This window comes from Bidens hawaiensis, unplaced genomic scaffold (assembly GCF_021521415.1).
Source record: "Bidens hawaiensis isolate Kalapana, Puna unplaced genomic scaffold, B.hawaiensis_p1.1 tig00004525_1, whole genome shotgun sequence".
NCBI lineage: Eukaryota > Viridiplantae > Streptophyta > Magnoliopsida > Asterales > Asteraceae > Bidens > Bidens hawaiensis.
In genome coordinates this window covers 676,638-748,726 of record NW_027491273.1, presented here as the reverse complement: position 1 = coordinate 748,726, position 72,089 = coordinate 676,638, and the positions used below count along the sequence as shown (strand labels likewise).

Sequence of the window (72,089 nt, the reverse complement as noted above, 5' to 3'; positions counted from 1 at the left end):
GTTTATTAAGGAAATGAATGTGTTCACAAACGGTTCACGAACACAAATAAAATCGATGAGCCTAGATATTGAGACCGATGCATTCATCAATGTGAATAATGAAAGACTGTAAACGAATCGAACGAACATAAACAAAGGCATGTTCGTGTTCGTTCATTTAACTTTTAAGCGAACACGAACACTTAATCGAATAAATGTTTATGTTCATGTTCATTTATTTAAAAAATGAACATTCTGTTCGTTTATGTTCGTTTGTTTAAATTCTAAACGAACATAACTGAACAAAGATAACGTACATAAATGAACACAAATTAACAAAAATAAAAACTTTAGATAGATGACTCATCCAGATAATATATAATTATACATGAACGAACATAAATATACATACATAAACGAACATAAATAAACGAACGTCCGTGATGATAAATGAACGAACGAAACATGTGTTCATGTTCGTTCGTTTAGTTAAACGAACTTCCCGCCTACTGCCGCCAGTATTCAAGTAGTTTTTAGTTATCTGCCTTCGATAAGCATTCTTATCGTATCTTTGCATCATTTTCCCTGCACAAAACTTGTTGGAAATTCCTGTATTAAACCTGTAACAATAAACTAGAAATAATAAACGTGAACGATGAACCAGGCTTGTGTTTAACACAATTCCCTTAAACATATTCGCGGTCTGTTCCCAGGGTACACCAGTTCGAAACAGCCGTAGCATGCTGCCAGACTTGACGACTTGCCTGAAACGAAATCAAGTATAATGCTGCAGAGAGAAGAGAGAGTTGTGTGTTTTTCGGTGTGTTTAAAACTACCGCATATGCCCTGGTTTTATAGTGATAAAACCAATAACTGTATTCAACTCTCAATAATGACCATTAAAGTGCAATAATGGTCATTAGTGTGCAGAAAATGTAACTGAAAATCATAATAATAATAATCAGTTACAGAATAACTATTAATGACACCATTAACAATTAGTTATGACCACTGACCAGCAGTTAAGATTTCAATATCTCAAAAACAAATGCAAAAAATCGCCTCACGCGGGCTCGGGTTTTCGGAGCTGCATTCGTGTCCGCGGGACGTGCGGGCACGCACGAGTTCGATAGATTTTTAATCTGGAAACCCAAATTTGCACCCCCCCCCTACGCGCGGGTAGGAGTTGTAGTAAAACACATCACAAATTTTCAAATGTGTAGTGAGAATGGCACCTTATAAACCATTCTCAATTTTGTTCCCCAACCAATGTGGGACAAAGTTTCACCACTTCAAGTTTTTTGAGACATTCATTCACAAACACTTTGCTTAATCTTCCAACAATCCCCCACATGAATGGAGGTCGAAAAAAACATTATTTCGATTAAATTTCAGCAGTTGAATCTTTCATACAATTGGTAGATGTTACTCTTTGAACCTTTGCTTATGAAGCGCACTTAGCCCACTGACTCTGAGTAGACAGCGATGTCTTTGAACTCATCTGTCGTTTGTGTAGACGACAATACACTTCACACAAGACTCTCCCTGACAAAGTCAAGTCCTCATAGTTATGTTCGTTATGGTCATGAGCATGAGCCTGGTTCTGCGAGAGTCATTAAGTATTGTGCCCCAACAATACCCTTCGAAGCGACCCCACTTCTCTCTCACATAGGTGATTCACCATATATGGTTACCTTAGTCGAATCATTAAAAGCCATAGGCTTAGCCTCACACTTGTCACTTTTAGGAATGGACTAGGAAGTTCACCAACCACGTAGTAAACTACCTTTTAAATACGTAGGGTTATCCCCCCACAGTGACCTCATTAATTCATACAATTAGGTTTTCCTATTGAACTCAATTCTTGGGATCTCCAATCTGTTGAGTTAGGTTTCCTTCGTATGAACCTTTAATTTTTCAAGGGCTTTAGTCCCATTCCCATGGACGACTTCTGAACTAACTCTCTACTTAGGCCTTTTGTTAACGGATCCGCAATATTATCCTTTGACTTCACGTAGTCAACAGTGATAATTCCTGTAGAGATTAGTTGTCGTACCGTATTATGTCTACGTCTAATATGTCTATTCTTACCATTATACATTGTGCTATGAGCTCTGCCAATTGCCGATTGGCTATCACAATGTATACAGATGGCTGATGCCGGCTTAGGCCATCTTGGTATATCCTCAACAAATTGACGTAACCATTCTGCCACTTCGCCCGCTTTATCTAGGGCGATGAATTCTGATTCCATCGTGGATCTAGCTATAACCGTTTGCTTAGACGATTTCCACGATATAGCAGCACTTCCAAGTGTGAATACATACCCACTTGTTGCTCTGGAATCATTCATGTCAGATATCCAATTTGCATCAGAATGTCTTTCGATAACTGCCGGATATCTGTTATAATGCAACCCGTATTCCCGAGTGTATCTTAGGTACCGAAGCAACCGAACCATACAGTTCCAATGAATTGAACTTGGTATGCTCATGTATCTACTTAGCTTGCTCACAGCATATGCTAAGTCTGGTCTAGTACAACTCATAAGGTACATTAAGCTACCGATAATTCTTGAGTATTCCAACTGGTTAACGGGTTCACCTCTATTCTTAGCTAGATGTTGACTCGTGTCAACAGGAGTTCTAGCTACATTAGAGTCATTAGCATTAAACTTATCAAAAATTTTGTTCATGTAATGGGCTTGACTTAAAACAAGTCCATTTTGGGTTCGTGTGATTTTAACACCCAAAATCACATCCGCAAAACCCATGTCTTTCATCTCAAATCTTGCCTTTAACATGTTCTTTGTGGACGTTATGATTTTGTCATCACTTCCAGCAATGATCATATCGTCTACGTATAGACACAGAATGACATATCCATTTGATGTGTCCTTCACATATACACATTTGTCACATTCATTGATTTTGAACCCGGCATCATGCATGACATGATCAAACTTTTGATGCCATTGTTTTAGAGCTTGTTTCAATCCATATAAGGATTTTACAAGTTTGCAAACTTTCTTTTCTTGCCCAATGGCTATGAAACCTTCAGGTTGTTTCATGTAAATCTCTTCCTCCAGATTTCCATTCAAGAAAGCTGTTTTCACATCCATTTGGTGAACTTCCAGATTTCTAATGGCGGCAATGGCAAGGACTAACCTAATGGAGGTTATTTGCGTAACTGACGAATATTTATCAAAGTAATCTAAACCTTCTCGTTGTTTATATCCTTTGATCACCAACCTTGCCTTGTACTTATCGATGGTGCCATCTGGTTTCATCTTCTTCTTGAAGATCCATCAATATCCTAGTGGTTTACATCCTTGAGGAAGATACACTAGTTCCCAAGTATGATTTTGTAAGATAGAATCTATCTCACCTTTGATGGCCCTCCCTCCACTGAGATCCTTTTGAGGAACTCACCGCTTGTTGGTACGTTTGGGGTTCCTCTTCTACCATGTAGGTAAGGAAGTCAGAGCCGAAGGATTTTTCAGTCCTTTCCCGTTTACTCTTTCTAATTTTGACTTCCTCTATCTCATATTGTTCTCGAGGTTCATCTCTTGCACCCTCGTTTTCTAGAACAATTTCCTCAACCTATCTAGAAGAGCTCGGTTTTCCTTTATCCAAGCATGGGAACATATGTTCAAACCATGATGCATCCTTGGATTCTAGTATGGTGCCTTTGTTTATTCCAGGGTTCTTGGAATCATGCACAAGAAAACGAACAAGTATATCCTATACATATACAATCCACTGTTTTGGGTCCTATTAGTAGCTGTTTCGGTGGAGTTACTACTACCTTGGCTAGGCACCCCCATACTCGCAAGTATTTATGTGATGGTTTATTTCCTGTCCATAATTTGTATGGAGTTACATATTTATTCTTATTGGGTATCATGTTTAAGACATAATTCACCGATAAGATTGCTTCCCCACACATGTCTTGGCTTACACCAGAACTTATCATCATGGCATTCATCATTTCTTTCAAAGTGCGGTTTTTCCGTTCCGCTATGCCATTTGTTTTAGAGGAGTAAGGAGGCGTGAGTTCATGTATGATTCCATCTCTTTCACACAAATCAACGAAAGGTGAAACATATTCACCTCCTCGGTCACTCCTTACTCTTTTGATTTTCCGATTTAGTTGATTCTCAACTTCAGCTTTGAACAAGATAAACTTATCAATAGCCTCATCCTTACTCTTAAGTAAGTACACATAGCAATACCTTGTACTATCATCAATAAACGTGATGAAGTACTAACTCCCACCATGAGTAGGAATTGCTTTTAGATCACACAAATCGGTGTGGATCATCTCGAGGGGTTCGGTGAATTGTTCAATCTTTTTAAATGATGGTCTTGTATGTTTTGCTTCGACACAAGTTTCACATTTATTATTTGAGTCAATGTCGAATGTTGGTATACAATTAAGTTTAATCATATGACGAATGGAATTAAAGTTAACATGACCTAGTCTACCATGCCAAACATTAGAAGACTCAAGCAAGTAAGCAGAACTAGTAGTGTTCTCATTCATTCCATTAAACACGGTTACATTTAGTTTAAACATACCATTGAGGGCATAGCCCTTACCAACATACATACCATTTTTGGTCAACACGACCCTATCCGACTCAATAACCATTTTGAACCCAAACTTGTTCAACTGCCACCCCGACACAAGGTTCTTATGAATTTCAGGAACATACAACACATTGGACAAAGTAAGTTCCTTTCCCGAAGTCATCTTCAAGATCACATTCCCCTCGCCTTTGACTTCGGCCGTGGCGGAGTTTCCCATAAAAACCTTCTCTCCATTTGTCACCTCTTTGAAAGCGCTAAAGAGGCTTTTGTCAAAGCACACATGACGGGTAGCCCCCGTATCAACCCACCAATCCTTGTTATTTTTGCCAAACCAAGTTAACTTCGATGACCATAATCAAGAGGTCCGTAACCATAGCAACAAGGTTTTCAACCTCATATACCATATTCACTTGTCGAGCATTTTCATTCTTTGTAAGCTTGCACTCATTGGCCCTATGGCCTTGCTTTCCACAATTATAACAAATTCCTTGGAAATTTTTCTTCTTCCCAATTCTCCCCTTAGGACCAAGGTTGGACCCTTTCCCATGAATTTTCTTTCCACCTTTTTTATTACCCTTTGAATATTGACCATGTTCAACAACATTGGCCTTTGCCATTCCAGGACCATCAATCCTTTTTAGAGCCATTTTGTTATCTTCTTCAATACGAAGATGAACGACAAGATCTTCAAGGGTTATCTCCTTTCGCTTATGCTTGAGATAGTTCTTGAAATTAACCAACTTGGTGGTAGCTTTTCAATCATAGCCACAACTTGGAATGTCTCGCTAAGCGACATTCCTTCCGCATGAACATCATGAAGAATAACTTGCAACTCTTGGACTTGGCTCATGACAGTTTTTGAGTCTATCATTTTAAAGTCCAAAAACTTAGCCACCACGAATTTCTTAGCACTGGCATCTTCGGTTTTGTATTTGCGGTCCAAAGACTCCCATAATTCTTTGGCAATCTTGGCCTTGCAATACACATTGTACAGCACATCCACCATACCATTCAAAATATAATTCCGGCACAAGAAATCCGAATGATTCCAAGCCTGAACCGCGCTCACCGAATGAGCATCCATTTCCCCTTCATCGGTTTCAGTCAAGAACCTCGCAAGGCTCAACTTGGTCAGATAAAAGAACATCCTTTGCTGCCACTGTTTGAAATTCACACCGGTGAATTTCTCCAGTTTCTCAGCAAGAGAAGCGACTGCGTTAGGCAGTGGCGGAACCAAATTTGTTGTGACAGCAACAGCGAAAGTGACGATGGCGGAAACGGCAGTGTTCATGGACTGGGACATTCTGGAACGAAATATACAGGAATAATTAGTAATTTGTTTAAGTCTGTTGGAAATTCCTGTATTAAACCTGTAACAATAAACCGGAAATAATAAACGTGAACGATGAACCAGGCTTGTGTTTAACACAATTCCCTTAAACAAATTCGTGGTCTGTTCCCAGGGTATACCGGTTCGAAACAGCCGTAGCGTGCTGCCGAACTTGACGACTTGCCTGAAACGAAATCAAGAATAATGCTGCAGAGAGAAGAGAGCGGTGTGTTTTTCGGTGTGTTTAAAACTACTGCATATGGCCTGGTTTTATAGTGACAAAACCAAGAACTGTATTCGACTCTCAATAATGACCATTAAAGTGCAATAATGGTCATTAGTGTGCAGAATATGTAATTGAAAATATCTCAAAAACAAATGCAAAAAAATCGCCTCACGCGGGCTCGAGTGTGCGGGCACGCACGAGTTCGATAGATTTTTAGTCCGAAACCCAAATTTGGAACCCCCCCCCCCTTGCGTGCGGGTAGGAGTTGTAGTAAAACACGTCACAAATTTTCAAATGTGTAGTGAGAATGGCACCTTATAAACCATTCTCAATTTTTGTTCCCCAACCGATATGGGACAAAGTTTCACCACTTCAATTTTTTTGAGACATTCATTCACAAACACTTTGCTTAATCTTCCAACAAAACTCAATCTAAAACTAGAACTAAAATTTATTAAACCATATGACTATTCACAACCATATGAACACTTGTAGTGAAACAAATGTAGGAAATTGTGTTTAACATTTAATAATGAATATATCATAATCATAATCACAAAGGCACCTGATTCCAAGAATAAGAGCAGCTTCTTTTCTAGTCATTTGAGTTTTGAAACCCCCGGGATAGCCTTTGCAGGATGCGGATGTTGATGCTGATGTTGATGCTGATGCGGATGAGAATGCAGTTGCAGCCCAGGAGGTTTGGTAACAATTTTGAAGCAAAGTCGAAAAGTGCAAACAGCACCAGCAGCAAATGCAAGGAAAATAGACATAAATGGAGTCTCATGATGATGAATGTAATGTCAAAATCTATATTATAAGCTTATAATTCTGCTAAATGTAGCACTATATAAAGAAGGAAAAAAAAGCATCTGTGCAGAATGATCAACCGCTTTTGTATTCACAACTCATACAATATATTGGGTTTGTATCAAATACAAATTAAATTGACGAGATAACTGTGCGAATCAAGTGATGTAATTATATCTACAATATAGTGTAATTATAGTGTAATGTAATTACACTACGATGTAATTACGTAATTACACTACTTGTATATATAATTATATTACTTGATTCACACAGTTAGCACATTTTTTTGTTTCTACGCTAACTTTCCCCTATATATATATATATATAGAAATACTAGTTTGAGACCCGTGTATTACACAGAGAATTAATAAAAAATACAATATTTAAACGTTAAACAAAATACAATCAATAACACAATTATCATATATTGTTAATACAATTACAACTTTCATTAAAATTACAGGAATTACGAAGCAACATTACGCAAGTAGTCTACAAATAAGAAAAACTTTCCTTATACATTGCATTTGTGGTTGTATTGGTCAGATTACCTTGTTTATCAAGAATCAGAATCTTGAGCCCAAACCTGCTTGTAACTCTTGACAAGGCGACGTATAGCTGTCCATGTGAGAACACGGGTTATTTCAAGTATAAACCAACCCTAAATAATGATTGACCTTAGCTTTTGTTTATGGTTATCGCAAAACATATTGCAAGGGGAAACTGTCGTCTTTGAAATTTATATTCTATTTGTTGTCTGTTGGAGTCAGTGGTGATCTATGGATCAAAACTGTATGTCCAAAGTTAGTTCCAGAAACAATTTTTGCTTTAACTACACGAGTACCCAAAGATATAATTTGTAGTCGAGTATCGTTACATAAGCCTTCTTTCTGGTTAAGATTTCTAAGGAGCATAACAGGAACACCAACTTTTATCACAAGCTTGTGGTTTGGTAGTCCGGATATTCTTAGACCATTAAGCAGTTTAGGCGAGTATAAAGCTGCATCAACCGTGCCATTGATATATTCTGAACTACATACGGTATCTGAACTTAAGTACTCGACTTCATCACCTGGAAAAAACTTGAGCAAACTATCATTAATCTCATCAACAATTTCGTTTGTTGGCGTTATGGCTCTATCCTGAAAGTAATGTTGGTTCTCGTAATTCTATATATATATACACACACACGCACAATGGACAAGAAATATAACCTAGCCTATAATGAATACTACTAGCAACACTTTGACTAGGAAATACCGAATGCATATTCGACACATACAACTAATAACGGTGGGAATTGGGTATGTCTCTAATACTAATAACCTGAATTTGATTCTGATGCATATAATATCTTTAAAACCGAAGTGAAATCCAAACTACATTACGATCATTTAAAGATTTATGTATTCTACATTCGAGGTGCACAAACCGGTTCCAAAGTACAAACTAGTTCGGGTTGAGTACAAACCTGTTCTGTTTGAATCCGATTTCTTAACCAGGCTACAATCAGTTTCTTGACTGGTTTTGATAGTTTTTTGGCATGTATTTGACGTTGGTTTTATCAGTTTCAATGGTTAGAATTATATGTCGTACAATCACAATATCTTTTGTCTTTTGGTAGTTATTATGTTACCCATGATTTGTGTTTATGGTGTTACATTTAAAAAAAAACATTTTAATGTTATTTGTTTTAACGGTTTAAAATAATATCCATCAAGATAGGTTGATTTATACTTAAAAAAATTACATATGAATTCAAGATAGGTTGATTTGCACTTAAAAAAATTATTTATGAATTCTTTTAACTTAATTCAAATTATACAAGTAGTTGATTCCAGTTTCCTTATATATATAATGTAACGATACAGAGAAGATTAACATGAGCCAATTGAACACCTTATGCAAATCCCACATTGGCCGTGGACAGAAGAGATCGTTGGTTCATAAGTAATGGTAATGTTATTTAAATCACCAATGCATTTTGGGCTTAATACTAGGGCTGAGTATGGTTCGGTTCGGTTACTAGGCGAAACCCAAACCGAAACCGAAGTAATCGGTTATTTGAATTTTGATTTTCCGGTTTTCGGTTAATTTCTGTCTCGGTCCGGTTATTTTCGGTTTTTCAATTATTTGTTGACATTGCAAAAAAAAATTTAAAAATAAAATGCTTATTTTTGGCCTGTATAAGAACGTGTTAGAGTATTGCAGTCCACATATATATTGAATTTAAAAAACCAAAAATAGGCGTGTGTTACGCGGAACTATACGAATACAAAGTTGCTAAATATAGTTTAAACATTAAAAAGCATTAAAAGTTTAGTCCCGATCTTCATTCATCATCTTATTTATTTATCTTAAAAGTTTAGTTGATTTCTCATCATCTTGATAATCTTTATCATCATTAATCGGTTCGGTTCGTTTTTTCAGTTTTTTAAAAATGGATAACCTAATCGAAACCGGTTTTTCAAAAAAACAAAAAATTAACCGTCGATTAATGCTTCGGTTCGGTTTTTTCGGTTAATTCGGTTTTCTGCTCACCCTAATACTAGCGGACGAGAGGAGAGCTCCACAGTTATACGTGCTCAGGTGGAAGTAGTACTAGGATGGGTGACCTCCTAGGATGGGCCATCCATCGGGGACAAAGTGGACAATGTTGATTGTACGAGGGGCCAGGATGCTACTGTTAGATTTGGATCAGGGTTTTAGTTACTGTGTGATCAAGAAACGAATGATAATAGTCGAACGTAATCTCTTTATTGAATAATCAAATGATTACAAATGACAGCCAAATGATTACAATAATTATCGACTAATTGGAATTGAAAAGTGATAAAAATAGCATGCATACTGGAATGTTTAAATAGGAAATAAAATAACAAACTTAGCAGATAACTAGATCACAAATAGACACGTTTTTCTCCTGCTTACCTGGTCACCAAACACAACGGTTACTCCCTGAGAATTCAGTCAACATTAAACCAACACTCTCCCCCTTAACGTTGACATCTTCGTGCAAGTCTTACACTCCGATAAGACTCCTCATTTCAGCAAACTTCAAACGGGCCAACGGTTTTGTCAATATATCTGCTTTCTGTAGATTACCACTCACATGTTCCACACATACTTGTTCCCGTTCCACGCATTCCCGAATGAAATGATGCCTTGTCGATGTGTTTGCTCCTCCCGTGGAACACGGGATTTTTCATTAAGGCAATAGCAGATTCGTTATCTACTAGAGTTTCATCACCTGTGCTTTTTCTTCCATTAAGTCACCTATCAAATTCCTTAACCACAAGGCTTGACAGGCTGCTGAAGTTGCTGCCATGAACTCAGCTTCACATGAACTAAGGGCCACCGTCTTCTGTTTTTGTGAAGACCAAGTAATCAAGTTGTTAGAATAATAAAACGCCATACCCGTCGTACCTCATCGATCTTCAATATCAGTACCGTAGCTACTGTCGCTGTACCCGAGTAATTTGCCATCACCACCAGCATTGTACTTCACCCCGTACGCAGTTGTACCTCCAATATACCTTAATATCTGCTTAACTGTTGCATAGTGACTCTGTTTTGGGTTCTGCATATACCTGCTCACAGCCCCAACCGAGTAGCTTAAATCTGGTCGGGTGTGAACCAAATAACAAAGACTTCCAATTAACTTTTGATATATAGTCTGATCAGTTTCTTCCCCATCTTCATCTTTGGTTAGCTGCAACTTTTCCATCATAGGAAACCTTGTGCATTGCAATTCAACATACCTGCCATTTTGAGAATCTTCTTTGCATATGCTTCTTGTCTTATAGTTATTCCAGCATTGGATTGTTCCACCTCCATACCAAGATAGTAGGACAACTTCCCCCATATCACTCATATCAAATACAGACATCATCTTTCTCTTGAAGTCAAAAATTCTTTTCTCACTTGACCCCGTCACAATTAGATCATCAATATAAACACCAATTATAAGAACATAATCAGATCCATGTACCTTATAAACTGCCTGCTCATGGACACACTTGCTGAAACCGAGGTCTTTTAGGACTTCATCAAGTTTTGCATTCCAAGCTCTCGGGGCTTGTTGTAAGCCGTAGAGGGCTTTGTGAAGCCGATACACCATTTCTTCTTTCCCTTTTACTTCAAACCTGGTCGGTTGTGATACATACACCTCTTCCTTGAGATTGCCATTTAAGAAAGCTGACTTTACATCTAGGTGATGCACAAGCCAATTTTCCTTAGCTACAATCGCTAGAAGAAGTCGAATAGTTTCTAACCGAGCCACCGGTGCAAACGCTTCTTCAAAATCAACCCCTTTTCTTTGCACATAACCCTTTGCAACCACACGTACCTTGTATTTTGTCACCTCACCATTTGCATCCCTTTTCACTTTAAAAACCCTCTTCAACCCAATTGCCTTGTGACCACGTGGCAACTGAGTTAGAGTCCAGGTTTTCTTTCGATTAATAGAGTCGAGTTCTGCCTTCATGGCCATTTTCCATTCTTGTTTTGTTGCTGCCTCTTCATAAGATGCTGGTTCTTCATCAATCAGCATAAGCTCTTGGTTTCTTTCATAGAGGTCTTGAACTTGTTCTTCATTTAAGGCTGTGATGTCTTCATACAAACCCTCCATAGACCTGAACCCTCGAAAGGGTGTATGATCGAATGGAGCTGCATGTGAGGAAGATTCTGATCTTTGATTACCTGAACCTGTATTCAAATTATCTGAAATTGAAACATTAGACAAAGGTGAGTAATTAATGGGTGTACTAGGGCTTCCGATTTCAAACTCTTCTTGAACTTGTGATGGACCAGACACATCTAGCCCTTGAACCGGCAACTCAGCCCGCCCAAACATGGGCCTTTCAACATTGGGTTTACCCCAATTCCACTTCTTGTTTTCGATGAACTCAACTGTTCATGCAATAACAACCTTGTTCTTTACTGGATCAAACATTCGATACCCTTTAGTTCCTTCTTCAACACCAAGATGCACCATTGCCTACCCTCTATCATCGAGCTTAGCAAGATAGTTCTTCATCTGCCTCACATACCCGACACAACCAAAAACTTTTAGATGACTGAGATTTGGTTTATGTCCTTTCCATAACTGATACGAGGTGGTTCGTTTTACTGCCTTGGTGGTTATTCTGTTAAGAATATACACGAATGCCTTACCGCTTCACCCCATAATACTTCCAGTACACATATCAATTTTAACAATGAACGAGTCATCTCTATGATCGTTCGATTTCTACGTTCCACTACCCCATTCTGTTCGGGAGTATATGGTGCGGTCATCTGTCTCCTTATTCCTTCATCTTTACAATAACTATTGAATGCTTGTGAGGTGAACTCACCCCCTCGGTCCGTTCGTAACATTTTAACCTTGTACTTGCTTTCTTTTTCAACCTGTGTTCTAAATACTTTGAACATTTAGAAGGCCTGGTCTTTAGTTTCAATCAAATATACCCACATATACCTTGTAAAATCATCAACAATTAAGAGAAAATACCGGTTACCTCCTACCGTTTGTGGAGTTATTGGAACGCAAAGGTCTGCATGAACTAATCCAAGCGGTTCACTCGCCCTCCACTTTGCTTCTTTTGGGACTGATTTTCGAGTCTGCTTCGCCACCAAACACCCTTCACACACTTGTGTTGGGTGTGAAATATGAGGCATTCCGGTTACTAGTTCACTCCGAGCCATCGATTCCAATATAGTAAAATTAGCATGCCCCGTCCTTGCATGCCATAACCATGCCTCATCATGTACATGTGCTGCCAAACAAACTGGTTTCGCAACCTTTAGGGTCTGTTTGGTACGTGGTAATGGAATAGACGAGGGAATGGAATGGATGGAGGAATGGAATGGAATGGACAAAGGAATGGAATGAGCCATTATCATTCCATCATCATGTTTGGTTACCTATTGGAATGAAATAAATAATTACTTAAGTTATGTTTGGTAGGTGGAAAAAAACGAAGTAATGGAATAAACTTCATTTAAATGACATAAATGCCCATGCATAAAAATTAATGTTTACATCAATATCCAATTAAAATTCATAATAAAATTAACTGTAATGAGTTAACCAATAAGCAAAAAACATTTATTAAGGCTTGGCTAAGAGAGAGTGAAAGTGCAATGAATTAACCAATAAGCAACAAATATACTAATTACTTTTAAGATGCTACATATATATACTACTTCAATTATGATCGATGCGAAGCAACTTTCATCTATTCATATCCGGGCTGTAAGTGCAAACAACAGAATATGTGTTCATCGGAAACTAGGATCAAAAGAACAAGATATACTAATATAAATCTCCGAATAGGACTAACAAGAACCCCTTTTTAATGCCTTCAAAACATATGGTTAATCAACACACCACAACTTTGATAATAAAATACCATTAAAAAACGTCAAACAAAATTCAGAAAAAAGAAATAAAAATTGAAGGATAATCAATAACACATCAAAGTCAAGAAGCTAGAAAACATCAAAATGAAGAAATTAAAAAACACATCATACCTTTGCACTGCCTTCGTCACAAACAAATAATAGCAATCAGTGGACGAACTCTCTTGATTAATATAGATGAGGGACTAAGCAAAATAATCGTTTGATTAGGAGGGAAAATTCCCGCTAAAGGATTGAAGAAATCATTGACAGTAATTGATTCCTTATTTAGAGGATACCAGAATCATCTATTGATAAGGAGAAAAAATCACAAGGGGAAAATTATTGGCACAAGGGTAAATTTGTGAAAACACATTTAGACAAGGAACGGAATCAAAAAAAAAACTGGGGGGTAGGGGGGGAATAGATTTAATAGGTTTAGAAGGAATGTGATTCCTTTAAGGAATGGTTGATTGCTTTCCCATGTTTAACCAAACATACCTTTTTTCATTCCCTTGGAATGAATTATTCCATTCCCTCTCTCATTACTTGATACCAAACGTTACATTAGACTAATTTTATATAATCGATTAATTGACCTTTGAATCTTCATTATGAGTCGTTCATGATCATCATACAGCTTCAACGTGGTGCCCCTCATGTGAACATCATAACCCTCTTCGGTTAGTTGACCCAAACTTAGGATATTGCTTGTGAGAGCCGGAATGTAGTATACATCAGGGATGAGTATGTGCTCACCAGTTTTGCTTTCAAACACCAACGGGCCTTTCCCTTCTATCTGAACCGTAGACCCGTCTCCAAACCGAACTTGGCCCGTTATGTTGCAATCTAGTTCAAAAAACGATTCCCTCATACCTGTCATATGATTGCTCGCACCATTATCAACATACCACACATCCTTGCTGTCACCGGCTCTTGGAATGACTCGATCTTCATTCAACAAAACCATAGAGGTCGCGTGTTCACCATGTACAATCAAGTAAAGAGCGGGCTCATCCTCCTTGACTTCGTTTAAATTGGCCTCTTCCCTCTTCTCCTTTGGTTCTTTACACTCAGACGTGTAATGCCCGAGGTCGTGGCAATTGAAACATTCAATGTGCCTTGACCACCTGATTTCAATCAATCAATCAATCATGCCCAGTAAAATCCCACCGACAGCAAAGCTATAAGTAGGGTCTGGGGAGGGTGGGATGTAGGCACACCGTACCTCTATCCAAAGAAATAAAGAGGTTGCTTCCAGAGAGACCCTCGGCTCTAAGTACATGTGTATGAAGCAAAATAAAGGAAATCAAAGTTTAACAGTTATATAAAAACTACTACTAATTATAATAATATTAATAATAAGATCACAGTTTAACAGCTATATAAAAGCTAATAATAATAATAATAATAATAATAATAATAATAATAATAATAATAATAATATATGTAAGGGAAATACCATTATGGTATGTGACCTAAATAAGTTAAGTCTAAGCCCTAAGGTATTCAATTCTCTCTAAAAATCCTTAACTTTAATTCTACTTCTCCACAAATTCCTATCCTCAACCATGTCCTCGGAGAGGTTTAGGTCTATCAAATCATGTCTAATCCTCTCATCCCAAGTCAATTTCGGTCGTCCTCTACCCCTCCTCCCCTCTATAGTAATGTTTTCTACGGATCTAACAGGATTCGTCGTCTGTCTTCTCTTTACATGTCCAAACCATCTCAATCTCCACTCTCTTATCTTGTCTGCTATGTTCGCCACCCCTAATCTTTCGCGAAACACAACGTTTCTTACTCGGTCTAGCCTTGTGTGCCCACACATCCAACGTAGCATTCTCATGATAAGAGAGTGGAGATTCTTGTTTCTGATTAGAGAGTGGAGATTCTCATGATAAGAGAGTGGAGATTCTTGTGTGCCCACACATCCAACGTTTCTTACTCGGTCTAGCCTTGACCACCTGATTTCTGATTACTAAATTGCAGATTCTTGTTTTGTCCCTTTGAGTTCAACTGACCCTCAACCTTTGTGAATAACAGCCCGTTTTCACCATGTTGTTGTGACTGACGAACCTTCACTCTATCTTCGTAAGCCTTTAGGTGTGCTATGGCTTCTTCGAATGTCATAGTTTCGACAACTGAACTCTGCTCGATCGAAGCCACAAGATTTATGAACTACTGAGGGACTGTGTCAAACAACTTTCGTACCAGCTCCTTATCATCTAACACGGTTCCAACACTATTAAACTTTGACACCATAGCTGACAATTTACCAGCATACTCGTCAATAGATTCTCCATCCCTCATGTGCAGCCCTTCAAATTCGCTTTTCAGAATCCGCAACCTTGCTTTCTGAACTCGTTCAGCCCCAACATACCGAGATTTCAAAGAATCCCAAACATCCTTGGCCGTCTTTTTCTTCGCTTCTTGCGACAGAACCTCTTCAGGAATTGACTGGAAGACTAAGGCTCGAGCCTGTTTGCTTTTTCGCTCATCCACAACCACTCCGGCTTGTGGCTCAATGGCATCCCACAACCCGTGGGCATCCATTATGGCCTCCATCTTGATGGCCCAGGTGTTATAATAGGATAGGGAACTGGAATGGGATTGAGGTTTCTTTTGAGGAATTAGGGTTTGTAACAGACATGGTGTTGACTTGGAGGAATTTTGGTGTGAATTAGGATCAGAACTTGGATGCTCTGATACCAAATGTTAGATTTGGATCAGGGTTTTAGTTACTGTGTGATCAAGAAACAAATGATAATAGTCGAACGTAATCTCTTTATTGAATAATCAAATGCTTACAGATAATGACAGCCAAATGATTACAATAATTATCGACTAATTGGAATTGAAAAGTGATAAAAATAACATGCATACTGGAATGTTAAAATTGGAAATAAAATAACAAACTTAGCAAATAACTGCTCCTTTATTTCTGAACCTCTAACGATCACAAATAGACACGTTCTTCTCCTGCTTACCTGGTCACCAAACACAACGGTTACTCCCCGAGAATTCAGTCAACATTAAACCAACAGCTACATACAATATATTAATTTGACCGTTGTGTGTAGCCGCCACCTACTAGTCGTCGCCATCATCGCTGCATACACCACTGTCAGACAATGCCCAAAGCGTTGGTTTCGTGCACTCCACCAGCGTTGTATTCTATCACACTCACCAGACGCCAGAAAAGCAAATAAATGACACTTGAAGGCAAACTTATTCATTTAACACTGCCTATTTAGCTTGAACTTATTTCGGTCATAAGCTTCAACTTTACCATACCCATCCTATTTGATATTTGAATATACTATTGTAATGAATCATCTTAATTCATCAAACCTTTTTATATATTCAGTAACTTATATTGTTTTAACAAAATACTTCAAACCAACAAAAGCCAAAACAACTATGCCCAAAAGAAGTGCAGTATATAAACAATAATTACATAAACCTTTAATACAATAATTTAAAAAATATGATGTTTAACAACACATATATAAAGTAGCTTCACCTCCAAATTGCACCATTAAAGTATCACTTGGATAAATCCTCAAAGAACAAACCACTCAGCACCTGTATGCTCCAATCCATTAAAAACAGTAGTCTCAACCTTCGGTGGCCCCGAATGCCGCCCCGGTTTAGCTTGAAACGAAAGTTGTTTCTTCGCACCACCATTCTCCGCCTTTGCTGACTTGGCAGCCACCGTAGACCCCACACTACGCCTCCTATAACCATTCCTCTCGGATTTAACACTTGTCACACTTTTCGCATCATCATCCGCGTTACCCTCAGGCCCCGAACCAAAAGCCTGTGGGCTCGGACCAGGCTTGGGCTTTGGTTTTCGTGATGCAGCTGGGCTACCACCTCCTTTTGACCGAGGAGTTGTTGGGGCGGAACTAAGTTGGTGGCGCGCATACGATTTAGCAATTTCGCTTTTGGTAATGTTGATACCAATCTTAACCGATGCATGATCGGTTACGGGCTCTTTATTATATCGCTCTGCCCAGCTCCATCCCCATTGAGGATTCGCAGGGTCCATGACAGCATGTTTGTTGTCCCGGCTGCTTTCTTCCAAGGTCGCTGTTACGATATAACATGCGAAAGATATCAAACTAGATGTTTACATATTCAGCTTTAAGTCTGATAATAATAACAACAACAATAATAATAATAATAATAATAATAATAACAACAACAACAACATTGTTGAATATTTGTTTACCTGATGAGAAAAAGAATACGCCATGGCCCGTTCTCTACGCATAGTAGCTTCATGCTTGCTAAGAAGCTTTGCTTCTACCTCTTCTTTAGACTGCACGCTATCGTTCCAATCATCCCCATTCTGTTACAAAATATATATGAGAAAAACGCACGATCAAACAGATTTGGGTTTTTGATACAAGTTGAAACGGGTTGGGTTGATCTGATCAGTGATCACCTTCTGAATATTTTTGGTAGATAATATAAAGTAGCTTGTATGCATTAGTACTAGGGGTGCAAACGAGCCGAGCTACTCAAGATCGGCTCATTAAAAGGCTCAATCAAGCCGAGCTGAATCGAGCCCAAGCCTAAAAGTAAGCTCGTTTAATAAACAAGCCCGAGCTTCACTTATCGAGCTCGTGCCAGCTCGTGAGCCTAAACTAGCCTATCATTTATATAATTTTTTAAAATATATATTTAATAATTATTAATTATAATGTATATAATGCTATGAAAAAATAAATAAAAATAACTAACTAATATATATATTATTTTATACATAAAATTATAATAGAAAAAATATATAAAAATAATTATAATTATATAAAAAATAATTGATAAATAGTAAACGAGCCGAGCTCGATCTTTGTAAATAGAGCTTGAAACGAGCCGAGCTCGAGCTCTGTGTAAGTTAAACGAGCTGAACTCGAGCCTAGTCGAGCTCGGGCTTGGCTCGGTTCGTTTGCACTGTGGACAATTTTCCACCTGTTTGACATGCTTACTTTTAACATTTCAAGCATATAGGTGCACAAAAAATATTTATTAAAGTAACTATTTAGCATTTCACATGTTAAAGACGGAATATAACGAAAAACAACTCATTTATAAGTAAATGGGTCGTAATTGACACCTCTATCTGCATATCCAAAGGTGCACAAAAAAAATCGGTACGGGAACAGGAACCAGTTTGGAACCGACCCGACTCATAGGGTTAAAGTCGGGTTGTAACCCTATACTCTGAAACTGGTTTGGACTCAGCCAAACCCGACCCGATAAATTAAGTCCTGTTTCAAAACGGTCAAACGTAAACTGATTTTGGCTAGAAACCAGTTCCAAGCCAACCCTGTTTTGACTTTTGTTGACCCAGCCCCAGCCCGGTTTCAACCCGAATCGATATGAGCCAAGAACCTTATTTGTGCACCTCCGCGCATGTCTATGGTTATGGCCTGTATGGAACTTTAAGCCCGCTTTTAAGGTGGCTGCACACTCATAGGGAGCCTAAATAATATTAACTCGGGAACGAGTTGTTACAAAAACTAACCTGCAAGTTGGCCATTTCTTTAGTCAGTTGCAGTTGTTTCTGACGAGCTTGATTCTCCTCTAGCATCCGGATCCGTCTAGAGCTTATTTGGTACTGCAAGTGAGATAAAGTTCTTGTATATTTGAGAGTGTTAGCCGTTTGTCGCTTGACACTTGCCCCGTCGATCACAGCTTTCAACCTAACAAGCCTTCGCAAACCCCATAACGCCCTTCGAGCCTATTACCAAAAAAAAAGCCAATCAACCAACCAATATTATGCATTTATTACCATGTAGTTCTTGATTTATTTCAATGTTAATAATAAATACCAAGTAACCACGAAAGACCGTTTGAATCCTAACGGCTGCAACTTCCTCCCTTGATATTCCTGAGTACTGAGCCTCGGTGGTTGCCCCTGCTGCTGCACTGACAGCAGCAGGGGCAGCACCGGCCGCTTGTGGCAACTCAGCCTCCACCACAAGCGGTGTCACCTCTTCTGGTGGAGGAAACGAGTGAGAGCCACCAGAAGCGCCAGCATTTTCTACAACCGATGTACTAGGTACCGAAGGATGTTCCTCTTTCTTCTCTGACTTCTGTCGTTTACATAACAAAATCATCGTTAACTAAATTATTATTATTATTTTATGTAAACTATGCAATCGTAAGTTGTGAAAGAACCTGGCTTTTCTTTTGCTTAGAGCTTGGACTCAATGTCTTCTTAATTGAAGATAACCAATTTCCTTTCTTCACCATTAATTCCACAATTAGCCTGTTTTTTTAAACATGATTTCACCATTTTTTCGGTTTCATAACAGCAAATAAACTTTGACATTCAAGGTCAAACATGTATAACAAAACTGGGACCATTATTCCTAAAATGTAGAATTTGGTCTGCACTTATAAGATCCTAAATAACTCAACTATTTCATATCAATTCCGAGTTATAAGTTAGTCGATTTGTCGGTGCAAAATGTTGAATTACTCTAAAAGCCCGAAATTCATAAGAATACAGAATCTAAAAATAATGTATATAGAGTCTATATACGTTATTGAAACCCCTCGGAAAAAAATTAAAAAAAAACAATAAAAAAATCATAACTCAAAATATAAATAAAAAACAAAAAATCTAAAAAAAACTAAAATGTTTCCGTAGTTATCCTCGTCCAAAAAAAAACCCGAAACCCGTTCCGACCCTAACCTGCTCCTAACCAAACCAAAGCAACCCCTTTTTTTAATTGACCCATTCTGACCCTAACCCGTTTCAACCCATGACTCGTTTCGACCCAACCCAACCCATTTGCCACCTCTAATATAGACCCATTAATCAATAAATAATAGTAGGCCTAGCAATTTTAACCCATCATCCCAAGAATTTGTTGATATGGGTGACCGTTTATCATAAAGCGGGTTAGAGTGGGTTGTAATTACAACCCTTTCCGATGAAACGGGTCAGAACGGGTTGGTGTTAATATTCAAATGGATCATAATGGGTTGATATGCGGCGTGCAACCCGGCGCCAGTTACTCATGTGGAGCTGCTTACCCATTGAGTGTTGAGTTACTGGCGCTGGGTAATTGGCGTCCGGTGCCACGTTGTGTCACGACGATGCTGGTTACGTTCCCCGTTCCGAACTGATCATTTTGGAAGGATTTTCGAAACCCTTAAACGAAGGAATTTTAGTTGAATTATTTGAATTTTCTCCGGTTATGATTTTTTTGCCAATTGTTAAAACCAACCAGTTCTGACCTGAAACCCATTCTACCTGAACCAAAATAATCCTTTTTTGAATCGACCCGTTTTGACCCGTAACCTGAGCCTACCCGACCCGTTTACCAGGCCTAAATAACAGTATGATACCCAAAATTCAAGCAATTCCTAAATACTAGTAAATCAAAAACAAAGATTATTGAAACTCAAATTAATTAATAATTTCATACCCACAAGCTAATCAATAAAAAAACTTCAAGAAATTAAACAGGTAACACTCAAAATTCAGATAAATGTATAATTTTTTTTTTTTTTGGTTAGAAAAAAAAAAGATAACAGGATCCAATAAATTCTTGTTACACACAGATGCCAGTGGATAAGAGCTTGTATAAAGTCTAATAAAATCACTTAAATTGCATAATATAATATAGTTACCAGAGATAATTCAACACATAACATCAAAACTATGCTTTTGAAGTTACAAAAAATAATGAAAAAAAAATTACCTAAGAATTTATTTGATATTGTTGAAATTGGTATGTGTTTTGTTGGGATGAAAACCAGATCTTGTGGAGGAAATGGTGAATGAATTAAGGAGACAAATGTGAGGAGGACCCCACAAGCGAAATCAATCTCTGAATAATATCTTTTTAGCAAAATTAGCATAAATCGCGTGGATTGTATGTCGGTGCCCTTGTTCACACATATGTTTTGTTTAGATCTAATGTTGTTAAAGTAACTATACTTTCAGATCTTAGATGTCAGTATGTCACAGTAAGTGTAACGGACATGGAAATATAACGTTGGTACAACTACTGGTGTTAATGTTAAATGTTAATATTATGCCAAAATTACCAAAACGTCCCTTTTAAATATAGGGATTCTTGTTTTGTTCTATCGGAAATCGAATTTCAGTTTTGTCCTCTCATTACACTGGCGACATGTCGTTTAGTTACGATAAGTTTTTTCGTACAACAAGAAGATGGCACCTGTTATTAAAAACAGGGTGGCTCAACTTAACGGGAAATTTGAAAAATAAATGTATCTTGACAGGAATTTGAAAAATCTATGCGTCTGAAACTTGAAAAATCTGTGTCACTATCACATATGGGAAGACATATATATATATATATATATATATATATATATATATATATATATACGGCCCCGACTAAATTTTTGGTTGGGCCGACTTCTTTGGTGACAAATGTCGTCTTCCAGCTTGAGAAAAAGACTCGTCGTCCGGCGAAAAAACAAAGCGTCGGCAACATGTTTGGATGGGACATTTTTAGGAGTTTTGGAATTTGGGGACATTTAATGGATCTCTTTTTAAATAGACACTTGGGGAATTTTCCCTAATATTATTGCGTAAAGATGGACCGGTTTGAAACTAGCAAATCTATATATGTCTCTGTGTTCCAGGATCGGTTTCTGAATATTGAAAAGTAAAAAAAAAAAACACATCGCAAAGGCATAATTTAGAACTCCTGAAAAGGTCACAATGTATGTTCATGCAAACAAACTTAAACTTTAAAAAATTCAAAAAAAAAAAACTGCGTAAAACCGTCGTCCACCTGGTATTATTATAATTATTAATACTTTTTATAAAACTTTATTGATTTATTTATCTGTTCTTTTATCAAGCACCATTTACTTTGTAAAAAAAAATTCTTATACATAAAAAGCAGCCATTAATAATTAATTGATGTCAGATTATATCTATATAAGACAGAGGGTAATGGGACGATAAGAGCATTCCCAACAGGTCCCCTTAAATTTAATTTTTGTGAGTGAGTTTTGCAAATTATATGATAAGGTTTTTAATTGGTTGTTAGCAGAGACGAGAGCAAGGTTAATGAGTTTTGGTAAATTTGAGGAAACATTGATTGTCTCTATTTTGAGAGAGAAAACTGTACTGATAAAGATATAAAAAATTATTATTTAATTAAACAAGAGCATTAATTTTTAATATATAAAGATATAGACAGGGGCGTGTTGAGAATGCTCTAATGAATCAAATAATTGATAAAAACTAATAGACAGGAAAATGTAATATAATGAGGGTGGGACATAAGACTTGGGTATGTTAAGAGCATTCCCAACTCATTCCCTACCCTATATCCATATATATCATATAACTAGTTTTAGAGCTCGTGTCACTTACGGGATAATTCAAATTATAAAATTATAAGTAAAACAAATAATTACATAACGTATATGAAAAAAAATGTATTACATCTATGCTTGTATCTATACAATGTGTACATAAATTGATTTTATTTATATCACAAAACAATTTTTTTAAATGAACTTAATAAAAAAATGTCCGTGCAAAAACGTACTGGAGAATGCTTTTTTCTATTGAAAAATTCATTCTCGGTGTCATATATGTATAATTGAAAGAATTTTGGTTATGAACTAATTTCGGAAATAAGACTTCTCATACGATAGTCGTTCTAACCATCCAGCCTAAATACAGAAGGAGCGTTACCTTTATTGATATATTTATCAATTTACCACCCATCAAAGGAAAGTAGAACATTAAATTGTAACAATGGATATTCTTCAAGAACTATGTTTTTCTGAGCTACACCATGAAAAATATTTTGATAAGTTTCAGAGGGCTTTCGACTTTGTCATAATGACAACATAAAAAACATGTTAACCCATTCAATTTTGTGATTATTTTGTTTCATTTGAGCATAGTTTAGCATGTCATGATTCTCATACAATGTTCTGATCACCATTGAGAAAAAAATTAATGTTGACATAAATATTTCAAATTTGATAAAAGTTAAGCATTGATAGGCATAGGTGTGGCATGTCGAAAGTGTTCGCAATGTTTTCTTAAATTTTAATAGTTGAGGGGAAAATAGTCAGTTTGGCAAATCCCAAACCTTTTATTATTTCAAAAAATGCCCTTAAAAATAAATTTGAAACCTGAATCATGTTTAAAATTTTAACTTTCATACTTTTGACATTTTAAAGTCAACACTTTGAACCCATAACAAATTTGACGATAAATCTATTTTGTATTCTCAAACTTTTAAAAATACTCAAAATTTTCATTTTTAACCCTAACAAATTTTGACCAAAATGTAGTTAACTTGTACCAAACAATCTATTTACCAACTTTTGACCCATAAAATCAAATTTAAGTTCCACAAAAAAACCTGAAAACAATTTTCATTTGAGAAACATGATTTGTTGTTGATTTTTGGAATTCACCAAGTATTTTGAATATATAGTAAAATAATATGTTAATAATTATACTTATAAAAATATATAGATATGATATAAATATAGTGTAAAAGAAAAGTGAATAATTATTGATTTATTATATATATTAGGGTATATTAGCATTAACCAAAACATAACAAGTGTCTACATTTATTTTACTTTATTAGAATAGGTAGATTACACTAAAAGTCACTGTTTTTTCTCTCTTCTGTTTAATTAAATAATACTTTTTATACCATTATCATTATGTTTTCTCTTTCCTCTACTCACAACCACTTTTAGAAAATATTAAAAAATTATACGGTATGAACAGTGAATCTCCAAATTTAACTTTTCCTATAACATTTTCTCTCTCATCTACTCACAACCACTCATAACCATACCATATAATTTACAAATCTCCCTCACATATTTATAGGGAGCGGGCTGAGAACGCTCTTATGAACCAATTAAAACAAATCCATAAAGAATGGTATAAAAGTGTTAATAGAGTAAATATTGCAAAATAATATAGGGAGAATGAAACATATGATGAATGCTTTGATTTCAAATAACTGAGGTTATACATGATTTGGTATGTAATAAGGTAAAACCATTTGTTTAGTTTTGATTAACTGTCGGTTGTCGATAGAATACAAAAAACAACAAACCATTATTTGATGAAAGACAAGGATGTTATGATGGGCCAATTGATGTGTACTTCTAAACAAATGTAACAAAACTTTTCTATCTATAATACATTATTTTTCAATAATAATAATAATAATTTTAATAATAATACATGGTTAGATTTTGATGAGAATTCAGTTATGTTATTTAAACTAGTAATATAGATGTAGCAATAACATAATTATAAAACTCGGTTATTATCGATTTCTCCTTACAACTTTATATTTCAGTTCTTACCTAATATATCTACTATAGGATTTGAATTCTCAACCTCCAAAATAGAGAGCACCTATTGAACCATATACCATTAAGCAAAATGCTATATGTTTTAGTTAAATCTCGCATTTCTTATAATTTTAACTATTTGCATTTTTATAATTCAAATAATAACGAATTATTAATTCAATTTGATTGTCAGCTTTTGTAAAGATATTTAAGATGTATTAAATACCTACTAATGAATGATTGCATGTGGAATGCCAGGATAAACAACTTTTTGTTCCGATTATAGAATTTAATTTTGTTTCGTATGATATGATTATTTTTTTCCTAAAACAGTATATTTATCAATATGTGAATAATAATTGTGATTATTACAATTGCTTTTAAGACTATTTTTTTTTATTTAAAAAAAAGAGTATGCTTAGCATTTTTTTTTTCGCCTTCTCTAAAATTATTGAATAATTTATTCTTCATTCTGATTATTTTACAACTAACTATTAATATATTATTTCTTTAATTAATTTTGGAAAAATGTGTCTGATGGCCAACCAACAAAACCAAATTCGTTGATTAATATCTTATGATTATTATCATATTTTAATCTTAATATAAATATATGTATCTTTTAATTAAACAACTTAAAACTAACAAAACATAAATTCATTTCCAGAAAATTTTGGTATAAAGTATATGAAAATGTGTAATGCATAACTCATGCTTCAGTGTCATTTGAAATGTGAGCATAATCTTCATCATTCACATATCTTTATTTTTATACATTATTATCACTTTTTATATTGATAATAAACTACTTGCTAAGAGAAAAATTGGTAAAGTTAGCAAACGTGGAAAGTCTCTCAAGAAAAAGCGAGAACCATAAGTCATAACTCATAAGCCAACCAAGTGTTAAGCAATGTTTTTTTTTAACACGTTAATATTACTTAATATCACTGTAAATTGTAACATCATTTGTCATCGACATTTACATTACTTAGTTATGATTTATCTCCTGTTTATGTGTTCAAAGATTGCAATATGTAATAATAAAATATCTCAATTCTCGCCCGATTAAGCTTCATCCCGACTCTCTTAATTACTTGCATTTCTTCCGGTGCTACGAAAACGAAGAACCAAAACTAGCCAAATGTTTAACGTGTTGTTTGTTTTTAAAGACAAAACTGTCTGCAATCTTATTTCATCTATTTCATGTCTACAACTGGTCTGAAGGTTTGCAATCTGAAAATATAACACTATTTGTTTTATAAACTGGATATCCTCTGCATAAGCTGAAAATTAGTTACCTATAAAATGGATATCGTCTGTATAAGCTGAACGGTGGTGGTGGACGGTGGGGTGGTGGTGATGGACGATTGTGGTGGGTGTGGACGGTGGCGGTGGCCGACGGTGGGTGGTGGTGGTGGTGGTGGTAGTGTTGGACATTGGGTGTTGGTAGGATGTTAAGAAGTGTGAAGATGTGTGAAGAAGTTGAACAATAGCTTATTTTTTAAGACCATAAAAGCAGTTCTCAGATCTTTTTTCCTAAAAAAAAACAAACGATCTTCAGAAGCTTATGTCTGAGCGCCTGCAGACGTAAGCCCCTTGCAGACCTTTTAAGCAAAAACAAACAAAACCTAACTATGTTATGTTGTTTCTCATACACATTACGGATTACTAGAAGTTGTAACAAATTTTATTTTTTCTATAAAAATCGGATCTTGTCATATTCATCGTTGGTATTACTTTGACCCATAAGAATAGCCATGGGTATATAGATGAACTTTGCACGGTTTCTCTCACAACATGTCGAGCTTCCACACGTACTTGTGTGAAAGTTGGACATGTTGTAAAGAAGAAACATGCAAACATTCATCTTAATACCGATTGATGTTCTGGTTGACTTGAAACACAAAGACTAGGACCCGTAAATAATGTAATACCGATAGTGACTACGACAAATGTCAACATATATGCAAAGGCCGACTCCGCTTAAACATATAGCGACTATTATGTCCCTATGAGACAATTGCAGCATTTGTTTATATCATTTGATTAGTTTTATAAAGTGCTTCCTTGTTTAGATATTCACACAAATTTCAAATTAAAGGCGGTTTAACCATTTCGGATTAATGATCAAAATAGAACATATATACCAAATGTTGTATTCAACCACCAATGGTTAACCTATGAGTTAGTTAGTACACAAGCAAGCACTCACTCCTGTATTCATTCCTTTTCTACTCACTCGTCGATCCCATACGTTTTTCCAAAATAAGTGTCAACTAACAAACCGGCCATCATTCTAAGTTCGTCATTTTCATGAAACTGAAACCGTTCTAGTGCATCGATTCCACCCGCTTTTTCAACAAGCTTCTGACCCTCACCATTTGGCATCCCTCTTAACACCTACACATTAATAATAATATCATTTGTCAAATTGACCAACTTTGAAAAAGTCAAAAGTCAAACTCTGAAAAAGATCGGTTTTTAGAGACCAAACTTGGGTAAAAAGATCGAAATTTTTAGATAAAAACTTGGTAATTTAATACAAATCAGACCAAATTTCGGTAAAAAGATCGATTTTTTGATGAAAAGTTGGTTACTTTAAATAAAAATCAGACAAAATTTGGATACCCTTTTTGCAAAATCATTCAACTTTTTTAATGTTACGACTTATAACCGTTAACAACTTGTTTTGAACGTTACCAGCTCGATGAAGTGAAGTCCAGTCCGGGCAGCTTCAAGGTCAGCTGGCCTGACGAGATCAATGAAACCACAAAGACACCCGTTTCTAACAAACGAGACCAAATGGTCCAACAATAAGGTGGGCATGCCCAAGCCGTCCGATGGAGCCACACAAAGGTTGCCCAAAACATAAGCCACCTCTTTTTTAATGTCAAATGATGCACCAGCGAGAAGCTGTAATAATAATGAGACTGCTTCACTTTTAAATATCAGTTGCTTGTGTGCAACCGAACCTGCAGCTATGTTTGATAGCACCCAAGCCGCTTCCTACAAAACAAATTTTATTCAACTTGTAAAATGGTAAATGTGGAAAAGTGTACGGATTTTATCTGGTCGGGTCGGGTCGGGCGGTGTTCAGTTTTCACTTTTGGTAACATTATTTTAGTAACATCGACGTGTTCAGTTTTCAAATTTTATGCATTTAAAAAGTACATTATTTTAGTAACATCGACGTGTTCAGTTTTCACTTTTGGTTCTCAGATAACAATAATTGGTATTTTTTAAAACTAAGGGGTATTTTCGTCATTTTACACCACTTAACAGAAACTTTTTTAACTGCTCATTCATGTAATGTTTGTTCATACATAATTTTGAACCAGTGATGTACATTCTCATGCTTAAGGGCAGTGAAATATGAACATACCATAGGGACCAGTCATGTAATTTTGCCTTAACTTTTTTAATAAATTGACTTAGAAGGTTTTATGCCTTTAAAATACACTTTAATCAGTTTTTGACTCGTTTGACGACCCGTACCCTTTTGGTTTTTAGTTAAAATTTTCTACCCATTTGACTCGTTATAGATAAAACATAACTTTGTGCGGGACAAAATAGTCCATACGGGTCAATTATAAATGTTTTTAAGAGGTTTTATGCCTTTAAAACCTAATCTACTTCAAAAAAAATTTATATTTTAATAAAATGATATAGGAAGTTTTGAACCCATAAAAATATAATGTGAGCCATCTTCGACTCATGTGACCCGTTTCGCTTTTTAACTATTTTTTACCCATTCGACCCGTTTGAGATAAAAGTAAAACATAACCAGAATCAACCCCTTCAAAGGTAAAAGGGTCAAAAATTGCCAACTTAAAAGAAAGTATACCTTTTTCAAGAAACGGTGCTCACTCTTTAAACATTTACTCAACGAGCGTATTATACTTTCTACAAATATCACAAAACAAATCAGTGGGGCTCCCTTAAATAATAAATAAGATAAAATTTTGTACACTATACACAAGAAATAATTATAACGAGTAGCATATAGAACTCACCAGTAATTTCATGTTAAGGATCAAGAACAACATTTGTGGTGTAAGCATCACCGGACAATAAATTACCTAAGCTCCTTAGCAGCTGTATATCATAAATCATAAGACATCAAAAGTGGCAGAAAACGTGTCGTTTTTATAACGAGTTATTTTTCATTTATATTACCGGAATTATTGATTGCAAATTATTTGAGGCGGCTAAACGGTCCACAAGAATTTGAACAATATCAGTCTTCATTAGCATACTTGTAGCAGCATCTGAAAGAGCCGATAAATACACAACAACCCACGATACTTCAATTGCTAATTCAATGTCCCTGTTCAATATCATAATTTGTGTTATATTTTAGAAAAATTACAAAAAAAAATGGTAACATATAGGGTTAGGCCTGTAAAAGAACTAAACGAACACCAATGTGGCACGTTGGTGGTCGTTCGTTTAATTTTATCTAAACAAACAAATCGAACATGAACAGTTAGAGAAACAGGTTTTTTTAGTTCATGTTAGTTCCTTAACAAAATATGTGTGTTCATGTTCATTTATGTTCGTTAGTTAACAGTATAAACAAACGGTTCTGAACATAAATGAACATAAACGAACGAATATAACTAAACATAGACAAACGGATATAAACAAACATGACTGAGAAAACACCGATTAAAAGTAAACGTTCTATTGGGCCTAAAAAGGAACAAAACAAGACTAAATTGTAAGGGGTAATATTTTAATTTAATAAAACCAGATTAAATTAATTTAAATGAATGCATAAATGAAAAAACTTAAACAAACGCAAACTAACAAAAGAACGTGAACGAACATAAACGAACGAAAAAATGTGTTCATGTTCGTTTATTAAATTAAAGAGCATAAACAAAAGTCCACGAACGGTTCATTAAACGTTCGGTTCGTTTAAAGGCCTAAATAGGGTTCTGGACTTGGTTGCCTTTAGTACAGTCTAAACCAATACAAATAGGGTTTGTTACATTTTCTATAAAAAAGATAACTTTAGTTTCCAGATATTCCATAAATAAATGTTCTTTTTATATACAACAACTTACGATTTCTTCAAATGTCGAAGAATGGCATCTACCACCCCATCAATCTTTATAAGTTCTGTTGCAGCATCCAGGTCCGGTCCCTGCATCCCCAAACAAAAAAAAAATGTGATTAAAAAAAAAAGATAAATATAATTTCATAAAAACTGTTTCTTTACAGAAAGTTCCCCTTTATTTACAGACATGTGACTGAAAACTGCAAAAGACTAATGTCTGAATCTTTTTTGACCATCAAGAATATTCAGTTATTCAGTATTAACCATTGATCCAGTAACCAGTTGATGTGACCGTGGGCCCCATTTACTCAATGCTATTTTTATCTAAAAACATAAATATAAAAACCTTGATTAAGTTCGATAATGCCCACGCAGCGGTTCTGACAGTTGACCCGTTATCCGGAAGCATCATTTTTGCAAGCGGTTTCAAAGCTCCTTGTGAAATAAGAAGATCTCTTAGTTCATCACTTTCGCCTGCAACGTTTCCTAACGCCCACGCGCATTGTTCGTTAACAGATAAAGAGCTTTTTTCTGAAAGTAAATAAATTAATATAATAATGTTAGTAAAGAGTTACAAGTACATGTGAAAAACATCAGGTGTCGGTAATGATTTAAGCTAAAGTGCATAATATGTCCTACAATAATGTGTCTTTTCCTTTTTAAGGCATCCCACATCAAGTTTTGGTTTTTCTTAGTATGAAAAGATTCTCTCCCCACTTTCTGAAATTAACCCGTGATAATGAGCAAATAAAGATGCTTATCATTATCATGGTCCCGCGTTACTTAAGGAAGCATGCTAGATACACATATCATATCCAAAAGCAAAAAAGGTAAAGCTAGTATTGAAATGTTACAACAATTTTTGATGTTTTTTGATAATTGTGTCATTTACAATGACGGAAAAAGTCAAGTGGAGCGTATGAAATCTATATCAAATGAGACTTTTACTAAAAATACCCCCTCAAAAGTTTTAATGAATAAAATATAAACAAATGAACTTAAAAACGTAAATGAATGAACATAAACGAGCGTAAATGAACGAACATTCACAAACATAAATGAACAAACAAGACATGTGTTCATGTTCGTTCATTTAACTAAATGAAAAAAAAATTGTTCATATTCATTTGTTTATAAAAAACAAATATCCCATCGAACGGCTCACTGAGCGTTCGGTTCATTTACAGGCCTGGTCACTAACCTCCAAGATGAGCAATAAGTAATGGCAATGTTGGTAATAAAGCTTTGGTTTGTTCGGGCTCGCCAGCAGCTATGTTTGTAAGACACCAAGCGGCTTCAAGCACCTGCATTATGAACATAAATTATTAGGCTTTAGCTGACGGGTCCCTTATATAGACTCCGACACATTTTGTAACACGGTAACACCCCAACCTAGAGTTGGCATGTCACTTATACAAAAAAATCAGATCACAAACAGAACTCCATAAAATTATCTTCTGTTGAGTTCATTGAAGGTCACTTATGCATAAATCATATCACAAACATAATTCCATGATATTATTTTGTTACATGTTTCTTGCAAGTAAGCCACTATTTTATATTGTAATTAATGAAATAACACAAGATAAAGATTATAATAACCTGTTCGTCTTCAGAGCCAAGCGAAAGACATTGAGCAAGTGAAGGTATAGCTCCCGCTTTAAGAGCAACTTCAACAAAAGGAAAACCAGACCTAGATAACAACCGTCTTAACTCACGAAGCGCATTCACTTTCTTTTGACCCGCGTCTACCCCCCTAAAGAAAATTAACCATTAATGATCAAAGCAAAGAACTTGAACGCGTATCACACGTTTAAAAATTATGATTACTTGAAAAAAATTGCAAGCTTTAATTCTTCGACAGCTTTAATAGTTTGAGCTTCTATAACCGGTGGCTCTTCATCGATCATCATTTCACTATTAGTTTGTTCATCAAGATTATTAACATTAAACCCCTCTCTACACAACCGTTTGGATCAAAACATCGCTTCCCTTCGTTCCTTCGCCACCGAAACCGCCAGCTGTCGTCTCCTTTGCACAGCAGCATTCCCAACTATAATGTTAAAAATTAATCAAATTAGCATATTATTACCAATCAAATATTTGCTCAATACATCATAAATAGGAATGCAAACGAGCCGAGCCACTTGTGAGCTACTCGAGGTCACATCAACAAAAAGCTCGAAACGAGCCGAGCTTTTTCGAGCGCGAACCGTGCCTGAAATAAAGCTTGTTTAGTTATTGAGCCCAATCTCGAGCCTTGTATGGGAAGCTCGTTGGGCCTTATCAAGCCGTGTGTAATTTTAAGTTTTACCTTTTTTTTAAGATCGAAACAAAAAAAAAAGTATTAATTTCACACTACACAGCTGAACTCGAGCCGAGCTTTGGCTTGTTTAACATACTGCACAAGCCCAAGCCGAGCTTAGGCTCGTTTAACGTTTTCCTCAAAATAGATAAAAACCAATTCAAAATGTATATAAACTAATTAATTAATAAATAATAAACAAGCCAAACCCGAGCTTAAAAAAAAGCACTCACGAGCTGAGCTCAAAATCAGCCGAGCTTAGGCTCGTTTAACGTTTTCCTCAAAATATATAAAAATATTAACAATGTATATGAACTAATTAATTAATAAATAATAAGCAAGCCAAACCCGTGCTTAACAAAACACTCACGAGCTGAGCTCGAAACCAACCGAGCTCTTGTAAGTCAAAACGAGCCGGCTTCGGTTCGGTTTGACTCGTTTGCAGCCACAGAATCACAGTATGACCAGATTCACTAATAAGTCCGTCAGATATTAATTTCCCCCAAATTAAACTTTCAAAAATTCAAATAAAGACAAAAGAAAACCTAAAACTGATTCAAATAAGAAATAAAAATGGAAGTATTAATTAATAATAATAAAAAGAGAAAGCATGCCTGAATGTTTAATGGGGTCTCTGCGATGAGAAGCTGGGGATTCACCGGCCATGGTTCCAACTACACTATTTGAAAATGGGTGGTGATTTAGGCGCGTTAAACCCAACTCTACAGTTGAATGATTAAGGATTGTTATTGTTATTATTATTCATTTTGTGTGCGTGTATACATACATATACATATATGTATATATACCCAGATTTTGTTGTTGTCCAGGATGGAAAAGAAAGAAAGAAAGAAAGAAAGAAAGAGTTTTTGAATTGGGTTCAAGTTTAACCTTATTATTATAACTTATGTTTTTGGTTAGTGGGTTTGATGGATGGTCAAAAATGGCCCTCTTTGAGATGATGATAAATATTAAATAAATATGGCTTTTTTAGACAGAATTACAGAAATTGTTCTTTATCTTTCACCCAAATTTCACGCGTTGTCCCTCGTCTTCAAAATTGATCCTTTTTGTCCTTTACATTTCAAAATCCGACACCCTTTGTCCTTTTCGCCTAACCTGGTTAGATTTTCTTGTTAACTCATTCAGCTGCTACTCACGTGAGGGCAATTAGGTCATTTCAGCTACCCTTCCAATTTCCCCCAGTATATACCCACCCTAACCCCTAAACCGATCATTTACTCACCTTCAACAATCCCTAGGTTCTCTTTGCATTCCAGAAACGTTCTGACCATGGTTCTCTACAATTGTGGGAAAACGGTGATCATCCTCACGTCGTGGACCGACAGGAATCCTGGTCGGCGTTTCTATTCATGTCCTGACCAGGTAATTGACGATAATTAGGGTTTTTTACATTCTTTGTCTAAAATCTTGTTTTTATGTGAAAATCCAGAATTCAAGATGTGGTTTCGTTGGTTGGTACGATCGTAAGTGTCAAAGATGTGCTGACATCATTCCGGGCTTGCTTAGGGTGAAGGACAACCTTGAAGTTGGGAATGAAAGGCTTGTGGGGAAACTGAAAGCAAGTGAATCCGACGCAATGAAGCTTAAGAAGTTGCTGATTGTTAGTTGGATAGGGTTTATTTTGTATCTTCTTTTGGTTCAAGGTGCAGACAAGTAATGTTGTGGGTTTGGCTGTTGATAGTTAGTCTTTTGGATGTGGGGTTGGCTGTTGATAGTTAAGTTGTCTTTTGGATGCTATCGTCTTTTGGGGTTTGTTTAGGTTGGTTTTAGGTGCAAAGTGCATGTCTTTTGTATCTCTTTTGTATGTCCAAGCAACATGATGTACAGTTTGTAGATTAATGAAAGTGCTACAATGCACAAGTTTGTACCACAACCATTTGTCATACTCTGGTGCACAATTGCAATACACAAAGTCAAAATTATTCATGTCAAACTTAATCAAGTCAAACTTATTGAAGTCAAAGTGTTTAACACAACCTCAAACATAACCAAATCAACATAAACCTCATAATTCACATAACATAAGTTGTTCACAATACATAACCATAACCAGTTACCACACCTAATAAAGTCAAGTGCTGCCACAAACTTTAAAATACACAAAATCATTAGAGGGTTCAAAGTACACAACCAAAAGACATTACTAAAGCAAGATAACCAAATGAAGATCTAGTGAAGCAGGATCCCATTAAGCTGCCCTTTTTTCCCTTCTTCTTTAGTGGGCCTGTGCAAGTCCTCACATTATGGCAAGTGCTCCCACACCTGCTACATGCTCCAAAGGTGTTCTTCCTTGTCAATTTGCCAGTTGCTGGTATATCATCATTTTCCACAACTGACCTCTTTCTTGCCTTCTTAGGTCTGCCTGCCATGGTGTGGTGCTTGGGTGCTACAATGGTTGTAGGAGCCTCACATTTTGTCCACAAAGTCATCCCATTTATTGAATTTACTTTAAAGGAGTAAACCAACTTCCACATGTCCATTGCGTGCACCGGGTGAACCAAACTTTCTAATGCCCCCACCCTTCCTCTATTAGTAGCCATAAACCAAAGTGCAGCCACAGCATGTCTGCAGAGCATACCTGTACCAAATACAAGTCTTCATATAAACAAGGCAACTTGCTACAATTAATTCAAACCAAATGTAATCAACATACCTGTAATTTCCCAGCCCTTGCAACTACAAGTCCTCATTGCCAAGTTGGCAACACGTGGATCAATAGGTTTTCCACTCACCTCATATAGATCCCCTCCATTCCACTGCACACTGTAATGATTTGCTTGTTTCTGGATTGCTTCAAACAGTTGTGTGGCCCTAGGTGTAAGCAGGCCTTCACATTTATCAATAATCCCAAGCACAGTCACAATCCTCCTCATTAAATACTCCCTTACATACTCAAGTGCAGATATGATGGGTCTATCCCTGGCTTCCACAATCTTGCCATTGTATACCTCACACATGTTGTTAATCATTACATCAGAAATTGCCAATCCTGTTAAAGGATTACACAAGATAATAAGCAGACAGTCTAGTAAGTATCACAAGCATACAAACTATTGCTAAAGTCTTTAAATACTAACCAGAGTAGTGTGACCTGGACCAGGATTGAGGTGCTATTTTTGACAACCACAAGTGTGCTTCCTTGTTGAACTCCTTTAACTCATTAATTGCAGTAAGAAACTCAGGTTTGGTTGTTGAGGTAGCACATTTGTATAACATGTTTTTGTACAGCACACCTCTATATCCTGCAAGCTTCATATTCTCATGGATGTGCCTAAGACAGTATCTGTGCCCAGCATGAGGAAACAAAGTTTGAATGGCTTGAAGAAGCCCCTGTTCAACATAAACAAAGGTTAACAAATAACAAAATGACAAATAGCAAGTGAACCTTTAATTCCTTACTTTTTGCCTGTCACTCATGAAAGTAAACTTTGAATTGCTTCCTATTTCCAGATCATCTGCCATAAGCTCTAAAAACCAAGTCTATGAGCTAAAACTTTCTGACTCCACAATTGCATAGAAGACAGGGTAGATTCCATTGTTGGTATAAAGACCCACTACAGTAAGCATTTGACCAGCAAAGATGCCTTTCATAAATGCGCCATCTAGACCAATCAAATTCCTGTCTAATGCTTTAAACCCCTGTTTTAAAGCAGCCAAACAAACATATATCCTTTTGAACTATCTGGTTGTAGCTTCATGAGCTGATGGTATTTCAACCTCAATCTTAACAGTGCTACCTGGATTTTTATCAACCAACTCAGCAGCATAATCCCTAAGAAAAGAATACTATTGCTTATAGTCCCCTTCAACTTTTCTCTTTGCTTTCATCTTGGCCCTGTATGCTTTCATCTTATGAACACTAACACTATACTTCCTTCTAAATTGATCTTGAACTGCTTTAACAGGGATGTTAGGGTTTTCTTCAATCTGTTCTAACATCTGTTCAGATAGAAAAGTGGATGTGCAAGCATATATATTCCTTGATTGAATGCATGTGTGGTTGGTATTTAATGTCCTAACAACCCAACTTTGAGAATCTTTTACTTTGGAGAGAAACAAGACCCATGGACATTGATAAGCATGTGAGTTTGTCTTTTTGACCCTACCACCATCATGTAGTTCGGCTCTTGTTCCCACTAGCCCCTTCCCCTTTCTCTTTTTGTTCCCACTAGCCCCTTTACTTTTTCCTTTTTCCTTTTCAGCCCCTTTGCCTTTCTCTTTTTTGTTTTTAGATTTCTATTGGCTAGCAACATGCACCCCACAGTCATCAACCTCAAAGTCTGGCTTAGAACCAGTGCAAACTGCCCTTACTCTTATGTGATCATCTTGTTTAATTTTAATTAACCTTCTGCTTTCAACGGCATGTTGTCTAATCAACTTCTTAGCCTCTTCTTTTCTTCCAAATACCTGGCCAAGATAAAAGTTTGACATGTTTTCATTGGATCTTCTTATACTGTGAAGAATGTTTTTCCTATTGCTGGTCTCATTCTCATCTGATTCTGACCCACTAAGAAACTTGTCATTGTCTATTAAATCCTCACCAAAATCTAGTGGTTCTAAATCATCCCCATCTTCAACATCTGTATCAACATTCAATCTGTAATCACTCATGTCCACTTCAGGGTCTGTCATGTTATTCTCCTCATCCACAGTATACGTATCATCATCATCCTCATTGTCAACCCTATTCTCCTGTATATCCTCTTTCTCATTCCCAAGCCTACTTTGCTCACTAATGTCTACATCCTCTTGATAATTCCCAAACCCACTAGAATGACCAATATCTATATCCTGATGCCTACTTTGCTCACTAATGTCTACATCCTCTTGATTATTCCCAAACCCACTAGAATGACCAATATCTATATCCTCATTGTCAGCCCCACTAGATTGCCCAACATCTTCATTTAACTTTAAAGGCACAATAGCAAATGGTCCAGGTTCATCCATTTTTTCAATAGTGATGGACTTAGACTTAGTTGGTGAGGTAAACAATTTGTTTATGTTTTTAACACCATGAATGGTATAAACATGGATGAGCTTATGCTCTTCCACATGTCTAGCTAACTCCAAACAATCTCTGTCACTACTTAGGTGTTCAAGGACATTGTCTAAGTTCTTTTCAAGATGCAAGAACTGGTAGTACATTGGCATTGTCCCGTTGTAGCCTAACATATCCAACATCATATCAAGCTCATGAATTGAAATCTTGTCTATATCTATCAAGTCCACAAACTTTACCTTACCTCCAACATAGGTACGGTTTGGAGGTGTTGATAACCTACCACCAGTATGCAAGCACAAACTGAAATAACTAGGATATAAGAATGCAAAAAAAAAAAATTTAAGTTAATCAACGGTTAATTGCACCTAGGGTTACAAATTGTTAAGTTAATCAGCGGAAGACGCAACATTACCATGTAGAGCATCGAGGTCATATTCTTCAGTTGTGTCGCGTACGACCCAGCCCGAATCACCCATTGGAGTTTATGATCGGTCTTTTTGTGCCTGAACCCTAACTTATCGAAGAGCGAGGATGAAGAAGATGAATTATTGAACGGTCAGGGGTTAGGGTCGTTTATATATTGGGGGAAATTTGAAGGGTAGCTGAAAAGACCGAAATGCCCTCACGTGAGTAGCAGCTGACATGACTTAACGACATAATCTAACCGGGTTAGGTGAAAAGGACAACGGCTGTCGGATTTTGAAACGTAAAGGACAAAAAGGATCAATTTTGAAGATGAAGGACAACGAGTGAAATTTGGGTGAAAGATAAAGGACAATTTCTGTAATTCTGTCGCTTTTTTATGACCCAATATATATGATGTCATAATTGCTGGGAGAATTATATTACCATTTACCACTTGTGCATAGACTAGTTGGCAAGTGTTAGTGTTCTGGAGGGGTGGGCAGTCATGGATGTGTAAAAGCTAGTTGGGTTGAAACCGGTTCGGTTTAGTTAATGAAAGTTAAAGCATGTTTATGATCGGTTTTGGTTTGGGTTAAAACCGGTTTCTTGACTTGGTTATGATCGGTTTTGGTTCGGGTTCGACAGTTTTTTACCTGGTTTTGACCAGTTTTAGTTCGGTCCCAAACTGGTTTTTTCACATTTCAATCGGTTCTAAACTAGTTTCTACATTTCAAACCGGTTCGGAGCCTGCGGTTTTAATCGGTTCCAAACTGGTTTCTACACAATCGGTTCAGTTTTGGTTTTTTGGTCTCTAGGCCGTCACTCCCTGCCATTTTTTCTGACTTTAATATAAAAAAGTAAAAATCCATTACACTTGATGTGATGTGGCGTCCAAACACGAATTTATCTTATTGGGCGCTAAGCAATCACGATGGTAATGAAACGAGGTGTGGTAATAACCAATTTAGAAGTCCATAAACTCTAAGAACCTCTATTGAGTTCATAGACTTCTAACCGGCAACCTCAAAAGAGTTCATGGACTTCTAATCGACAATTCGAAAACCTCTAAACTCCGAAAACTCAACGGACGAAGTAAATTTAGAAGCCCATAAACTTTGAGGAATTGAATGAGAGACTTATGAGCTAGCATATTTAGCCAAGGGTTCAAATTCCTTTAAATAAAGGAATTTCAAATCCTTCCAAAATATGGAGTAATTCAAGTAAATTTATTGGAATCTTTTCTCAGGATTTTTTTTATGAACGAGGAAAACGAATAAAACATTTTAGTTTTATTTACTTTTTTTGTTTTTGATTTATATTTTGAGTTATGGATTTTTTATTTTGAATATTTTTTGACGGGTTTTTGATTTTATAGACCCCCCCCCCCTCCCCCCAAAAAAAAATCAAAAAAGATAACAAAAAAATCATAACGCAAAATTTAAATAAACAAAAAATCTAGAAAAACTAAAATGTTTCCGTTGTTATCCTTGTAAAAAACGATTCCAATTCAATTGTCAAACGAACGTACCAAGAATGGAATGGGATTTCAATTCATTCCAATTCCAATTCCAATTCCTATTGGAATGTTCAGATTCCAAATCCTATGCAAATTCCAATTACAATTCTATTCAATTATATGAAGCGAGAGCATCCTAAGTACATTTTTTCAGTAGAAAGCTTCAACATTGGCACCTATCTATGATATGTAAGTTTCCACCGCCAAGGTTTCATTTGGAAATTGGTATGTTCTTGGTTAGACTCCATTAATGTGGTTGATTTAAGCAAGTTCTTTTTGTTAAAATATGGTTCTTCACTAAGTTAAACACATAGACATATTTATATATGAGCTATATTATTAATAACTTATGGGCTATTTGGAGATAAGTTGAGAGCTACAGAAAGAGCTAAATGTGTCCAATTTGGAGATAAGTTGAACATAATACTGATTCTTAAAGTACCAAGTGTATGAGTTTGATAAGAAACTTGAAAGAAGGAAACATATTAAACTCACACATGTGTCTTAACGAATAATGGAGTGGATTATAAGTAAGAAGCCAGTATGTTTTAATTATAACCTTATAAATCAAGTTTTGACTCTTCTAACCAATATAGAGTGTTAATACACTTACACCATTAAAAGCCATTAAGCCAACACTCATGAACTAGGTTTGTGGCTTATGAATCATGCTTCCGAGTAGATACGCCCTATGAAGGAATTGAGTTCCAATTCCAATTCTTTGACAACCGAACACACCAAAATGGAATTAAGATCCCAATTCCCACGAAACGAACACGCCATGTCATGATATTTTAATTTTATTTCCTTTGAATTCCCAAGAATTCTGTGAAACGAACTCGCCCTAAGAGTATACAAACGGTTACTTATGAGGATACAAAAATACACGTTCACACAAGATCATTACTGGTCATCCCTGTAAACAAGGATAAAGACACCAGAAGGGATAATCAAGCTTTGAGTCACTATCGCCAGAGCCATGGCACCGGTTGTTTAAACATCAAAAACCACTGTTGGACAACCCCACAACATATCGGTGGTTATTAGGTACTAAATAGCCGAAACAACAAATGAGTTTGTGAGATACTGAGATCTTACCTTTACTGCCACGATTTGTTTGGAAACAAGACATGCAAGGCTTTAACTGTCACAGCCGGCCTTGAGGGTCTGGACGTATGACCGATAGTTAGTACCTATTTTCCGTTATTTTATAGCGGATTAACATTTCATTGTAAAACAATTTAATACGTGATTTGAATATTACTTTATTTTAAAGGGGAGTTAAATACCTTTGATCAATTACAAAATATCATTTAAGTATTTATAATCTTTTCACAGCACATTTAAATGATTTTCAGAGTTCTTAAGTCATTAGTTTCTCTTTATTGTCCAAAGGGTTGTTATCCTTTCGGCATTCTATACGTGTCAACCCCCTATTCTTGATTACTTGAAAAATGCTTTGGAAAATATGTCAACATATGTTGGTGAATAGCGTTAACAGGCTCAAAATAGTGTTATGATTGGCATGAATAAGTAATCAAGCGTCTTATCTTACATCTTATTTTATCTTACAATACTAATAAAAGAAAATATTGAAGCTTAGGTGTCAATCCTACATTTCTCCTAATTTCTAATCTCTCATCTCATTCATTCTAGCTATCCATGGGTTATGGGTCAAAATCATTTTGTCAAGCGGGTTATAACATAGTGTGGACTTTATAACATAGTGTCATTTTCATACCTGAAGTTTAACCAACTACGCAACTTTAGAACATTTTTTAAATTTCTTGCAAATCCGCACCCGACATTTCCAAAACCATACTATTTTAGTAATTTTCGTTAACCCATTTGTTTTTCTTTTAAGTCTACATTAAATTAATTCATAAGTATTTTGAGAATCACTATTGAAATAAAAGACCTTTTTTTATTTTTATCGTTTGATAAATCTCGTGTAATACACGGGTTCAAAAGCTAGTTTGGACATATTTGAGTGATGGTTCACAACACATGGTAGGACCACAACGCCTTAAATGTACGACCAGTTGTATGCTATGAGCAATCCATCACTAGTTTTACGTATGCCTACAACAAAGTTATTTCTAGCATGGTTACAACGTTCCATCTTTGACACGTGTATAGATTGGATCCAACTCTACGTCTACTCATAGTCCGGGTGTTGTCTCATTAAACTATACAGTGATTTAAAGATTATTCAAACCTTTTTGAAATATGAAAGACATTTTTAGACTTTTGAAAGAGAGTAAACGTATTTACCTTTGTAAATGATCTTGAAAATCAGTTCTTTGTCGATGAATATGTTCTTTAGCATTTAGTTAAACCATAGGTTTGTGTTAATTATCTAGATCCTCATAGGATCTAGCTTTAGACCTTTACATTGTCTATTTTTAAAGGTAAAGTCTTGTAAAATGTTGGGTTCATTAACAAGTTCAAAACCTTATAAACGAAAACATATAATTATTCATTTTTGCTTTTTAGACGGGCCGTCACAAGTATCCTTTGTGTTTTAGATGGTTTGTTAAATGTTTTTAGCAAGATGGACTGCTCCTCCCTCAGGCCTTTGTGATTGGCTGCGCTATTCAAGCACTCTTCACTACAAAAGCAAGTCCCTCTCCGGTGCATTGGATGCTTCCCGAAAAATAGCTATTTACTAAAATAAATAAATAAAATAAAATAAAATAAAAGAGTAAATGTATACAGCATTTAAAGAGTGTCCTCCAAAATTCCAACATTGTTGATCAAGTTTGGGTGGCTGGACCACTTTGCAATGAAATACATCTCACCACCCAAAAGGCTGTGTAGATGTTGATGGTTTCAAATGCTGAACCACCGTCACCATCCCTATACATTTAAAAGCCCATTGCCTGAGTCACTCATACTATGGAGATGGAGCTAAAGAATTACTTCACAACTCTCTTCATCATCTTCATTCTCCTCGCCATGCCCGCTCTATCCACAAGTTTTTTCGGTTTCATGAAACTTCACGCATAGACATTTTGCACAATTATAAGTTGTATATGCAGGTATAGGTGGTTTATAGGAGTAAGTTTATTATAAATAAAATAAATTGATCATTTGCATAGTTGTATATGCAGGTATAGGTGGTTTATAGGAGTAAACTAATCTACGTTCAAAAATAAAATAAAATAAAATGATCATTTACATGGGTTCTAAAATGGTAATATATATGATTTTTGATGGTTCAAACCAACTAAATAAATTGGTTTTTGTTTATTTTATTTTTTATTTTTGCAATTTATGGTCTTTATTTAGTTAAAAATATTTGGTTTCTTTTATGTGTAAAAATTTTTCTAATAATTTCTGTCCCGATTTAAAAGAAGTTTCACCACTGATCAGTTATACCGGAAAGCATACTTTGATTTTTTTATGGTTGAATCCAATATGTGTAGGTCGAATGAAACTGAAAACTGCAAAACCGAATACTGAGATTTACGAGATCGATTACAGGGGACCGGAAACTCACTTTTACAGGCCTCCGCCAAACAGATCCACAAGGCCATCATTTGAAAATGCAAGAAAGAAGGTAAGATTCATTAAGCGACATACAATTAGAGTGTATCGTAACGCCTTGTGCATTAATCTAATGGATGGTTATTTGATGATTAGGTAAAGAAGGTTCATGGATGACAAATATCTAACAGTGTACATTAGATTGATTGTGGATCACAAGGTTTACACTTGTTTGGGCCTAAATTGGTTTTGTAATATGCATTCATGAGTAGTGTAGTTATAATATTTGTTTGAAAATATGTTCTGAAATAGTGTGTGGCGATTAATGTTGTTATAATACATATGTTTTGAAAAATAAATTAAACCATCTTTACAACTACATGTCTAGTTCACCATCTATTATATTATTTGTATTATTATTTCTTTTAAGTTTGTTTACTGGTTACATCTCAAAGTTTGTCAGCGACAACATGAAAGCACAACTCAAACCTCAAGTTTATCACCGACAAAATGATTTTTTTTCTCTTATTTTTTTCAATTCGTTTTAATAAATATAATAGAGTAAACTGCGGTTTTCGTCTCTATGGTTTGTCGAAATCTGCGGTTTTAGTCTAATAGTTTCAAATTTGTGATTTTTGTCCCTGTGGTTTCATTTCACTTGCAATTAAACCCGACTCCACTAACCCTGTTAAGTCTTATCATTAAACCCGTCAACGTGCACCTCACGTGAGGGACAGTTTTGTCATTTTTCTCCCCAAATTAATCCCCAGCTTGCGAATTAAGGCTGGGGATTATTTGGGGAGAAAGGGGACAAAACTGCCCATCACGTGAGGTGCACGTTGATGGGTTTTAACGACCAGACTAACGGAGTCAGTGGGGTCGGGTTTAATTGCAAGTGAAGTGAAATCACAGAGATGAAAATCACAACTTTGAAACTATATGACTAAAACCACAGATTTTGACAAACCATAGGGATAAAAACCGTAATTTACTCATTATAATAAAAAGATGCTGTCTCGTTCATATCAGTTATCAAGTCTAAATGTCTAATGGGTTTTACACATATAACACTGAATTTGTATATCCATTGCGTGGTTTAGTGATAAGGTGTTTGTTTCTTTAAAAATAAGGTAATGGATTTAAATCCTTACATGTACAAGATTAAAGAATTTTCGATGAAAAAATTTGTTGTTAAAAAAAAGGACTGAATCTATATGTTAACCAAGGATTTGTGTCATCACCCATTCGTTTTTCTTTGTTTAAGATTTCCAATGTTAAATTAACGATTTGTTTAAATAACCTACAAATTATTGAAATTACAGTTTTTTGAGGTGAAATCATAAAACAATCTAGATGGAAATGTAGATTTTTTTTAACGACCAACAAATATAAAAATGTCTAGGTATTCTGTACGGAGTGATCCATTGGCAAAGGACCACCGTCGGCTGGCCCAGCCCAGTCATACGGAGCCCGTAAGCGCCTCCAAGTTATCTTCAATTCCGGGGAAAACCCACCCATTCGAAGGTCCACTGGTAGTAAAATCCGGACGCCCTCAGGATCGAACCAGAGATCACAAAGATCCCGGTTTTCCTTCATTGTCCTCAAAGTTTGTAAGTGAAAATTGAACTTGGGTGTACTTTGAAAAACTCAAAACATCCTACCACTACACCACGGACAATTAGTAGAAAATTATAAGAGTCTTTCTTTCGTTCTTTCTCTTTTTAATAAAAGCTAATATTAAACTCTAAAATTGTTAAAAAAATAAAACTAACGATCTCCAAGCTATAACTTTTTAATGCTAAAGACTTAGAATATATTATTTTACAAACCTAATGAGTGTTTCAACTCTTTAAAATATAAAAGTTGCTAAAAGGTTCTTTTCTAATCGTCACTTAATATTTAAAGTTCTAAATTGCCTAACAATTATTGCGAAACATGAATAATGTAATTTAATCACAACCAAAGTTTTGTGGCTGTTCCATTTGACTCATTTCCTATATCGGTAGTTTTTTTCCTTTTTATGGTGCTATTGGATGTGTCACACCCTAATTTACAATGAAATATGGCGGGGCGTGACATAATTGTATCATAGCTCAAAAGACACTATTGTATCATAGCTCAAAAGACACTAAAGTAAATACACGTGTCAATATCTAAATTATTCATTTAATATTATTCCAGTACGCAAAAGCACAAACATTGTCTCATAGAAATAAACATAACAATTAAATAAAAAGAAAAAAATAATCTTTAATTCATTATGCATCCTAAGGTCCAACTACTCTTTAATCCCTTGTTTCTTCATCCAATATAGATACATGCGCCATGCGGGAAAATACATAGTTTGTCAACATAAAGTTGAGCAAGTAATCACGGTTTTTGAATACATATAGTATAAAAATTATAATTCCTTGTGATAGTATGTAATACTACAACTAGCATAACAATAATATAAAAGTTGTCTTTTCACGCGAATCCTATGGATAACGAGCTACTCCGACGGCGTATGTTCATACTAATGAGGATGAGATACCAACCACCAAAACATAAAATAAACACGCGGTCACATTTATACGTATAACTAATTGAGCAATATCATAGAACGCAAATAGTGGAATTGTAGTGAAAAATGATTAACGCATAACACCCCCAAAATATAAAACGGTAAAAAGGGGGATGTAAATTACTTACCTTTAGTGAGTGCATTAGTGAGGATGAGATAATGATAAAAGAAAATGAAGATGAACACGTTCAAGCCTTCGAGGTACGTCAACAAAGATGCCATGATTGTTAACGATATTATAATTAATAAATGAGGAAAAGAATTAATAAGACATAACGATTTGATCTTGATGGTGGTTTGCGTTTAACATAAATTTGGAGTCTTGTAGGGTTTAGATTATTTTAGTTGTTAATTACTTATTAACTAATTTTAGCATATTTATTATTATTATTATTATTATTATTATTATTATTATAGCTATTAGTGTTAATATTATTATTTGGTAATTAGTAATAGCGATATATTTTATCCATATTTATATTTTCAAGTAATTGAATTTTATTAATAACCACCCGATATTAAGTATTAATAACATTATATATTAATTTAAAAACAAATATATATATATATATATATATATATATATAAATCATGGGAGCATTTATTCGGACCTTTAAGCTAGATCGGTTTAGTACTATAAATAAATAAATAAGAATAAATATATAAATAAAATAATATTTGTTTTGTAGTATTATAAGTATATATATGTATGTTTATGTGTATATGCGTATACATACTTATGACGCAAAGCCATGGCCAAACTAACCCTTTCGAGGTTCGGTTTCGCTAAAATAATGTTTATTTAAACTCATATATTGATTAAAATGTAAATAAAAGAAGAGAATAAAAAAACGCAAAACCGGGCCTAGAGGGGTTCGAACCCGCGCCTCTAGGCCGGTTCGATGGTTACCCGATATGCACCTGCCATAATGGCAGGTAACTTAGTCAAGTTATCAAATTAGTTAAATATATACACATCTTACATGTTCATATTCAATCTTACAAACCCTAGATTCCAATTTCGCTTTATTGATCGATGTTTGTTAAAATTTGATGTAGGGGTTTTGTTTCTGTATTAAAAACGATTGCAAGCCATATATTAATTACCGTATACTAGTGCGGATTGATGGTTAACGGTCAACAGTAGGTCGCGACTGAGCTTGAGTCCGTTACTGGTAATGACGACTTCGTATACTGTAATTGGGTTAGGGTTTTGATTCGAGAGATTGAGAGGAATGTGTGTGCACGTTTAATTGAATTATCATTGTGTTTATATAGTAGTTTAGAGGTTGGTTAAGCCGCGGTTCGTTTGGGCCGAAATAGCTGTGATTTTTGATTCGTTTTCCAAGTTTAATATGTCGGTATGAAGCGATTTTTGGTAATAAACGATTTGGTGAGATCAATTCTTGATAATACCCTAGAATTAAGGCTCGAGAAAAATTGGGGGGGGGGGGGGTATACGGCTGTCGAGAAGAGAGGGAGAAAAGGAAAGAAATATTTTATTATTATAATTTGAATAACATTTGTAGATTGGCCCTTCATCTTTGTTCAAGGTGCAACAATGGCAAATTGTAAGTTTAAAGGGGGTTTATTGCACAATCTTGATAGTTTAATAAAATATAAAAGGAATAATTAAATAAAAGAAATCTTTTATTAATAATTTTAACCGACTACAAATAGGGTCAGGTACAAAACATGAAACAGAAAACTGAAATGTTACAGATGAGTCGGATGTGAAACATTAAAATCAACATACACGACTGACATCTTGTTTCGAAAAAACTAACTTGAGTAATTAAGGTAGTTCCGAACACAGTTAAAAAAAATAAAAAAATGAATAATAAAGAATCAATAATCGGGATCTCATACCAATTCGAACCCGAGCAAAAACAGGGGTTTTATCTTGTATGTATTATACCATATGGTTTCGACTCTTGGGGCGGCGTGACTGGTATCAAGTTGCATTAGGGGAGAAAGTTTCTCTAAGGACGCGGGGAGGACCTGGGAACCAGGGGTTCTACCCTTTGAGAGAAACTTTATAGGGGTTCCAAACCGGGGTGGGCCATAAGCAAACCTAAAACTATCCAATCATACCGTAGACTATCGTGTAGGCCTGTATGCGAACCGAACGAACACGAACAAGGGCATATTCGTGTTCATTCATTTAATTTTAAACGAACGCGAACACAAACACTTAATTAACTGAACTCATATTTTGTGTTCATGTTCGCTTATTTAAAAAATGAAAATGTTCGTGTTTGTTTATGTTCACGTGTTTAAAATGGAAACCAACATAACTGAAGATGAACAAACATAAATGAAAAAATGTAAATGAACAAAAACAAACATAAATAAACACAAATTAATAAATATAAAAGCATTAATCAGATGACTCATCCAGATAATATTTAAATAATTCTATTAATACGCAAACGAACATAAACGAACTTTCCCCTGAACGATTCATAAATAGTTCACTAAATCTTCAGTTCGTTTACATATATACTCTCATGGTTCTAAAAAATAATAATAAGACCATCCGTAGTCGGACATTTTGGGTCAACGCTTTAGCCAAAAATGCCATGAAAGAACCCCCTCCCCCTTTAAAAAAAAAAAAGCTAGGCTGACTTGAATGTTGAGGCTTTTGTGAAAGAGAGATAAAGAGGAGAGAAAGAGGCGTTGTTTTTTATAAAATGTTAAAAAACTAAATAGGCGTCACGTGACGTAAAATGTCGGGTCTTGTGCAATAAAGCTACGACTCAATCCAAAAACGTAGGAAAAGGTAAAAAAGTAAACAACAAAATCTTGTCACCTGCAGCTTCTTCATCTCATTCCACAAATCCCCAAATCAATCAAATCAAATAATAATAATGGCCAATTCCGAGGAATCAAGCCCTCTGTTATCAAATCAACCCACCACCAATTCACAATCCGTCATCAATGAAAACAACAACAAACCCACCACCAAAACCTCAGATGACACAAAGCAATCTCCACCACCAGTACGGCTGGACTGCTGATGGGTTGCCGGTGATAGGTGAGCCGCTACCCAGGGCTCAATGGGAATCCGGGTTGTTCGCCTGTCTCGGTCACAACGATGAGTTTTGCAGCAGTGATATTGAAGTTTGTGAGTAAATTATTATTATTATTATTATTTGTTTTAAACGAATGGGTTTGCTGTCTAGATCTGGGTTAATTTGATAATTCGGGTTTTTTTATTGGTATATCAAATAATTTTTTGATCTAGAGATCTTGTGTTGATGTAAAGATCTTATCGAGCCCGAGCCTCAAATAAAGCTGGTTTAGTTATCGAGCCTGAGCTCGAGCTTTATCGCGCCTAGCATGTTTGGGATTGAGGCGTTTGGGATTCTTTATTTTATTACAAAGTTGTAACTTATACCTTATCTCACAAAATCTAACTTTTCCAAGCACCATATAACTTATAGCCCATAAGTTATAAGCTATAAGGAGCTAAAATAAGGAATCCCAAACATTCCCAGAGTTTGAAAATTCTTATTGGCTTATTGGTGTTTTAAAAAAGCCAATAAGCTAAAAAGTGTTTGGCAATCACAAAAATTCTTTTTATTTTAGCTTTTTGAAATGGTTAAAAAGCCGTTTTCTAAAAGCCCTAAATCTTGGCTTTTCGAAAAAGCCAATAAGCATTTTTCAAACTCAATTCCAAACATTTAATGTATTTTTAAGTTTTTAGGCTTATGTACTTCTATGCATTAATTTCACATTACACAGCCGAGCTCGAGCTCGAGCTTTGGGTTGTTTAAGGTACTGCACATGAGCTTGAGCCCAGCTTAGGCTTGTTAAGTTCTTTTCTCAAAATATGTAAATATAATTAAAAATGTGTATAGAAATAATTAATGAATAATACACGAGTCAAGCTCGAGATTGTAAAAATGATTCCCGAGCCAAGCTTGAGCTCTGGTAATTGGTAAATCAAAATGATCCGAGCTCAAGCCTGTTCGAGCTTGGATCGGCTCGTTTATGTTGATATATAAACTTAAGTATTATATTATTTGTATAACATAACACTAAGACGTTAGTTGTATTATTTAGGTAATTATCATAGGTATTAACGACTGTTAATTGGTTTATTAACGACATTAGTTGTTGGTAGTTTAAGTTATGTTACCGTTAAACATTTTACATAACTACCGTTGTATGTGTTATTAAACATTTGTTTGTATTCGTATTTATTTACTAAGTTATTCAAAATCTTTGTTAACCATTATATCGCTACTGAATTCATCTTTCCTCTTGATATCCCAACTGTTTACACCCATAGCGCAGTTAGATCGGAGTAGTTTCGAAAGCGTTATATGAATTTAACTCACAAAATTTTAGAGCAATTTCATTGTGTTTTCCTTATCCAGATTAGGGATTTCACATTTAGTAATCATGGTAAACGTTCTTGAATTGATTTGTGTTTCGTTTGATTCAAAACTGCATAACTTTGATTGGTTCTTTGACTGTTTTTGTCAATTGGCATCTACTTAATCGATTTAAGTTGCATTCCCTGCTTGCGGTGCGCGCATATAATGTATATATGTGTGAACCCTCGGGTGGGCAAAAGTAAAATTGCACTAATTTTGACGTTATTTTACTAATCTCGTGAAAATAACGTTAAAAGTGGCGGAAGGTTAATCAGGCATCATGTGGTGGCGTTGATAGCCGAAAGACAAGGGCACATGCACCGATCAGCCGGTGTCCCGATGATTGAGTGCTATGTGCCTTATGTCCAAGGCTTGATGCAAAACTACTATCGAGCGGGGGGTCTCACCGGAAGCAGCCTCTCTATCCCTATGGGATAGAGGTAAGGCTGTCTACATCTTACCCTCCTCAGACCCTACCATAGCATTGCTATTGGTGGGATATACTGAGTACGATGATGATGATGATGATAATAATCATCATCATTAAATCAAGCGAAACACAGATCAATTCTAGAATGTTTACCATGATTACTTAATGTGAAATCCCTAATCTGGATAAGGAAAACACAATTAAATTGCTCTAAAACTTTGTGAGTAAAATTCAAATAATGCTCAAAGCTATTCCGATCTAACCGTGCTATGGGTGTAAACTGTTGGGATATCAAGAGGAAAAACGATTTCGATAGTCTGATATCATGGCTAAGCAAAGATTTCTAATAACATGGTAAATAAAAACGGATACAAACAGATATTTAAATACACATACAAAGGTAATTATGTAACGGTAGCATATCTTAAAACTACCAACAACTGTAACCTAGGTTATAAACCGATTAACAGCCGTTAATACCTATGATGATTACCTAAACAGTACAACTATTGTCTTAATGCTACATAATGTTACATAATACAAATATAATAATCATGAATTAAACAGGTCTTCTTGGAAGTGTGGCTCCTTGTGTGGTGTATGGAAGCAATGTTGAAAGACTTGGATCCGCACCTGGAACCTTTGCAAATCATTGCTTACCTTACACTGGTTTATATCTTATTGGAAACTCCTTGTTTGGATGGAACTGCATGGCCCCTTGGTTTTCATATCCGACCCGCACTGCAATTCGCAAGAAGTTCAACCTTCAGGCATGTTTTTCTTTCATTAATGCAGTAATCGAATATATTATTAACTAGGTTAGAAACCTATGTATTACACGGGTTGGATGTCAATAATGAAGATTTAAGACCAAAGGACTTCTAGTCCAATGGTATCTTGGTGGTGGGATAAGACTTAGTGACCATAAGGTCCTGGGTTCGAATCTCACAAGAGGGGTTTTTCTCAAATATTGAGTTTCCTCCTGAATTGGTGGCTTGGTGGTGGATATGATCGATCGCGTGGTACCACGATGATACTCCAGTGGTCCATGAGTGATCCAAATTAGTCGTTCAAAAATAATAATAATAATAATAATAATAATAAAGATTTAAGAATTATAGATAACAATTAATGAGAATTTATAAACTATATACTTGTTTTTAAGATAAAATGTTAAAATCTTTTTATGATTTAGTAAGTTTTAATAAATCATTAGAATAAATTTTAGATATTTAATTTTTTAAAATCGTTAGTATTTAATAGGAGAGAGAGAGAGATGGGAAACAAAAATATAAAATTCAGCAACCCAAATTACTTATTTATTATAATAAGATTATTCTTTCAAATCATTGTTACATAAATTTGGCAAATGATTGAATTTGACAGGGTAACTGGGAAGGAATGAGCAAATCATGTGGTGGATGTTGTGACATGGAGGAAGAACAGCTGGAACAGGCTGAGTTGGCGTGTGATTTTGCAACTCATGTTTGCTGCCACCCGTGTGCGCTTTGCCAAGAAGGCCGTGAGGTGCGTCGTAGGATTCCTCATCCTGGGTTTGGGGCCCAGGCCGTGGCGGTCATGGTCGCGCCTGGCAGTCAGATCATGGGCCACCATGGAGCTTGAAAGTGTGTTGAAGTTGAGTGTGAAGGAATGTTATAATGTTTTGTGAAACATACTTTATATGCTAATACGTGCGTAAATAAGTATGAACCAGGATGCTGTGACTCTGATTTTTGTTATGTTGTGGAGATGTTTTTTTTTTATGATGAATATGTTCTTTTATCTTTAGCTGATGAATATGCTACATGAGGACTGTGTGTGTGTGTGTGTGTATTCCGGAAAAAAAGTCTGCTAGGGGTGAGCAAATGACTGCAGTAACTGAACTTGACCGAAATAACCAGCTTAACTGAACTGAACAATTAACTGATGGTAATTGATTAACCGAAACTGCAGTTTGGTTTTGGTTTTGATGTGTGCCATGACTGATTTAACTGTATCAAACCAGTTTTACGTATGTTTAATTAAAGTATGTGATGTTCTACATGATGTTTATCTCCAGACATTAGTTCATTGCGATATTGAAGAATTGAAGACCTTCTGGCAGCCATTGAAGTGGATTTCGTGTTAGGGTATATGCACGCGGAAGCAACAACACACAATCAGTGATCAAACAAAAAATAAATTAGCAAATGCCATAACACAAGGATTTTGCACGGTTCAATTCGAACGAGAAACCACGTCCACGGTTGCAACCGTGAACGCCCCCCCCCCCCCCCCCCCTCACTACTTGTGATGATAATTACAAGTACAAAATGCTTATTTATAATTACATATTAAGGTTACAAATTTCGTTCCCAAAGAAAAAAACATAAAGGGACTACAATAAAATTAAAACCGAGTTGTCTACTCCTTTGATATGAAGCCACTGATTTAGTCTGCTAAATAAATAGGGGCCAATACCAATCGTTTACTCGTATTGTATCTATATTTGGTTATTCATTAGATTGCTGACGACATGTAAGAAGTGAATTCATGGCTCTTAATTGGACTCATAACCTAAAGGGACTAAATGTTACGTCCGTGTAAACGAAAGTCGCAATTCGCAAAATCTGGTGCATCCCAATGTTGTAGCCAAGAAGGATCAAAGATCTGTTCTAGAAATGATGCAAATATCATGCCAAATTCTGTAAGACAAGGGACTTCTAGATTTCTATATCAAATATTGTAAAGATGTATCCAAATTGTTAGAAACATTAGGGCAAGTATTAAAAAGGAGGTGGTTGCCTCATATGCATTTCATTCAAGCATTCACACAAGTTCTCACACTTGTACTTGTATCATGCAATTCTCTCTTTGTGGTAATATAAAGCCATTGGTTCATAAAGTTTGCACATTCCGTAAGACTTTTCTTAGAGCGCTTCTAAGACGCCACATGAGAGTCGGAAGTTTAGTTTGTGACAAGTGGTATTAGAGCCAACGATTCATTAGGGGCGTGGATCAAAGAAAACAAAGGTTTTGCGATTGCCAAAGAGAAATGTGGTTAATATGATACTTGAAAAGTTCAAAAAAGGGGTGTCTAAGGATATAAACTTTGGCAAAACAGCTTTATCATCGAGTTGGGAGCCAAGTAGACATTTCCTTTCCATAATTACCAACTATTGGAAACTTATCTTGGAGGCTTCAAAGATACATTTAATGAATGGTGCAATGAGTTATCTTTAAAAAATGGTGTGGGCTAGTTTGCGTGTCTGGAACAACACGTTTTAGAACTACCAACATAAATGGAAACACTTACACATTCAATCAAGGATCGAAATTCCCATACCATCACTATTCTTCGACCAAAAAGAAGAGCTGGCGGTGGATGTTTTGGGTCGAAGATTTATCAACGAAAACTTGATAAATCTCTTGAACCAAGATTGAAATGAAATACAACAAACTAATAGCCAAAGGATTAGGGGTTTTATTCTATTACAAGAACGAAACGAAAGAAACAAGAATTACAGTAAACGATTGAGAGAATTGGGAGAATAAAACTAATCGTTTTGAAACCCAAATCCTTTTGTTATAACAAGCTCTCAAGCTGTAACAAGGTCAACTTCACTTGTAGTTTAAAGTTGTATAAACTTTGATCCAAACTTCAAAATTCGCTCATTGATATGTACACAAAATATGGCCAGTTAAGTTATACACGAAGGGTGTTTGATAAAATGCCAGAGAAAACCGTTATTTTATGGAACGCAATGCTTGTGGGATACGATAAACACGGGATGGGTAGAGAGATGGCTGACCTTTTTGAACTAATGAGAAAAGAAAACCGAGTCAAACCTGATAAAGTAACTTTCTTGGCTATATTATCAGGCTGCAGTCATGGAGAGATGGAGAATTTAGGGAAGTTTTTGATGAGATGGTGAGTGGAAAAGACGACGTGGTACCCGACATTGTACATTATGGATGTGTAGTTGACTTGTTAGGTCGTGTGGGTCAAGCGGAAAAAGCATTGGACTTTATCAAAAAGATGCCTTTTGAGCCAAATGCTGCTATTTAGGGATCTCCTCTATTAGGGGCTTGTTTAGTGAACTCAAATGTTGAAATTGGGGAAATTGCGGGTCATAGGCTTTTACAAATAGAACCAGAATACCCGGGGAATTATGTGATTCTTTCTAATTTGTTTGCTTCTAAAGGAAGATGGGATAATGTTAGAAGCATAAGAAGTTTGATGGAAGAGAAAGCGGTTGCAAAGGATCCAGGAAAAAGTTGGATTTAAATTGATCAAATTCTTCACACTTTTCATGCAGGTGATCGGTTGCATCCAAAAATTAATGAGGTTTATGGTAAAATGAAAGAACTTTTAGTAAACCTTAAGGAATATGGATATTGTCCTAATCTTAGTGGTGTTTTGTATGATATGGATGTGTTAGGTCATAGTGAAAAGTTGGCATTATGTTTTGGGTTAATTTATAGTCGTGAACGAAAGGCTATTAGGATAATGAAAAACCTTCGAGTGTGTGTTGATTGTCATAGTTTTGCTAAGGTTGCGTCTCAAGTATGTGAAAGAGAAGTGTTTATGAGGGATAAAAACCGGTTCCATCATATTGTTAATGTTGGTGTTTGTTCATGTGGAGATGACTAGTCATGCAAATTTAAACGGTGCAGATCAACTTCTCTAAAAATTGATAGATAGAGACTTTGATCACTTGGTCATCGTAACAAATTCTGGTTGTGACCTTCGAGAAACTTTATTTTATCGTCCTTTTGGTGAAACTCAAGTTTATGAAACCTACACATGAACCATGCAATCTCATTCATAAGTGATTTCAATGGATGGTTGGATTTTAAGAGGCAATGGAGTTGTGTCTCTAGGATGCTCGTAAGTGTGACATGGTTTCAAATTCAACACATGAACCTTGCAATCTCATGCATAAGTGATGGTGCTATTTCCGTGGATGGTGGGATTTTAAGAGGCAATGGAGTTGTGTCTCTAGGATGCTTGTAAGTGTGACATGGTTTCAAATTCAACACATGAACCGTGCAATCTCATGCATAAGTGATGGTGCTATTTAAGGGGAGGGTGGGATTTTAAGAGGCAATGGAGTTGTGTATTTAGGATGGTTGTAAGTGTGACATGGTTTCAAATTCATTTTTGTTGTGTTTGATCTAACGCCTAAATTGATGATGGCTTGTTTTATTGGTGTTCAAGGAACCAAATATATTTTCCATGTGGTGCCTGTGAGAAATCATCTTTCTGTCGATGACACACTAGTACTAGTGCAAAAACGTTATAGGAAACTGAAGTTAGAATGGAGTTGTCTTTAGGATGGTTGTTAGAACTGACACGACACGAAACCAAACCCTCATGAATTAGTTACGACTATAGGTAACAATTACCGACATGACACGAAAAAAAAAAGGAAAAAGATTATAGGACCACTAACACGACCGGTTTTATTAAACAAGTCAACCTGAACACAATATATTTAATAAATATGTTAAGCTGAACAAGACCCCACTTAACAAGTGTGTTAACCTATCAATCTGTTTTAATTTTTTTTTTAAAGTTCGTTTTTAAATTTCAAAGATAAAAAAATGTTCATAATTGAAGTTTACTATTTTTATTCTTATATATATAACCCCAAGTTCAAAATTGGGAAAGAGAAATGAACAAACAAAAACAATTAATCAACCAAACTAACAAAATTAAACATCTCACCATTAGATAAACAAAACTAGCATCAGTGCAAACATCTCACAACAAGACAAGTAGGTACTCAAAACACTAACAGAAACTTAACCTCGATCTTTCGGATGATGTTGGTCTATTCTCCGGGTACTGCAACACCTTGCTTCAATTTCTCCCTCTTCAACTTCTTCTTGGAAACCGGCTTCTTTTTTCGCGGTGGCAGGGTCTTCTGGGCATACATGTACAATGCATAGTTGCCAACGAGGAATGTAATCAGCAGCCCGCCGACAACCAGCAACACAATCAATCCCGGGTTCAATCCTGTGGCTTCAACATTCTCGTTCACAAATTGCTGCTGATGTTGCATGAATTAGAGCTCAATTAAAATAATTAGCATAGAAAACAAGATGCAGGTTTTAGATATTTGATCACTGGTTGAAAGACTTTGTTATATTATGCTTCCAATCATATGTTTGAGTAAAAACAAAACGAACCACACGCGTCAATGTACAACAAAATAAGCTTTTTATTCAACCAGAGCTTCCAATTGTAAAACTCGCTAAGCGCTAGTCAAACGGTGGATTACAGACAACCAAATAAGCTTTTATTCAACCAGAGCTTCCAGTTGAAAGACTTTGTTATATTATGCGTCCAATCATACGTTTAAGTATAAACAAAACAAACCACACACGTCAATGTGCAACCAAATAAACTTTCTTTATATTCAACTGAACTTCCGGTTGTAAAACTCGCTAGGCGCTATCGGACGGTGGATTACAGGCAAGCGTTTAATCGCATTATAATTTTATATGTAATTTTTCAAATTTTTATATATACAAAAATTTTCAAATTTTTATATATACAAAAATTTTCAAAATTTTATATATAATTTTTCAAACTTATTAACCAGATTGGATTAATAGGTACAATTTTCAAATACTTCAAAGATTTTGACCAATATTGACTGAAATTTGACCGATTGCATGTTGGGGCAGATTCGTTGAAATCGCACCGGTAGCCCAGCGCCAGTGATTAGCGAGTAATTGGCGATTAATTGCCGCTTGGAACCAATTTTGCACACTGGTCCAAAAGCTGCATATCTCTCATCTATTTTACATATAAACCTAATTATCAAGTAAACGCTACATAATTTCTTCAAACCTTAGGTTGTTTTTACATATAAACCACCTCCTACTGGCCCTAATTGACCAATTTTTACCAAGAACTACATGAGGTGCGCCTTTTTAACCAAATGGGCAGCAAGTAGATACATATAATATAACTTCCAAACCACCAAAATGACTAGTTTTAAGATAAATATTTGTTATTAACAGAAACACATTAAAGTTGAAATAAGACACTATTTACCATAGCAGAGTTTAGAGGATGCAGAAATTACATCAAACAATTTAGGAGTGTGCATGAAACCAAAAAAAACGAACCAACGCTAAAACCGAGGGTTTGTTTTATGTTTTTGAAAAAACCGATCTGACGGTTCAATTTTGGTTTGCATGTAACAAAAACCGAACCAAGTTTATAGATTTTCATTATTTATTTTTTCTTATTTGAAGTAATTTCCAAGAATTTAATAAAAAAATGCAACTCAAATATTTTAGCCCGAATGCATAATGAATTAATGATCAATTAGTTTTAATTAACAAAATGATTTAATCCCAAATTCATTACTTTTGACCAAAAACGAAACAGAACCAAATCCAAACTGAAAACCAAAAAAGTAAAAACCACAACCAAACAGTTTTCAAAACTCAAAAACCAAAGTCTCGGTTTTTGGTTCGCCAAAACCAACACAAACCAAACCATGCACACCCCTATCAAAAATTGTGATTAAAAGTTTATAATTAAATTATTTCATATACATAAACAGGAACATAATCATCAGTTTACACGCACAATGTGGTTCCTCAATCATGTATATTGAAGCTTTACATTTGCTTACACACATATATTACAAAACCTAATTAAACTAATTCAGCTCAATTTCTCAATTGTAAACAATTTTCACAACACGGAAAACATGAACATAATAATCGACTGAAACAGAATCAAATCCAAACTTGAAACAGAATCGAATCCAAAATTTTCAAGCTCAAATGCAAAACCGAAACCTAACCGAATCCAAACTGAAAACCACAAAAACCGAAACCGAACGGTTTTCAAAATTCAAAAGCCAAAATCTCGGTTTTTTGTTCGGTTTTAGCCATAGTTATGCGACCGCTGATGCGCCTAGGCGCTATTTTTAGGCGAGACGCTGATTTTGCGCTTCCAAATAGGAAAGGCGCAATTCTAAGAGCAATTTCCGTTTTTTTTTTATTTTTTTTTTATTTTTTTATGATTTCTTTTGATTTTTCATTAACAAAGTTACCTAAAATAAAGTCAAATGTACTTAATTTAATCCAATCTTCCTATATGATCATCGACCATTCTAGATAATGTCTCTTTTAGTTTAATTTGATTTGCTAAATTCCCATTATATGATTTACACTTTAAAACTAAAATTTAAAGGTGGACTTTTTAATCTTGAATATTATTTTTTGTTCTAGAAATTGCAGAGCATAATTAGTTGGTGACTGCAAATTTTTGTTGGCTGTTGATGCTATTAAACTTTAGCTTTTGGTATCGGATAATTTTAAAGTTTTTGAACTTTTGATATTGGATAACTTTTGGCATTGAAACTATGTGATTTAAGTTTTGGAATACATAAATATATTTTGTATTTATTTTTCATTGTCCGCTTTTTTTGCGCCTTGCGCCTAGGCCCCAGGCAAGGCCTATGCACCTTGAGTGCGCCTGCCGTATTTGAAAACTAGGGGTGCAAACAAGCCGAGCCCGGGCTCGACTAGGCTCGAGCTCGGCTCGTTTCGAGCTCTATTTTCAAAGCTCGAGCTCGGCTCGTTTACTATCTATCAACTATTTTTTTATGTAATTATAATTATTTTTATATATTTTTTTCTATTATAACTTTATGTATAAAACAATATATATTATATAGTTATTTTTATTTATTTTTTCATAACATTATATATATTAATTAATAATTATTAAATATATATTATATTTTAAAAAATATATAAACGACAGGCTCGTTTAGGCTCGCGAGCCGGCTCGAGCTCGATAAGTGAAGTTCGGGCTCAGGCTCGTTTATCAAAACGATCTAATTTTTAGGCTCGGGCTCAATTAAGCTCGGCTCGATCAAGCTTTTTTTAACGAGCCGATCTCGAGTAGCTCGGCTCAGGTGCACCCCTATTGATAACTATGGTTTTAGCCCAAACCGAACCATGCACACCATTAATTCAATACCTATATTGTTTCATATATATAAACATAAAAACAACAATCAATTTCCAGGTACAATGTGGATCATGCATTTGCTTAAACACATATATTACAAAATCAAATTAAACTAATTCAGCTCAATTGTAACCAATTACACAACACAGAAAACATAGCATAATAATCGAGTGAAACAGAATAAGAACCCTAGATTAAATTAAAGCAAGAGAAACCTAACGATCAAACGGAGCATATGCAGATCTAAAGGAATTTGTTATTTGTATGATTATGAGATCTGTAACAAACAAAAACTAACTAACCGAGTTATCGAAGGACGGGTCCATTGCTTTGTGTTTGTGTTTGAATGCGTGTCACGGAGACTTGTAGATGAGTTTGTGGTTAGTTTGATTTATGACCCTTGGAGTTTTATGTGATTATCAATTACATCCAATTCTTTGCTTGTTTTTTTTATAATAATAAATATCTAAAAAGAACTAAGGCAAATTGGAAAGAAATAATCTCGTGATTTGTGTATTGGTTGATAATAATCTCACATTTAAAAACCGTTGTCAATGGTCCAACATTTCGACTATTATTCTCTCAGTGGACCCCCGTTAAAAAGCACTTAATGTCGTTAAGTGTTTTTCCGAATTTCAAACCGATTTTTTAGGGTTTTTGAACGGAAGAATGATATGAGTCGACTGATGTAAAAATTATCTTCAAAAGATGATTTAAATGATTTAATATTTGTTAATTGAAAAATGGAAATTCAAACAATTGCATTGAAATACTGTTTCGTCGTTTGAATCACAGTTTCGAGATAAGTTTTATATCAGTCGACTTGTACCGTTCTTCCGATTAAAAGCCCTAAAACATCTGTTTGAAATTTGAAAAAAAAAAACTTAACGACGTTAAGTGTTTTTTAACGGAGGTCCGTTAAGGGAAAAAAATAGTCGAAAAGTTGGACCATTGACAAAGATTTTTAAAGGAGGGATTCTTATCGACCAATATACAAAAGGTGAGATTATTATCGACCAGTATACAAAATGTGGGATTATTTAATTTCAATTTACCAAAAACTAAAAATGTCTTTTCTTTTTCAATGTGGTGTAGTTATATGAAGTATGGGGTTTTCAATGGAGATCGATTCAGGTTCGATCCTCAAAAACAACACTTTGAGGAGGACATCTAGGTTTTACCATTTATGGGCCTTCGGTGGGGGGGGGGGGGGTATGGTTTTCTCGGAACTAGAGATAACTTGGAGACGCTTCGATCAAAAGCCCTAAAACATCGGTTTAAACTCAGAAAAAAACTTAACGACGTTAATTTTAACGGAGGTCCATTGAAACAAAAAATAATTGAAAGGTTGAACCGTTAGTAATGATTTTTAAAAATATGATTATTATCGACCAATAATCAAAAGATGGAATTATTTATTTCTAGTTTGCCTAAAAATAAATATAAGAGACAATGATTAGAAATGGGAAAATAGTAGTGAAATATTTGGGTGTATCTAGCGTGTGTGAGTTTACACACATTTTTAAAAGTTTATGAGCTTTTCAAAAATAGATGTATATATATTTTAGATGACTCAGTAGTAGAACGAGTCGTGTAAAACACTAGTTTAATATATACGTGCCTTCTTTTTCTTAACCTACTATTTGCAAATTTTAGATACCTTCTTTTTCTAATTCTTCCTCTTTTTCAAGAAAAGAATGAGCCGTGTAAAAGCCTAATTTACTGTATGGAGATTATATTTATGAAAATGCCTATTCAAGCACATAGTTTTTTGCTTTAATGCATAAATATTGAAATCGAGGTAGGTATGACATTGACATATCAAAGAGTGCAGTGTTAATGCTTTGAGGATCAAATTCATTTCCATAATTCTATCATATCATTTTTATATAAAATTAAAATTAAGATTAAAACAAGTTAATATAGAAATGAGTTGTGCATCACAAATACTAAAATAGTAATGTATGTTGTGCATTACAACTTACAACTAGTATAATCTTTTGTAATGGCCATTGCTTGATCATATATTTTTGGTTAATGGTCGTATAATATCAATATGCTATAGCTTAGTATAAAGCAATGTTCAAATAAAAAGATTAAAAAAAACTAAAAATATCATCCAACGACGCTTCAATGATTAGTATAGACTGCAATAGATGTATGTTAAGGCTATGTGTTGTGGTTTAACCAACAATGACTAGTTAAAATGTCATCTCACTGTCACATAGGCAGAGGGGTATTGACTAGCTCATCTATTGACCTGGGCGTTGACGCGTTGTGTGCTAACTAGCTTTAACTAGCAAGAAAAAAAAAGGTAAAAGTTTGATTAGTTGTTAGTCGTTGGCCCCACATTCCATCCGTTAAATAGCTCATTAAGACAACGGATAGCCTAAGCATTACAAGTTGCACTTGCACATGTATGATGTTAACTTAAGGCTAGAGAGCCAGTCAGTACAAAAAATAAAATAAAATTATGTTAAGAGAGGAGCAGCCCAAGGGGCAAAGTCAAGTGTGAAGTGGCATTTGGTTCTCAACATGTGTCTTCCCATCCCTTGCTCATGCATCTTTGTACGGTTGTACCACCACCTACACTTCTGCCATTTGTTTCTAACCAATGCCGTGGTCCTCACCTTAAGTGATTTCATGACACACTGTGACACAACACTATGTTATAAACCTTTCATCAAACACATGTATTGGTATGTGTAACAAATATAACTTATTTATAGGTTCGATTTGTGTATGTAGTGTATTTTCTAGAATGTTAAATCGATGATCAAACATTATATTATAAGTTATAACCCTTTTTTTGTATGTTTATTTTTTTTTTAAATTAAGTAAAAGATTTTTTTTCATTGTTTTTCTTTTCTCATAAAAGACGGTTTTGTAATTCTGCATTAGACACATTTTTGACCTTTATATTTATAACTAATTAAAACTTTACTCAAAAATTTATCTTTTATAGTTTTAAGTTTTATTTCTTGTATACGGAAGCGTGGTTAATTGCATTTGGGTGTATCAACACATTTAGGTTGAAACGATGAAATATATATATATATATATATATATATATATATATATATTATAATAGAAATTAGAAAAATAGAAAAAAAATAATGATTGAAATGGCTTCATCAACTACCATTTTCTTCTTCTTCATTCTTTTTTTTTTTTTGCAAAAAAGGTGTATAATAATGTGACGTCACATGATACTAAGATGTCCATAGCTCCATCCTAGTGCATTCCTTTTTGTTGCATGAACTTATCATCACAGAGTACAAACTGCAGTTGGTTACTTGCTTGTGGCCTTGTGGGCGCCGGCCCACTTAAGAAAAAGAAAACTTTTTGACTTCGGCCCCAAAGAATTTTAAAAATTATATATATTCGGCATCCCAGCACTTAGAGCATCCACACCAATAAACCAATTCAAACTCTCACCTCATCGTCACATCATATTCTAACCATTTTCTTTAAAAAACCCCACTTTTTACTTCACTCATAAACCAATAAAAACCTCCACATCACTATATACTTTTACTACCTATATAATAAATATGTATATATATGTGTGTGTGTGTGTGTGTCTATATATATATATATATATATATATATATATATATATATATAGGGTAAGGTTAAAATGAAAACCCACTTGAGTTGTGAAAACCCGCGAAAACACTATGTAACATCGTTTTATTTTTTTATTTATTTATTTATTTTTTTAGATGTAATATATGTTGTAACATTTAATACAAAACATCGAAGCATCAAAAAAAAATATTTTGCTATTTTTTAATATTTTTTACTAATTTTTATATATGTTTTCAGGAGAGAGAAAATGTTATATATATATTTACATTTTTTATTCACTTTAATTCTGGACCACAAGATTTAAACATGAATTAAAAACATGTGATTGAAAATGAGTTTTTAGAGTGTTCACAACTCAAGTGGGTTTTATTTTGTACTTAGCTTTTATATATATATATATATATATATAAAATATGATTTGTGTGTAGTAGTTGTGGTGGGGCCACTACAAACCCACATTTCAAACGTTTGAGAATACAAACAAACACCTCCACAAACGTTTGTCTCCACCCGTAAACTTTTGTTTGCACCATTCCACGTCAACAAAAACCTCCACACAAACATCGGTGGAGATACTCTTAGCAACGAGTCAACGACAATATCACTGTGGAGGTAGGGTCCTAAATACCCGGTACGACCTTTTACTTATTGTGTTTTATATTATATTTGTTATATTATTATTGTTTACTAACTAAATCCCAATGGGCTGGGGGGTTGTGGAGGTAACCCCTAACCGGGCCTGGCCCAATATGATTAGGGTTTCATGATGGTAGCCATGGAGTTCCTATATAAGGGGTCTTCATCTTTCATTTGGAGGATCCCTTCTTTAACACTTGGCCTCCACATACTTTTTTGTGTCTGTAAACTAGAGGAAACTCTTAGCAGTCACCTTCACACCCCCATATTTCCATGGCAGATCTCGAGCAACCGGAGAAGAAGACAAAATCGTGGTTCGTTCATCTCGAAAACCGGGGAACATCATCTTGGATCAGGTCAGATTCATTTCATGTTTCTTCATTGGCGCCATCCGTGGGACCGGCAACGAGCTACTCTTTGATTTTCGTCTCGGTTCTCAGATCTGTTCATCAAACTTCTAGATCTATGATTTTTTCTTCCAAGGGAAATCCAGACCTGGAAGTTTACAAAAAGCTTCAAGATCTGTTCCATTAAAGCTCAAAAAGATCCACATATCTAAAAAATGCTTCCAGATATATGCCAAAATGAAGCTAAAAAATATTTGTAGATCCAGAAAGCTACCTGATTCGGACGGTCAAGCCTCCGAATCTGTGATGGTTTTAACTAGATAGACTACGATGTCCAGATCTACTGTATTTTGAAGGTAAAAATCTCTAAAAAGAAGATTATACCCAGATCCATACACATATTTTCACAATTTCCAGATCAACAAAGTGACAGAAGACTTTTGTGTGAAATAAGACAAAGATGACAGCTGGTCACATCCTCATATGCCAGCTTTCATTAATATTAAATTCTTCTCAAAAGAAATAATAAGGCTGAGGGGTGTGGGGCTTCAACAGGGGCGCTAGAGCCCCTCCGCTCGCGCCCCCAGGCGCTAGCACCACACCACCGGGGCGCGAGAGGGGCGCTAGCGGGGCGCGAGCACGAAAAACAAAGCAGGCGTGATGGGGTTAGCGGCAGAAGTGAGCGTAAAGTGGCCTTGGGAAGGGACAAAGAGCCGTTGGCTCTTATTTAATTAAAAAAAAACGTTTTTTCCCTAGTGTGCCGTTGGAGACGTCCCAGATGCGTACGGTTTTGTCGTCGGAGGCGGTGGCGATGTAACGGGCGTCGGAGGAGAATGCGACGTCGGAGATGCCTTGGTCGTGGCCGACGAATTCGTGGAGGAAGGAACCGGTGGATGTGGACCACGTGCGGGCGGTTTTGTCGGCGGAGGCGGTGGCGATGAGGGTTCCGTCGTCGGAGAATTTGACGCTGGAGATGGCGCGTTTGTGGCCGGTTAGGGTGTGACGGAGTTTGTACGGTTGGGGCATGGTGGTGGTGGAGTCGATGTCTTCCGATGAAGCCATCGTTGAGTGCGGTGGTGATTGACGGCGAGGTTAAGGCGGAAATAAGAAGTAGACAATAGAAAAAAGTGTTGGTGTTTTGGATACGAGGTATAGGTTGATAATAATAATCAGATAATGTGTGTGTTTTAACTTAAGTTTTACCTTTTTAAGTGTTAATTAGTCGGCAAAATTGAATTTAGTTATTTTGATTGAGTAGTCAAAACTCCATTAATCATCGTTGGTTAGTCGGTTTGAGTTAACTCTTTAATTAATCATAATTCAGCATAATTCGAGCACAGGTTTATTATGCATTCATCGTTTATTTTTATAAAAAAATAAAAAAAAAATTCGCTGGAGCCCCTGCTGGAGCCCCTCCACACCAGGGCCAGGGGCTCCAACGGGGGCTCCAACACCCCCCCTTATCCAGTTTCTCTCTCTGCCACACGTCATAATATTATTGGCTGGAGCCCCCACTAAAGCCCCCATTAGAGCCCCCACACCCCTCAGCCTAATAATAATACAACTTTTGGTAGGTACACATCTTTGTCTGGATATGGGAGACAACCCACAAAATCATGACACAAGATGGATCGAGATCCCTTCCACGAGAAAGTTTACACGGTGACACGCATCACTCTCGTCGGATCAAACCATTACCGAGGAACCAGTTTACGACACCCCTTCTTTACGATGTTGGAACCCTCGCACGTTAGATTTAACTCCACCAACGGAGCTCCGCATGACAACTATCGCGTCATATTCAACGTCCGACATCATCAAACAACTATCACTACAAGTCGCGAGAGAAGCTTAGCAGATCAACATACACCATCGCGGGCCTTATGCACGCTCCTGAAGATTCTTCTACGCCATCACGGGCCGCATGAGTGCTCCCGGTGATTCTTCTACGCCACCACAGAAGCATGTAGGCTCCCAGCAATTCAGCTCCACCGTCGTGTCGTCTACAAACACTCCGCCGCCATGCATGCGCCCCCGAGTCACTAGTTCGCCGCCATGCATGCGCGTCCGCGGAAACCACCATGTGGGTCGGAAGATGACTCCATACCATTGGTTTTGTGCAGAAGAATCTGCCGCCGTGCATGCGCGCCCGCGAGTCATCACTCCGCCGCCATGCATGTGCACCCGCGGAAACCACCATGTGGGTCGGAAGACGACTCCATGCCCTTAGTTTTGTACAGAAGACTCCGGCGCCATGCATGCGTGCCCGCGGAAACCACCATGTGGGTCGGAAGATGACTCCATACCATTGGTTTTGTGTAGAAGAATCCGCCGCCGTGCATGCGCGCCCGCGAGTCATCACTCCGCCTCTATGCATGTGCGCCCGCGGAAACCACCATGCAGGTCGGAAGACGACTACATGCACTTGGTTTTGTACAGAAGACTCCGCCACCATGCATGCGCCCGCGACTCACTACTCCGCCACCATGCATGCGTGCCCGCGGAAACCACCATGTGGGTCGGAAGACGACTCCATGCCCTTAGTTTTGTACAGAAGACTCCGCCACCATGCATGCGCCCGCGAGTCACTACTTCGCCACCATGCATATGCGCCCGTGGAAACCACCATGTGGGTTGGAAGATAACTCCATACCATTGGTTTTGTGCAGAAGAATCCACCGCAGTGCATGCGCGCCCACGAGTCATCACTCCATAATTAAAGCACACCACTGTCTTTCTTCTGCAATCATCTTCTGAATGACCAATTTTCTTGTAGAAGGTGCATGTGACAAATGGATTGGTTTTGGGAATGTTATTTGATCTCAAACATCTCCCATTGTGTCTCCTTCCACAGTTTGAGCAGATTGGTCTTGTAAATTTGAATGACCCTTCTTCTTTTTCTTTATTTTTATTTGTTCCTTTTTCCTTAGTTTCTTTCCCCTTTTTCTTATCATTTCTGTCTTCTTCTTGATTTCTGATTAGACCATTCATGAGATAACTAGCCAATTCCATGGCTGAGTCAACAGTTTGTGGTAGATTGGATCTTACCATATCTCTAATCTCCCGAGGCAATCCCCAAATATATCGGGTCACTTTGTTGTATTCGGGTGTTACCATGTGTGGTACCAGTCTACAATACTCATGAAACTTAGTATTGTATTCTCTGTGATTTGTGCCTTCCACTTTGTGATTCAAAAACTTGGTTTGAATAAGATCTCTTTCGTGCATGGGACAGAACCTTCGTATCACAAGTTCTTTGAATGCTTCCCATTCCATTTGGTACAAGATTTCTTTACCCTTTGTCATAATTAGGTCATTCCACCATTCTAGGGCTTCACCTTTGAATGGTTGAGACGCGTACTGAATCTTTTGAATCTCAGTACATTGACTTATAATGACGATAGACTCGAGTTCCTCAAGCCTTCATAATGCTGATATGGCACCTTGATCGCCATAGAATTCTTTTGGTCCATAAACTTGAAAATTCTTGAAATTACAACCTTGAATTACTAACTTCTTTTTAAAATCACGATTGAGACTGTTATTAGCACTAGAACTATGAACGCTTTCTTCATGGTCAGCAGGATTTTTGTATGGATGAGTTCTAACAGTTTTGTTTGAATGCAAAGATTTACTTTTATGTGATCCTCCTTTCATTGCATTGACGAGAGGACTGATTGCATTATTAATCATTTCTTGTACTTTGTCCATAAATAGCTCAGGAATCTCCTGGGCATGCTCAGATACTTTGTTGCTTCTTTAATTTGAAGCTTCATCATTTTTCTCTTGATTGATTGGATTTGACATTTCTGTAAACATAATTTATTTAGTATGAAAGAAATATACTATTGATAATAAATGTTCACAAATAATTGCATGATACGATATATAAGTATGAAATATCTATTTATACTACGTTTAATGATTTTGTGTATTTCGAGAGGATTTGTAGAAGATCTCTTGTTGACCTTTCCTTTTCTTTCCTCAAATATCTCTTTTTATCTATCATAAGGCACAACCTCGATGCTTTTTCTTTGATTGAAGAATGACGTTAGGATAATCGTGTGAATAACAAATTCATGTTTCTCGTCACCACTTTGTGATTTTTTGATTATCTTTGTTCTTAAATCAACAGTCTTTTGAGAATTTCTCTTAATATTTTATATGTCATTGTCTTGGAGCAAATTATCTTTTGAAATCTGTCCACCTGGACCTTTCGTCAATCTCATTGATGAATTTTCTTTTACTTCCAATTACTTGGAGAATTATACTTTCTATTCTTGACATACTACAATAAAATTTTAAAGACAAGTTCAATATTCGGGGAAATTTAAAACATATCTTTTATTCATCTTATTGTAGTTACAAGAGTGCACAAAATTTATTATAGCTATATTTGTTTATAGCTACTATTCTATTTATTTCTTTCAGTGGATGATCAATTTCTTGATCTTGCTATCCTTTTTGATATTCTCAGCTGTCTCCTTTTCTTTTCCTTTTTCTCGTTCTTTTTCCTTCTCTTCTTCTATTTATATCTCGTTAAGCATTGATTCAGCTACTTTTGAAACATCTACTCCATAGTATGTTGGATCATCTATGAAATGGTACATTCCTTCATATCTTGTACTCCAATGTTCATTTTGAGGATGAACAAAGTAAGGATCTTGATTTATTGGGTAATTGAAATATTTCCGCCCTTGAGAATTTACTTCTGGATCAGTCATTATTTCTTTTCCCTTTGACTTTATTGATTCCTGGGATCTACTTGATCCACTTGATCCTGTTCCTCGCACACCTTGTCTTCTAATGATGTGGGCTAGTGGGATACTGGAATTTGAAGGAATTAGAATTTTCTTCCATTGAGGTCTGATACGAGTCTTCACTACTATATATAGGGATTGGAAGCAAAGCTGTCCCTATAGGCCCTTTTCTTTTACCTGACGGAGGATAAAATGATCCTTGGCTGGATTAACGATCAGACATCTGTACGATGTTAGATTGGGAATAGGATCGTGTTCCTATCTTATCCGTAATAGTTTATTTATGCTTCAAATACTTTTATTCAAGTACCTATCAATATCGCTATGATAAGATTGAATCTTATATCTAATCATTTAATGACTATATCAATTAATATTCTTAATAGAATATTAATATTTTTAGCATAACCTTATTTCTGCTCAAAGCCTAGGTATAGTTTAGTACCTAATTCGCTAAGAACCTGTTTCTGATACCAACCTGTCACACCCCGACTTAGGGCCTAGGTGCGACACCCGTAGTTGGTACCTGTTTTGAAAATATATCAGAGTTGCAGGTTACTAGCGGAAGTCTTTGGTTGTAATAAAATATTAATTTATTTTGAAAACCTCTTGAATAATAAATATTCAAGTATTTGTTTTACAAACCTTTGTTTACTCTCGTTTACAATATTTTATTTATTAAAAACTGAGTCATCTCTATCTGCGAGCATCTATCTCCAAGAGTGACTCAAATGCCTTGCTACCTGTGCTATTCTTACTTTCCTGTAATGAGGGGAAAAATACGTCAGCGATATGCTGGTGAATCGTTGACTTTGAAAACATTTGACTGACAAGATAGTTTGGGAACAAACTCAGCAGAAACGTCTCTTAATTTTGGAAACTTGTGCCACTGCCATACACCCACAATTATGGTTTTCCAATAACTGATGCTCATTGGAGAACTTTCGTTATGTCTGTTAGCCTGCGGCCATGTAGCCTTGATTGATAGGTTAACAGATATGTTTGGATCCAGACACATGTGTACTCGGTCTGAGTTGCTTTTATTATCTACCTTGTAACTTAGGGATCACGTAATCCTTTAAAATGTAGAGATCACGTAATCTCATATTTGACTGACTGTTTAAGATAAACAACCCGTTTATCTGACTGTAAAAGGTTTAACGTATTCACCTGTGATTGTGATTGTCTTTTCTGAATGGTGCGGTGATCTCGTTTGAAAATCCTTGTGAATGAATGATGATTGATCTATTAATAAAATAAGTTTACATAAATACCCGGATTGTCTCTTAATCCAGCTACAGACCTTTAGTCTGGTTTTGATAGCTAGAAACCTTGACTAATCATTTGTTTGAATAAAATATTTAGACTCGTAGTCTTTTCATTTGTTTAAATTCATGTGTTGAGTTTCTTCTTCATGAAGAAACATCTATTGATAGGTTTCTTCGTCAAGAAGAAACATTGAATTGACTATAACCCTGGTATGTAAAATCTTACGTTTCTTAGTTGTGAAGAAACTATTATATCTGCTTGTATATAAAAGCTTATGTTTCTTAATCATGAAGAAACATAATTTTAACTATAACCTTTGCATTTATAATCATAATAATGATGATCAAGGTTTTAGGCTATACCCCTGACTATGGTCTAAGCCATATAAAATAATAAATTAATATTTAGGCAGAACCCCTACCTTAATAAGTACTCGAGAATGTTAATACTAATACAGAATAATGGCTTGATTGGCAAAACCTTTTTTCCTATTCGTTTAACTGATCTACGACGCGTCAGAACTCCGATTCTCGCAAGAACTTCAAGAAAACGGACCTCGGAACTTCTCGGAAAAGCTAGCACGCTTCCCAATACTAAGTGTGTGTTTGTTAATGTGAAAATGGGATGAAATGGGTTGAACCCGTAGCTGCCCTTTTATAGGCGAGTTTTGGCCACCATCGCATAGCGCGATGGGGCTTTCCCTACGGCCATCGCGTAGCGCGACGCTGCAATCCATGAGAGGCTGCCACGTGTTGACACGTGGTTGGCCACGTGTCTCAGATTGCTTAATGGGGTCATCGCGTAGCGCGATGCCCTTTTGATCCTGGACCATCGCGTAGCGCGGCACCCCCTTTTTCATAATTTCAAGGGAATGGCATCGCGTAGCGCGATGATCAAATCTGTCCACCCATCGCGTAGCACGATGGGTCTGGAAACTCAAATTTTTCATTTTAACCCCTTTAAGTTTCAGAATTGTCATTTTTAGCCTAATACTTGAATGGGGTATTTTCGAGATGTTACACATGTATTTTAAGAATACGGTAATTTTAGACGCACTGTTGAAATGTTTTGGTGCACTTCCATGCTTCCAAACTTATCATAGAGGCATAATTTATAAGAATTTGATACTTCAGGTATCCTAGATAGATTTCTTAATTGTGGAATATCACTTTTATATTAAAGTATTTCCCTTATACACAAAATTAACAATTCAATAACACCAAGAGTTATGTGAAAACTCAATGCCTTTTAAAGCAAACTTAGTAGCTAACGAAGTTTTAAGATTCTATCGAATTAGAAAATGCTACCGCATCTCAGTAGCTACCGCAACACGAGGTTTCTATCAAGGTTCAAAGTTGCTACCGAACTACAAGTCGCTATTGACCTTCAATGGCCAAGTTGCTATCAAGTAGCAGCAACTTACTACTATATTAAGTCTAATAGTTTTAAAGATTAGCTCTATGCACCTTTTCGTCATACCAGCATGGACGTTACCCATAGGACCCCACAAAGGGTCATTCCCTTGACTCTGCAACGATGCTACCTCGGACTCACTGGAACCCCGTAGCTAAGGTAGAGGTTTCTCAGTACTGAAGTTATAATAAGATTGAATGAGTGTGTACTCAACATCTTCTCACTGCCTAATTAACATAAAAAATTCTCGTAAACTAAAATAACTACAAATTATATATTAGACGCACCGTTGCAACTAGTTTTAACACATCCATTGTAGCATATAACTTAGGCACACCAGCAAGTAGTATAGTCGTACTGTTATAATCATGGTGCTTAAACAGTTTTTAACATGCTAGATGATACTGCTATACTCAAATTTAAGATAATAAAACTCATCGATTTTTTTTATATACTTTTAAAAATTTTACTAAGCCTAAAAGAGTTATTTAAGTTTGAAAAAATTGCATTTAATAAATGATTTTATGATTAACCAATAGGAGGATAAGAAAACTGAAGTCATTGTGCGTATGATATAAGGTAAACATTTAGATTTAAGCAAAGTATAGCAGAAACAAGTCAATACAAAACACACATTGTAATTGGGTGTAATAACGAGCAAACATCCCCGTTGAAATATATCTAACTTCAATTCTTATGATCACGATATTATATGCTTTTTAGTTCTAATTCTTTGTTATTGTTTTGTTAATAAAGGTTGGATGATTGACAAGCGGGCTTGGAGTGGTCTAGTAGATGATGGACTTGAACAACAAGCTAGCCAGGTTATAAAAGGAAGCTAGGCCTATTCGTTTGGGCTACTTAGACTGTTCTCTATGGGCTTTAAGTGGGCGGTAAGTGGGTTTTAAAGCCCTAAACACCGTAGAGGGGCATTATGGGGAGACGGTATAGGGGTTATGTGGTAAGGCTTGACGCCATGGGCGGTAAGGAGGCGAATTTGGGGCAGTATTGGAAGGTAACACCGCCGATGGGCGGTATTGAAGGGGCGGAGGGGGGGGGGGGGGGCTCACGAAGACTGGCCGTAAAGGTTTGTTTTGGTGGGACCATCATGCTTTTCAATCTCTCTCTCATACACCCACACACATATATGTATATATATTTTATGGTGGCAAAGGACCTTTAAACCACAACAGGGCGTTATAGAGA

General features: G+C 35.9%; 2 protein-coding genes and 5 pseudogenes across 5 annotated transcripts; 2 read left to right on the top strand and 5 right to left on the bottom strand.

Annotated features, from left to right (window-relative positions):
- Positions 1–7,686: 7,686 nt before the first annotated feature.
- LOC143626859 (uncharacterized) lies at positions 7,687–10,355 on the bottom strand. Its single transcript, XM_077096806.1, has 2 exons — positions 10,191–10,355; positions 7,687–8,109 (listed from the first exon to the last, which is right to left on the bottom strand). Exons 1-2 carry the CDS (start codon positions 10,353–10,355, stop codon positions 7,687–7,689), a joined length of 588 nt encoding a protein of 195 aa, XP_076952921.1.
- A 6,400-nt stretch (positions 10,356–16,755) lies between these two features.
- On the bottom strand, positions 16,756–19,606 carry LOC143626890 (protein IQ-DOMAIN 2-like; annotated as a pseudogene). The gene is made up of 5 exons (XR_013152507.1): positions 19,532–19,606; positions 19,183–19,446; positions 18,876–19,091; positions 17,577–17,696; positions 16,756–17,434 (listed from the first exon to the last, which is right to left on the bottom strand). The product of XR_013152507.1 is annotated as a protein IQ-DOMAIN 2-like (transcript).
- A 7,213-nt stretch (positions 19,607–26,819) lies between these two features.
- LOC143626858 (importin subunit alpha-9-like) lies at positions 26,820–33,356 on the bottom strand (annotated as a pseudogene). The gene is made up of 11 exons (XR_013152502.1): positions 33,308–33,356; positions 31,587–31,809; positions 31,359–31,512; positions 30,958–31,060; positions 30,103–30,287; positions 29,764–29,843; positions 28,871–29,021; positions 28,708–28,789; positions 28,539–28,597; positions 27,395–27,700; positions 26,820–27,094 (listed from the first exon to the last, which is right to left on the bottom strand). The product of XR_013152502.1 is annotated as an importin subunit alpha-9-like (transcript).
- A 667-nt stretch (positions 33,357–34,023) lies between these two features.
- Positions 34,024–35,547, bottom strand: LOC143626856 (uncharacterized). The gene is made up of 5 exons (XM_077096805.1): positions 35,485–35,547; positions 35,163–35,415; positions 34,739–35,074; positions 34,230–34,663; positions 34,024–34,173 (listed from the first exon to the last, which is right to left on the bottom strand). Exons 1-5 carry the CDS (start codon positions 35,545–35,547, stop codon positions 34,024–34,026), a joined length of 1,236 nt encoding a protein of 411 aa, XP_076952920.1.
- A 12,386-nt stretch (positions 35,548–47,933) lies between these two features.
- On the top strand, positions 47,934–51,598 carry LOC143626894 (cell number regulator 8-like; annotated as a pseudogene). Its single transcript, XR_013152508.1, has 3 exons — positions 47,934–48,190; positions 50,446–50,648; positions 51,265–51,598. The product of XR_013152508.1 is annotated as a cell number regulator 8-like (transcript).
- A 1,990-nt stretch (positions 51,599–53,588) lies between these two features.
- LOC143626855 (putative pentatricopeptide repeat-containing protein At3g13770, mitochondrial pseudogene) lies at positions 53,589–54,511 on the top strand (annotated as a pseudogene).
- Positions 54,512–55,660: 1,149 nt separating this feature from the next.
- Positions 55,661–55,949, bottom strand: LOC143626797 (DNA-binding protein S1FA pseudogene; annotated as a pseudogene).
- Between the last annotated feature and the right edge of the window lie 16,140 nt (positions 55,950–72,089).

What these genes read in the sequence shown, in the direction of transcription:
- LOC143626859 (XM_077096806.1), bottom strand. Translation starts at nt 10,355, where the DNA reads ATGGCGTTTTATTATTCTAACAACTTGATTACTTGGTCTTCACAAAAA. An exon ending in TAATGGAAGAAAAAGCACAG is followed by an intron (nt 8,110 to 10,190) that starts GTGATGAAACTC and finishes ATATATATATAG; the next exon opens with AATTACGAGAACCAACATTA.
- LOC143626856 (XM_077096805.1), bottom strand. Translation starts at nt 35,547, where the DNA reads ATGGCAGATGATCTGGAAATAGGAAGCAATTCAAAGTTTACTTTCATG. An exon ending in CAAGGGCTGGGAAATTACAG is followed by an intron (nt 34,664 to 34,738) that starts GTATGTTGATTA and finishes TATTTGGTACAG; the next exon opens with GTATGCTCTGCAGACATGCT. An exon ending in CATTTGGTTATCTTGCTTTA is followed by an intron (nt 34,174 to 34,229) that starts GTAATGTCTTTT and finishes TGTATTTTAAAG; the next exon opens with TTTGTGGCAGCACTTGACTT.